This window comes from Moschus berezovskii, chromosome 5 (assembly GCF_049115385.1).
Source record: "Moschus berezovskii isolate FMDL1 chromosome 5, NW_MosBer_1.0, whole genome shotgun sequence".
Lineage (NCBI taxonomy): Eukaryota > Metazoa > Chordata > Mammalia > Artiodactyla > Moschidae > Moschus > Moschus berezovskii.
In genome coordinates, this window is record NC_142464.1 from 9,193,170 (window position 1) to 9,265,258 (window position 72,089).

General features: G+C 42.3%; 1 protein-coding gene and 1 non-coding gene across 2 annotated transcripts; one reads left to right on the forward strand and one right to left on the reverse strand.

Moving 5' to 3' along the window:
- The first annotated feature begins 17,896 nt into the window (after positions 1–17,896).
- On the forward strand, positions 17,897–50,998 carry ANXA5 (annexin A5). Its single transcript, XM_055434245.2, has 13 exons — positions 17,897–18,031; positions 18,204–18,251; positions 32,398–32,482; positions 33,769–33,863; positions 35,076–35,189; positions 37,343–37,433; positions 40,388–40,467; positions 40,904–40,960; positions 46,187–46,280; positions 47,103–47,198; positions 48,892–48,950; positions 49,155–49,277; positions 50,470–50,998. Exons 2-13 carry the CDS (start codon positions 18,243–18,245, stop codon positions 50,530–50,532), a joined length of 966 nt encoding a protein of 321 aa, XP_055290220.1. The 5' UTR covers positions 17,897–18,031; positions 18,204–18,242; the 3' UTR covers positions 50,533–50,998.
- A 14,279-nt stretch (positions 50,999–65,277) lies between these two features.
- Positions 65,278–65,384, reverse strand: LOC129562245 (U6 spliceosomal RNA). Its single transcript, XR_008687161.1, has one exon. It is a non-coding gene; the product is annotated as a U6 spliceosomal RNA (small nuclear RNA).
- Between the last annotated feature and the right edge of the window lie 6,705 nt (positions 65,385–72,089).

Below are 72,089 nucleotides of genomic sequence, written 5' to 3' on the forward strand. Positions count from 1 at the left end.
CACTTCAGATTATGATTGCAGCTATGAAATTAAAAGACGTTTACTCCTTGGAAGGAAAGTTATGACCAACCTAGACAGCATATTAAAAAGCAGAGACATTACTTTGTCAAGAAAGGTCCATCTAGTCAAGGCTATGATTTTTCCAGTAGTCATGTATGGATGTGAGAGTTGGACTTTAAAGAAAGCTGAGCACCTAAGAATTGATGCTTTTGAACTGTGGTGTTGGAGAAGACTCTTGAGAGTCCTTTGGACTGTAAGGAGATCCAACTAGTCCATCCTAAAGGAGATCAGTCCTGGATGTTCATAGGAAGGACTGATGCTGAAGCTGAAACTCCAATACTTTGGTCACCTGATGTGAAGAACTGACTCATTTGAAAAGATCCTGATGCTGGGAAAGATTAAAGGTGGGAGGAGAAGGGGACAAGAAAGGATGAGACGGCTGGATGGCATCACTGACTCGATGGACATGAGTTTGAGTTAGCTCCAGGAGTTGGTGATGGACAGGGAGGCCTGGTGTGCTTCATTCCATGGGGTCGCAGAGTTGGACACGACTGAGCAACTGAACTGAACTGAAGCAAGTTAGGGACAATTGTAGTATATGTGAATGCTTCCCAGGTGGCACTAATGGCAAAGAATCTGCCTACCTATACAGGAGACATAAGAGACACCAGTTTAATCCGTGGGCAGGGAAGATCTCCTGGAGGAAGGCAGGGCAACCCACTCTAGTATTCTTGCCTGGAAAATCCCATGGACAGAGAAGCCTGGTAGATTACAAATCTTGGGGTCGCAACAGTCCAGACAGACTTAGGGAGGAAACCACCATCATGAACACCAGCAGATTCTTTACACAGTGTTTTTCCCCTAACGTGGTCCTTTCCTGCCTTGGCAAGCTTCCTGTTTTTGCCTTTTCCTGCCTTCCACCACAGAGGGCCCTTGTTCCTAATTGCTCCCCTGGCCCCGCACCCCTCACTCTGTGTCCCCCAAGGCCCAGCTTTCCCCTGTCTGGGTTCAGCGTCCAGTGCTCAGTTCCTATTCCACTAGCCATCCTACCTGTCTCTCAGGCAGCCCCAGTCCGCAACTGTGAAGCCTTTGTCAATATTTTTCCTTCTTTGTGTCTTTTCTGTGCCCAAAGCCCTCCTCCTCCATCCTTGTGGGATTCCTGGGGCCCTGCCCTAACTACTTTGCTCTGCCTCCAGCTTGTTTTCTGGGGTTTTCTGCTGCGTGGAGGGTCCCCTTCTTTCAGAGTGCTATTACTATCTGGACAGAGCCTGTGCAACATGAGGAGAGTTGAATGTTGATTTCTCTACCCAAGTCAGCTGAGAACCAGTGGGTATTTATCGTGGCTCAGGGGCTGGGGTTTCCTTTTCTCAAAGGTAGTATTTGGGGAAATATTTGGAAATATTTATTTTGTTCCACTTGTGTGATGTGAAAGCTCTTTCTATTTGGTGTTCTGAATTTCCAGTTTTCTCCTTCTGAAAGAGAGGTTATCCTTTCAAAAGGGAAACATGATTTGGTTTTGGTGTGATGCACTGATTTTTTTAACGTTGTCTTTTTAAGATTGAGCTAAAAATGACATAGAGTAAAATAAACATAAGTAAACTGTAATTTTTGATAAATATTTACACCCATGTAATTATAATCCAAATCAAGAGAGAGAACCTTTCAGTCTTTTCCAGAATTTTTTTTTCCTCTTTTAGTTGTTAATAGCTTCAATCCTACAAAACACTACTCTTGATTTCTATCACCTTAGCTTAGTTTTCATGTTCCTAAACTTCTTATAAGTGGGATTAGATAGAATCTTTCTTTTGTTCTGCCTCTTTTTCTTTTGTTCAAAACATATTTGAGACTCTTCCCTGTTGTTTTATTCTCTTTTTTTTACTGCTGAATACCATCCTATTATATGAATATACCACAATTTATCTATTCTCATTCTGGTCATTTCAGTTCCTACACACTAATTTTTAAAATGCAAACTAATTGTATAGAAAGAGTGTTACAGCAGAGTGTGTTCTTCATGAAATCAAAATTACATTCCGAACTGAGAACAAACTGGTGATGACCAGTGACGAGAGGAAGCGGGGAGGATTAAGCAGGTAGGGGATTAAGAGGTACAAGCTATGCTGTATAAAGTAAGATATAAGGGTATATTATATAACTTGGGGAATATAACCAATATATTATAGTAATTATACACAGAATATAACCTTTAAAAATTGTGAATCACTATACTGTACACCAATATTGTATGCCAGTACTATACTGTACAGCACCTATACATCAAGTTTTAAAACTTACATCCCTGCTGATTATCTAAAGTACAGGAATTAGATTATCTGTATCCTATAGAATCTGATTATTGAAAAAAATAGATGCTTGAATTTCAAACAAGAATGTCCTGGTAATTCCCTGCTGGTCTACTGGTTAGGACACTGCACTCTCACAGCCAACAGCTGGGGTTCAATCCCTGGTTGACGAACTAAGATCCTGCAAGCCAAGTGATATGGCCAAAAAAGAAAAATAAAATGTATTAATGTTCTCTCAATTTCCATCCTGAGTCTTTAAGGCCGTATTAAATAATAATAATATAAGTTTGAACTCTTACTTTGCATATTACTGTATGAGCATTGAGTAGTTAATCCACTACTAACCCATAATTAGTATTACTATGTTTCAAAAAGAAATTGGAGAAATAAGACGCAGTTGATCGGTATTGTTTAAAGACCCCTGAGGAGGATTTAGCAAGACCGAGCCCCTGCATTTGAAACTGGGGTCTAGACTTTCATTCATGTTGGCCTCTGCAAGTAAACTGTCTCAGTTGGTTTTCTATTGCTCTGTCACAAATTATCCTGAAACAATCTTGCTGGCTTACAGCACTAAATACTTTTTATTTCCTCATTTCTGTCGGTCAGGAATTCAGAAGCAGCTTAGCCAGCTGAGGCTCAGTGTCTGTAAGAAGGTTGCCGTCGAGGTGTGGGACACAGGGACAAAGAAGTCTCTTATTTATTCGTGGCTATACTGGGTCTTCGTCGCTGCGCTCGGGCTTTCTCTAGCTGTGGCGAGTTGAGGTGCGCTCTGGTCATGGTGCACGGGCTTCTCACCGCGGTGGCTGCCCTTGTTGCTGAGCACACACTCCAGATGCACAGGTTTCAGTAGCTGCAGCACGTGGCCTCAGTAGTTGCAGTTCCCGACTCTGGAGCACAGGTTCAGCAATTGTGGTCCACAGGCTTAGTTGCGCTTCCCTGATAGCTCAGTTGGTAAAGAATCTACCTGCAATCGAACCTGGTTCGATTCCTGGGTCGGGAAGATCCGCTGGAGAAGGGATAGGCTACCCAGTATTCTTGGGCTTCCCTTGTTGCTCAGCTGGTAAAGAATCCGCTTACAATGCAGGAGACCTTGGTTCGATCCCTGGGTTGGGAAGATCTGCTTGAGAAGGGATAGGCTACCCACTCCAGTATTCTTGGGCTTTCCTTGTGACTCAGCCAGTAAAGAATCCGTCCACAATGCGGGAGATCTGGGTTCGATCCCTGGGTTGGGAAGATCCCCTTGAGAAGAGAAAGACTACCCACTCCAGTATTCTGGCCTGGAGAATTCCATGGACTGTATAGTCCATGGGGTCGCAAAGAGTCAGACTCGACTTTCACTTTCACGAGCTTAGTTGCTCCATGAGGTGTGGGGTCTTCCCCGATCAGGGATGGAACCCATGTCTCCTGCATTGACAGGTGGATTCTTTACCCCTGAGCCACCAGGGAAGGCCCTAAGAAGAGTCTTAGGAGAAAAAATTGAGAAGATGCTAAATCGTGGGCCCTGAGGTGTAATAGGAACTCACCAGGAAAGCTAAGAGAATGTCAGGGAGTGTGTTTGAAGCAGGCAGAGGAGGTAAATGCAAAAGATGGAGTTTTAAGTAGTTCATTAGCAAAAAAGTAGAGTGTCAGTAAAGTTGGAGAAAAATTTCTGGAAGGCCTTTGTACTTCTTGCTAGAGAATTCGGAATATTTCCTACAAGGAATTTGGATTTGCAAAGAATCTATTGATTTTAGGCATGCAACGAGTTGACTCACTGGAAAAGACTCTGATGCTAGGAAAGGTTGGGGGCGGGAGGAGAAGGGGACAACAGAGAATGAGATGGCTGGGTGGCATCACCAACTCTGTGGACATGAGTTTGAGTGAACTCCGGGAGTTGGTGATGGACAGGGAGGCCTGGCGTGCTGTGATTCATGGGGTCACGGAGAGTCGGACACGACTGAGCGACTGAACTGAACTGAACTGAACACAATCGGATTTGTATTTAGAAGACAAATTAGAGAGAAGTTAAATTAGAAGAGAAACTAAGAGGCCAGTAGAAAATGATTGCTGTAGCAAATGAGTTGGAGAAGGCAATGGCACCCCACTCCAGTACTCTTGCCTAGAAAATCCCATGGATGGAGGAGCCTGGTGGGCTGCAGTCCTTGGGGCCGCTAAGAGTAAGACACGACTGAGAGACTTCACTTTCACTTTTCACTTGCATGCATTGGAGAAGGAAATGGCAACCCACTCCAGTGTTCTTGCCTGGAGAATCCCAGGGACGGTGGAGCCTGGTGGGCTGCCGTCTATGGGGTCACACAGAATCGGACACAACTGAAGTGACTTAGCAGCAGCAGCAAATGAGGAGAAGTGAGCCAGGACAAGACAGGAAGGGCATTATTGGAATCTACCACCTTAAATGTGGTGGTAGCAGGAATGGTAAGGGAAAGTGAAGAATCCAGAAGCATTGCCTGGATTCATCATGAGTGACTGGTTAACAGGGATTCTTTAACCAGAACAGGGAATATGAAAAAATCTGGTCTTGAAGGAAAAATGATGAATTTGGTTTGGATGTGTTGGTTTATCTGTGGCCCATCCTGGCTGAAACATGAGAAGCCAGCTGGAAGCTATGTGAGCCTAGAGCACAGGAGAAAGTTCTGAGCTGCAGACGAAGATGTGGAAGTGTAGTATGCTATGGCTACTATTCCTGACAGAGGAGCTGGTGGGCTACAGTCCATGGGATCGCAGAGTTGCACATAACTGTGCAACTGAGCAGGCTAACACACACACACACACACACACACACACACACACACACACACAGAGCAGGTAAAGAGAACACCGGGGATCTCTCCCAAAGCAGCGAAGTATTGTTTCCTTGAACAGCAAGATTGGGGAAATTTTAAGCTAAAGTTACATACATAGTCATGAAGGGGCTTGAGCAGAAGAGAATTCAGCATAAAATTGGGGCATAGGTCAACAGAGGCCAAGCTTTAGTAGATTGAAGTCAGCAAAGGTCAGGAGCCCATCCTTCTCTTGGATGGGGCTTTATTTCTTGCAGATCTCAAAGATATGTAGAAGATTGCTGTGTGTTCCTGGAGGAGGAGCTAGGGCTCTGTTTCATGCTGAGCTATTATTTGTTGTAGCCATATTTTGCACAAGAAGAAAGGTGGTCTCTGAGACAGGAAAATGAAACAGAGAGAAAGCTAAGAATATGCGATCAGTCATACTTTCCTTTTATTGACGTTTCTTCTTCATCTTTCTTTTTTTTCTGTTTTAACTTCTATGAAATTGATGTGGGAAGGGAGGAAGGATCCTGCTTCCATAAAGTTGAAACTAGCACTCACTTCCCAAAACTTTGAAGTATGATGACAAATTCTTAGCTCTCTGCCTTTTTACCTAAACTAGCTTGAGTTGGATTTCTGTCAATTGCAACTAAGAGAGTCCTGATTTAAATAGCTTTGTTAATTTAGCCTGAGAAGAAGATAGTGAAAAGAAAAGAGTTAAATATAGGTGAGAATAAGATCATGATCCTGGAGAATGAACCTTAAATCTTAGGACAAATAGGAAGAGGGACCTCTCACCCTCTGAATGAGGAGGGAAGAATGGATATGGGCCAGGAATGAGTTTGTAGGTGTAGGGTGAGAATTCAGGACAAGTAGACTTGCTGATAGGAATTAAGATCATCTTCTGGGAGAAAGGGTGAGGGTGAGGGTTTAAAGGAGAGCAGTGAAGATCAAATGTGATGCAGGATGATAAGAGGCCCAAGCAGGGACATGTTAAAGGGTCACTAAAGAATGCTAAGGGCCCAGTTGAGACTGATGACTCCAAGCTGGGTTTTTGGCTGATCTATTGTATGATTTTGTTGTGTGTATCTATTGTATGATTTTCTGCTGTGCTCAGCAGCATGCATATAGTGATACCCTGTGGGGCACCTGGGCTCAAGGCCTTCGTGTCTCCCATTTCTTTGATTATAGGAAACATCATTCATGCAGTCTTTGTGACCTTCCCTGAGTTCCAATGGGCAGATTCAAGCAGTTGTTCATTAGGGGAGGGAGAGAATGGGAGGGAGAAACAGTCAAGAGCAAACTTGGGGCAAGGTCTTGTTTCCCCATCAGTGGATACACACAGTATCTCTGAGCTATTCTGCAGATATTGAAACCCCCTCCAGGTAGGAGAAGTTAATGATTAATGATGCTATCCTACTACAAGCATGTGAAACCCCAGACTAGCTGGACCTGAAGGCTGACGATGTGGACTCCTACTTACCACCTCATTCTTCTGAAGAATGTTCATGAGTTTCCCTGGTGGTCCAGTGGTTAAGAATCCACCTGCCAACTCAAGGGGCAGGGGTTCCATCCCTGATCCTGGAAGATCCCGCATGCCACAGAGTGTCTAAGCCCATACTCCACAACTACTGAGCCCACGTACCTAGAGCCTGTGCCCTGCAACAGGAGGGGCAGCCATAATGGGAAGACTGCCCTCTGCAATTCAATGGTATTCCCTGCTCACCGCAACTAGAGAAGGCCCACAGGGAGCAGTGAAGACTGAGCACAGCCAGATATCAATACAATAAAAAGTGCCACAAGCTGATTACGCCCTCTCTGGACAATTACTATAAAACTTGTCACTATTTTCCCCAAACATATGGGTTTGAGGGCATGAGCCTCCTGTGTCCCCCTTTGCCTCATGAGGCAATAGATCTATCCTTTTCTACTTCACCCAAAGGTCCGTCTAGTCAAGGCTATGGTTGTTCCAGTAGTTACGTATGGATATGAGAGTTGGACTATAAAGAAAGCTGAGAACCGAAGAATTGATGCTTTTGAACCGTGGTGTTGGAGAAGACTCTTGAGAGTCCCCTGGACTGCAAGGAGATCCAACCAGTCCCTCCTAAGGGAAATCAGTCCTGGGTGTTCATTTGAAGGACTGATGTTAAAGCTGAAACTCCAATACTTTGGCCACCTGATGTGAAGAATTGACTCATTGGAAAAGATCCTGATGCTGGGAAAGATTAAAAGTGGGAGGAGAAGGGGACAATAAAGGATGAGATGGCTGGATGGCATCACCAACTCTGTGGACGTGAGTTTGAGTGAACTCCGGGAGTTGGTGATGGACAGGGAGGCCTGGCATGCTGCGGTTCATGGGGTCGCAAAGAGTAGGACACGACTGAGCGACTGAACTGAGCTGAACTTGACCCAAAACTCTGTCTCTGAGATTTGATTTGGCTCTGGTGTGCAGAGAAGCTGAGCTTTCAGCACCAATAGGGGCGTATGATGGAGAAGGCAATGGCAAGCCACTCCAGTACTCTTGCCTAGAAAATCCCATGGATGGAGGAGCCTGGTAGGCTGCAGTCCGTGGGGTCGCTAAGGGTCGGACACGACTGAGCGACTTCACTTTCACTTTTCACTTTCCACTTTCACACATTGGAGAAGGAAATGGCAACCCACTCCAGTGTTCTTGCCTGGAGAATCCCAGGGACGGGGGAGCCTGGTGGGCTTTCGTCTATGGGGTCACACAGAGTCAGACACGACTGAAGTGACTTAGCAGCAGCAGCAGCAGGGGCGTATGATGGTGGGGTAGCAGTCAGCGTGACATTTGAAGAGAGTAGGCAGACCGAAGGAAAGTGACAAGATGGTGGGGGAACGACAGGCCATAGGTAGGATGAGAAGAGACAAAGCAGGAGAGAGGATGGACGGTGGACTGGGTGGAGAGAGAGGCTAGAGGTGGGTGAAGTCTGAGAATACTAGCAGATTTATGATTGGAATCGTAAGAAGACAGGGAGGCCAGGAGGAGCCGCTGGGGGTGAGAAATAGTAAGTAAGGCATTAGAGGAGGAACTGCGGAGAGGATAGCAGTGTTCGGGGTGTGACACAGTGAGCCCTCATGCCCATCTCATCCAAATCGTCAGACTGCATGAAGGGGAACGAAGGAACTCTGCTTCCATCTGTCACGTGCCTTGATATCTCTGTTAGGCTGACTTCTGGGAAGGATGACTACCCCCAGCTCCCCCCGACCCATCACACAAACATACCCACCTTGCAAAGCTTTCCTTGTTTAAGCCTACTTCCTGCTTTTGCCTCCTACCCTAAAGTTAACAAGATTCTGCTGTGTCATCTCATTTAATCTGTTAGACCGAGCAGTATAATTAGATTCTTTTTTTTTGTTATTACTTTATATTGGATGTAACACACAATAACGTCATTGAATGAATGAAGATAAAGTTCAGATAAAGAAACCAGTGCTGAGAGGACTTAACACTGGCCCTAGCAGTGGGGGTGGGCTGTGTGTAGGGGCCAGTGCTGGGAAGCTGTCTGTTGATGGGCAAAGCCTGCCTCAGTGGAACAGTGGATTCAGAGGGATTTAATTTGGGATTCTGAGGGAGACTGGTAGGAACTGAATCATCAGCATGGAATAGATGAGGGTGGGGTTTAGGGATAAGAGGTTTTGGAAGGAGGAAGAGGAATGAGAAATTGAAACCAGCCCTCCTGTTATTTTTAAACATTAAACAAGTGAGCTCATCTAATCCTGACCACCACTCCGAATTAGGAAAAATCAAATCATTGTCTGAAGTCACACATGAATAAGATCATGAAACAAAACTTCACCCACCCAGAGATGAGTCCTCTCCAGAATTCAGAATCCCAGTCTGACAATACATCTATTCCACTGGCAAAATTCTCACTTACAAGGTTACCTTTTAACTTTTAACCATATCTTCCTCATCTTTCTGAATATCACCAGTTTGCAGTTAATAACCAACACAAGTGGATTCATTCAGCCAATTCACTCCTCTGTTCGAACCATTCACCAAACTGTTACTCGGTCGGTACTAAGTGCTGCTAAGGGCACTGTGCCAGGTGCTGGGGATTTAGCAATGAGCAAGAGGGACAGGACACTTGTCCATTTATAAATATGCTGAGTACTTCTGTGATTCTTTTTACTAATTTCTCTGAAGATTTAACCAGGCTTAAACATTCTGCCTGAAAGATTCCTTTAAGAACCCTTTTTACATAATTATTTACCTAAGACCTACATTCCAGTCTCCTGCTAGAGTAACTGACTTAGCTTTTACTGGATAAACACAAATGTTGTTTTGAATAAAAGCAGTGGAAGGACTTCTAAAGCTAAAAATCTCCCGAGGAGTCTCTGCTTTTGTTTCTGGTGAGCATGTGGATCTCAGTAAGGGGGAAATGAAGGCGTCTCCTAATAATCTCATGCTGTTGGCTCAGGATAAGTTTCTCTGGACCTGTTTCCCCAGGGGACATTACAACCCCTTCAGATATTAAAGGGCAAGGTTGGGGAGCCACTAGAATGCTGGCTATGTTCAGAATCACTTCTGGGAGAGAGACGTGATGGTGAAAATGGAGGCGGCAGAATCTGCAGAACAATGTGGCCTCCCCTCCCCTCTCACCCGGAAGGTTCAGGGATGGACAAGACGAGGCCAGAAAGGGGGTTGAATTCAGCTTGACATGCTGCTTCTGATGCCTTTGGCCCCAGCAGACGGGGACCGCAGGGGCCTGCATATTGAGAGGAGTGTGGAGGGTGAGAGTCTTGTTTAGCTGTACTTGATGGAGGCCACTGATGGGAGACTCCAGTGTGGAAGGATAGGAGGGAACCAGGAGGCATCAGCTTAGCCCTGGAGAGTCGGGGCCTGTCAGGTCTGAGGGATCGTCTGCTGATAGGATGGGTCATGCTGCAGTGGAGCAGTGGGACATCAGAGATTCATTTGTTATAAATGCGAAGGGGGAATCTGAATCATCAGGTTAGGGGCTGAGAATTACCCAGTGTTTCAAAGGAGGAACACCAGTTCTCTTATCATCCTTAGGCATTTTTACAGATTCAGTTCAGTTCAGTTCACTTCAGTCGCTCAGTCGTGTCTGACTCTTTGTGATCACATGGACTGCAGCAGTCCAGGCCTCCCTGTTGATCACTAACTCCCAGAGTTTACAAAACTCATGTCCATTGAGTCGGTGATGGCATCCATCCATCTCATCCACTGTCATCCCCTTCTCCTCCGGCCCTCAATATTTCCCAGCACAGGGTCTTTTCAAATGAGTCAGCTCTTTGCATCAGGTGGCCAAAGTATTGGAGTTTTAGGTTCAACATCAGTCCTTCCAATGAATATTCAGGATTGATCTCCTTTAGGATAGACTGGTTGGATCTCCTTGCAGTCCAAGGGACTCTCAAGCATCTTCTACAACACCACAGTTCAAAAACATCATTCTTCGGCGCTCAGCTTTTTTCACAGTCCAACTATCACATCCATACATGACAGCTGGAAAAACCATAGCCTTGACTAGACAGATCTTTGCTGGCAAAGTAATGTCTCTGCTTTTTAATATGCTAACTAGGTTGGTCATAACTTTTCTTCCAAGGAGTAAGCGTCTTTTAATTTCATGGCTGCAGTCACCATCTGCAGTGATTTTGGAGCCCCAAAAAATAAAGTCTGACACTGTTTCCATGGTTTACTCATCTATTTGCCATGAAATGATGGGACCAGATGCCATGATCTTAGTTTTCTGAATGTTGAGCTTTAAGCCAACTTTTTTACTCTCCTCTTTCACTTTCATCAAGAGGCTATTTAGTTCTTCTTCACTTTCTGCCATAAGGGTGGTGTCATATGCACATCTGAAGTTATTGATATTTCTCCTGGCAATCTTGATTCCAGCTTGTGCTTCATCCAGCGCAGTGTTTCTCATGATGTACTCTGTATATAAGTTAAATAAGCAGGGTGACAATATACAACCTGACGTACTCCTTTCCCTATTTGGGACCAGTCTGTTGTTCCATGTCCAGTTCTAACTTTTGCTTCCTGACCTGCATACAGATTTCTGAAGATGCAGTTCAGGTGGTCTGGTATGCCCATCTCTTTCAGAATTTTCCCAGTTTATTGTGGTCCACACAGTCAAAGGCTTTGGCATAGTCAATAAAACAGAAATAGATGTTTTTCTGGAACTCTCTTGCTTTTTTGATGATCCAGCGGATGTTGGCAATTTGATTTCTGGTTCCTCTGCCTTTTCTAAAACCAGCTTGAACAGCTGGAACTTCATGGTTCACATATGGCTATAGCCTGTCTTGGAGAATTTTGAGCATTACTTTGCTAGCATGTGAGATGAGTACAATTGTGCGGTAGTTTGAGCATTCTTTGGCATTGCCTTTCTTTGGGATGAAGACTGACCTTTTCCAGTCCTGTGGCCACTGCTGAGTTTACCAAATTTGCTGGCACATTGAGTGCAACACTTTCACAACATCATGTTTTAGGATTTGAAATAGCTCAACTGGAATTCTGTCATCTCCACTAGCTTTGTTCATAGTGATGCTTCCTAAGGCCCATTTAACTTCACTTTCCAGGATATCTGGCTCTAGGTGAGTGATCACACCATCATGATTATCTGGGTCATGAAAATCTTTTTTGTACTGTTCTTTTGTGTATTCTTGCCACCTCTTCTTAATATCTTCTGCTTCTGTTAGGTTCATACCATTTCTGTCCTTTATTAAGGCCATTTTTGCATGAAGTGTTCCCTTGGTATCTGTAATTTTCTTAGAGAGATCTCTAGTCTTTCCCATTCTATTATTTTCCTCTATTTCTTTGCACTGATCGCTGAGGAAGTCTTTCTTATCTCTTCCTGCTATTCTTTGGAACTCTGCATTCAAAAGGGTGTATCTTTCTATTTCTCCTTTGCTTTTCACTTCTCTTCTTTTCACAGAAGAGAAGTTTGTAAGGCCTCCTCAGACAGCCATTTTGCTTTTTTGCATTTCTTTTTCTTGGGGATGGTCTTTGCTCCCTGTCTCCTATACAATGTCATGAACCTCAGTCCATAGTTCATCAGGCACTCTGTTTATCAGATCTAGTCCCTTAAATCTCTTTCTCACTTCCACTGTATAATCAGATGTAATTTGATTTAGGTCATACCTGAATGGTCTAGTGGTTTTCCCCATGTTTTTCAAGTTAAGTCTGAATTTGACAATAAGGAGTTCATGATCTGAGCCACAGTCAGCTCCTGGTCTTGTTTTTGCTGACTGTATAGAGCTTCTCCATCTTTGGCTGAAAAGAATATAGTCAGTCTGATTTCAGTATTGACCATCTGGTGATGTCCATATGTAGAGGCTTCTCTTGTGTTGTTGGAAGAGGGTGTTTGCTATGACCAGTGTATTCTCTTTGCAAAACTCTGTTAAATTAGCTTATTTAATTCTTAGCTTAATTCGCTTCTTTAATTCTTCTTGCAATTCACTTTAATATTGCAAGTCTTCTTCTTCTTTACTCATAATTAGTATATAACAAATAAAATTATTAAATGAAATTAATTTAAAAAGACTAGTTGAAAATTTTATACTCCGAAAAACAGTACTAACTCTTCTAGAATCAGGTTAAGTTGTCTTGAACTTACTTATACAAAGCCTATTACTCATTTTCTTTTTCTCTTTATGGATCCATTAATTAAGGGAAACTGTAAGTTAATATGATGAAAATGTTAGTTTTGAAACACGTAGAAATTGTAACACAAAGAAGTTAGTGACCTATTTAGAATAAATTGGCTAGTTCCTGACTGATTGGGGTAAAGAGGGAAATCAGGAAAATCTCAAGTTCACAGATAAACTCGAGGTTCAAAACTGTGTTTGTAAATCAGTTATCTGTCATTTGGTGCATTTACCCAATGAAAAGAAAATTTTATGTATGGCTGCCACCTGGTTATCTTATCAGAAAATAGCTGAAGTCCATTATTTGTACCCCCGAAATACAGCAAACAAACCAAAATTATTACAAAATACTTAAAACTAACACTGTTTCCACTGTTTTTCCATCTATTTCCCATGAAGTGATGGGACCAGATGCCATGATCTTTGTTTTCTGAATGTTGAGCTTCAAGCCAACCTTTTCACTCTCCTCTTTCACTTTCATCAAGAGGCTTCTTAGTTCCTCTTCACTTTCTGCCATAAGGGTGGTGTCATCTGCATATCTGAGATTATTGATATTTCTCCCAGCAATATTGATTCCAGCTTGTGCTTCTTCCAGCCCAGCGTGCCTCATGATGTACTTTGGGCTCCAAAATCACTGCAGATGCTGATTGCAGCCATGAAATTAAAAGACGCTTACTCCTTGGAAAGAAAGTTATGACCAACCTTGATAATATATTAAAAAGCAGAGACATTACTTTGCCAACAAAGGTCCGTCTAGTCAAGGCTATGGTTTTTCCCATGGTCATGTATGGAAGTGAGAGTTGGACTGTGAAGAAAGCTGATCGCCGAAGAATTGATGCTTTTGAACTGTGGTGTTGGAAAAGTCTCTTGAGAGTCCCTTGTACCACAAGGAGATCCAACCAGTCCATTCTAAGGGAGATCGATCCTGGGTGTTCATTGAAAGGACTGATGCTGAAGCTGAAACTGCAATACTTTGGCCACCTCATGCGACGAGTTGACTCACTGGAAAAGACTCTGATGCTGGGAAAGGTTGGGGGTGGGAGGAGAAGGGGACGACCGAGAATGAGATGGCTGGATGTCATCACTGACTCTGTGGACATGAGTTTGAGTGAACTCCGGGAGTTGGTGATGGACAGGGAGGCCTGGTGTGCTGTGATTCATGGGGTCGCAAAGAGTCAGACACGACTGAGTGACTGAACTGAACTGAACTGAACCCAAATAAAGACAACACATGAGTAATCTTAATTTTAAATTAAAGAAAGAGAAGGTATAATTAGGAGAATAAAATAATTAACTGAAAAAATCTAGTGGAGAGTCTGAAGATGACTTTTGGACACTGATTAGGGACTTTTGTGATACATGACAGACACTGTTTTTAAGAGTTAATATGGATTTCCTGAGTGCACATCAATTATAACACCTAATAGAATGGCAATGCCAAAGAATGCTCAAACTACCGCACAATTGCACTCATCTCACTCGCTAGTAAAGTCATGCTCAAATTCTCCAAGCCAGGCTTCAGCAATACGTGATCTGTGATCTTCCAGATGTTCAAGCAGATTTTAGAAAAGGCAGAGGAACCAGAGATCAAACTGCCAACATCCGCTCGATCATGGAGAAAGCAAGAGAGTTCCAGAAAAACATCTATTTCTGCTTTATTGACTATGCCAAAGCCTTTGACTGTGTGGATCACAATAAACTGTGGAAAATTCTGAAAGAGATGGGAATACCAGACCACCTGACCTGCCTCTTCAGAAACCTATATGCAGGTCAGGAAGCAACAGTTAGAACTGGACATGGATCAACAGACTGCTTCCAAATAGGAAATGGAGTACATCAGGCTGTATATTGTCACCTTGCTTATTTAACTTATATTCAGAGTACATCATGAGAAATGCTGGGCTGAAGGAAGCACAAGCTGGAATCAAGATTGCTGGGAGAAATATCAATAACCTCAGATATGCAGATGACACCACCCTATGGCAGGAAGTGAAGAACTAAACAGCCTCTTGATGAAAGTGAAAGAGGAGGGTGAAAAAATTGGCTTAAGGCTCAACATTCAGAAAACTAAGATCATGGCATCCGGTCTCATCACTTCATGGCAAATAGAAGGGGAAACAGTGGAAACAGTATCAGAGTTCATTTTTGGGGGCTCCAAAATCACTGCAGATGGTGACTGCAGTCATGAAATTAAAAGACACTTTCTCCTTGGAAGGAAAGTTACAACCAACCTAGACAGCATATTAAAAAGCAGAGACATTACTTGGCCAACAAAGGTCGATCTAGTCAAGCCTATTGGAGAAGGCAACTGCAACCCACTCCAGTACTCTTGCCTGGAAAATCCCATGGACAGAGGAGCCTGGTAGGCTCCAGCCCTGGGGTCACTTGGTGTCGGACACGACTGAGCGACTTCACTTTCACTTTTCACTTTCATGCATTGGAGAAGGAAATGGCAAGCCACTCCAGTATTTTTGCCTAGAGAATCCCAGGAACGGGGGAGCCTGGTGGGCTGCCATCTTTGGGGTCGCACAGAGTCGGACACTACTGAAGCGACTTAGCAGCAGCAGTCAAGCCTGTTATTTGTATGGATGTGTATGTATTGATGTGAGAGTTGGATTATAAGGATGAGTGCGGAAGAATTGATGCTTTTGTACTGTGGTGCTGGAGAAGACTCTTGAGAGTCCCTTGGACTGCAAGGAGATCCAACCAGTCCATCCTAAAGGAAATCAGTCTTGAATATTCATTGGAAGGAATGATTTTGAAACTGAAACTCCAATACTTTGGCCACCTGATGTGGAGAAGTGACTCAGTGGAAAAGATCCTGGTGCTGGGAAAGATTAAAGGCAGGAGAAGAAGGGGTCGACAGAGGATGACATGGTTGGATGTCATCATCGACTCAGTGGGCAAGAGTTTGAGCAAACTCCTGGAGTTGGTGATGTACAGGGAGGCCTGGTGTGCTGCAGTCCAATGGGTCACAAAGATTTGGACACGACTGAGCTACTGAACTGAACTTCTGACACCGTTTGCCTTTTGGTTGTGTTTTATGAATCTCTTAATATTTAGTTTGTTCCTCCATTGTAGTATCTGTATTCATGCTCTGTCTGTAATACTAAGGGCTAGACTCTTGTTTAGAACTTTTCCACAGGTGCTCAGTAAATTGTTGTGAAATATAATTAAATTATATCAATTCATGTTTCTTGTCAAGTCTCTCAGAAACTCCTCAGACCACCTTTGGCAAAACAATGCTCCCTTCAGCCTGATTCCCCAGCCCCACTTTATTTTCTTATAGAAAACTTCATTCTGGACATAAGTATTATTTAATTGTCAGTCTCCTCCACAGAATGTATGACTTGTGAGGGCAGGCACTTTGTTTCATTTATTGAATCATCCTACCCCCAGTGCCGAGGACTATGTCTGATCTAGGAGTTGAATAGATCCATGTGACCGAAAGTGAAAGAAATACCGAGTATGTATACAAAAATACTGTTTAATAATTCATTGACTCTATCAGTATTTAACTGCAGGGCACAGAGCAAGTTGGTAACCAACAACAGGCATCATTCTCCTATAAAATCAACAACATTGTTAAAAACAGAATTGCTGAGGTCTGGTGTCATTCCATTATTCTGAGTAGAAAATGAGAAAGACCATAAGAAAAGGACTTTAAGTAAGGGGATGTGTGAGGAGAAAAGAATGCTCCAGGCCACGCTGAAGGAGCTCCTCTTGGTGAAGTTCAGGAAAATGAGAAGCATTACTGAGGAGAATAGATGCAGAGGGCAGGGCTTCCTTCACACTCTTGTGCCTGTCTGTCTTCAGTGCTCAGGGAGAGGCTCAAATTAGGTAGCGTGAGGCAATGGCAGGCCACTCCAGTACTCTTGCCTAGAAAATCCCATGGATGGAGGAGCCTGGTAGGCTGCAGTCCGTGGGGTCGCTACGAGTCAGACATGACAGAGTGACTTCACTTTCACACATTGGAGAAGGAAATGGCAACCCACTCCAGTGTTCTTGCCTGGAGAATCCCAGGGACGGGGGAGCCTGGTGGGCTTCCGTCTATGGGGTCACACAGAGTCGGACACGACTGAAGTGACTTAGCAGCAGCAGCAGTAGCAGCAGCAGAGGCCACTGTAGAGATGCTGGGCTGCCTGACAAGAGGCTTCCAGGGAAGAGGAAAGGCAAGCTGAAAGAGGAGAGAGAGAGAGTGTGTGTCTTCGTGTGTGGCAAGCTTCACATACTTCGAAATTTTTCCTCCATTTCCAGCAAACAATCACTCTGTTGTGACTTTGTCAGGGCCTGATTAAGCATGTGGCTTTTACGTGAATGAAAGGAGAAGTTTTAGCCATACAAAGAACCACAGTAGTTCTCCATTTATTAATAATTTATGAGAAAAACCTCTGTATTCCCCAAAGCAGACTAGCTTCTTATCTATCTTCTATCGCCACAGGACTTTGCTCTTCTGATCCTAGAATACATTACTGTTCTAGAGTTGCAAGCTCTGTCCTCTTGCCTCCTGGAGCCCACTCCAGTGTCTCCCCTCCCCGAGGCCTGTGAGTCTGAGAAGGGCACGGTCTTTCTGTCTGCCTTCTCTGCATCAGCCTACTACAGTATCCTTCCGTGTCTGTGTCTTTGTCTCTGCCCCACCCCACCCCCCCCAGGTATTTTCATATATTTTACGTTTAATTAATAATAGGAAATGGTCCAAATTTATTTGACGGTTTTAGGCTGGTTCTGAATATAGAAACTGACCCCTAGCGGAGGTTTTGAAATTCCCCAAGTAAGACAGCAAAGAAAAGACATGGCTATCTAACAAGCAAGCAGTGACACTTTTTCTTTAAAGCAAAAATAAACTTGGGAATTTTAGAGCGTGGTCAAAGACGCGCTGTCCTAGACGGCAGTGCCTGTCTGGTCTTCCAAAAAGATGCGCATGCACCGTGACGTCCGCGCACTGGGTGAGGCCCACGTTCCTGCGGCCACGGCGCGGAGGAAGGTCCCCCGCACCAAACTCAGAGTCCTGCACTGTTCCCCACGGCCTCCTCGCTACACGAAGGGCAGACTTTCCCCGGTGCCCTGCAGAGCCGAGACCCCTCCGTGTTCCCGGGCAGCGGCGGCCGGGCTCCGCCCAGGCGGCTTAGACCGCGAGCAGCCGCGCCGCACGCAGGCGCACTGAGGCCCGAGGCGGGCGGGGCGCGGCCCGCAGGCCTGGGCGGGGCCGGGCCGGGCCGCTGTGTTTCCGTTGCCTGGAGCCGCCGGCGAGCAGCTGCCGCGGCGCCCTCCGCTCGCCCTCGCCGGCTCTGCGCACCCCTCGCGCCCCCCGCGCTCCCCGCGCCTCGGGTCTGGGTGAGTGGGCGCTCGGCGCGCCCGCAGAGGGAGCGGGGGGCCGGGCGGGCGCGGCCGCGGGGCGGACGGCGGTCTCCGGCCGCGGGGAGCGCGGGTCTGCGGCGGGGCGCCGGGGGCCGGCTGGCGTGGGGGACCTGGCCGCTGAAGCCGCGGGCCTTTTCTTCTCTTGCAGTCCTGCGTCGCTCACCTTCTCCTGACCTGGGCAGGCGCCATGGCACAGGTAAGGCCGTGCGCCCCCGCGCAGCGCTCGGATTTACCAACTTTGTAAACTGCTCAGGAGTTCCAGAATTTGTTGGAAAGTCAGAAAAGTTTACGAGTAAACGGAATCTGCCTGCGGGAAATCTCATATTCCTGTCTTGTTCCCCCTTTGCGCCCCTGCCTGGGGAGAGTCCACCGGAACCGGCGCCGCAGCTCGCGAGCGCAGCCGCCGGTGACGTGGCCGGATTTTTGTGCGCTTTTTTTTCGTGAGTAAATGTGTGAAAGGGAGCCTTCCAGAAAGCCCAGAGTTGCTGAAGTTAGAACCAAAGCAAATGCAGCTCACTGGTCATGTGAGGCGAACGCATTTCTTTTTTCTTTTTCTTTTATTTTCTGTAACTTTCTTGTACTTTAATACTAGGAGTGGGCGTTGGCTTTTTCTAGTGGAGTTGTAGTGGGGCTTTTTCCAGTTGCTCAACCGAGCCTCACCCAAAGGAACCGATTCCACCCGGCCCCATGCCAGAAGATTAAACCAAAGAGCTCTTTTCCTAAGTAACGAACTCGCGCAACGAGTTCTGAATTGAATCTGCCTTGGGACTGTTTCAGAACTTGATTACCTAATAATATTGCTTTCTTTGCTATGCATACATTTATCAAAAGTGTAGGGAAGAGAAAGTCGTCTAAATTATGTCGTACTCTGTAACAGTTGACTGTGTAATAGTCTTCAACAGTGAATAAAAAATCGGTACTTAAGACAGCTCCACCCCGAAACTAATTTTACAGATCTCATCGATCTAACTGGCTTGTTAGAGTCCAGAAACGTTTATTTAAACAAGTGTTTAAACTGCTCAAACAATGCCCTCTTTCATGTATAGTTCACTTAAAAAAAATCGGATCGACTTACTAAAGTTGAAAAAGGTTTCATAGTCTTCTCCAAGAGAAAACGGGAGGATTAAGAGAAGTTGGTAATTTTATTAAATTTACACAGTACTTCCATTCTTATTTCCTCTTTTGCACTTAAGAATTACAGCAAACGAATTCTCATATTTCAAGTGGAAACTTTGGTATAGATTCTTAACCGTCTAAAGGATACTTTTATATGGGATTAACTTCCCTGAGAATTATTTTTCTTATCTTGATATGCTGGTGTGGATGTGAATGATGATTTCGCAAGCATCAGAGAATAATTCTCTATTCTAGCTCATTCGGCTGTTACTCTTATCTCTTTTGTAAGTTTATCCAGTGATTCCTGAAGTTTTCCAATCAATTCCTTTAATTATGTAGACTCCTTACCCAAAATAGCATAGATGAACGCATTTTTCCAAATGTGGATATTAATAATTTCAAAGAGTATTAATGTAATTGCATTAATAAAAAATAATGTAAAAGCCTTTGTATATGCAAAACCTGGAAGATTTGTGACTTGTATTATAGAATTTTGTACGTGATCACTATTACAATATAACCAGGACTGTTTTCTAGCCAAGTCAGTTTTTAGTTATCATAAAAATTACAAGTAATATTAAGAAAGATACAGTGTTGAATTTTACAGTAACTTCGTTATTATCCTTGGAAACCATGGAAGTGAAATAGTTTGTTAAAATATTTAAGATGGGAGTTTTGTTGGCTTTGTACTTAACATTTGATGGTGTGCAGAATGCGCACATTATGGAATTGCATGTTCTAAACTGTCTAAAGTTTCCTTTGGGCTCTGACATAATTGTAGGGAAGCTGAAGCACTTCAGTGTTAGGTTTCGAATAGTTTCCATGGTAGTTCAATTTGTTGCTGTGTGGTTTGGGAACCAAAGGCCTCCACTCTGGCCATCTGTAGAGTAATGGAATCATGCCTGACTTGAAGAGGTGCATATTCTGGCAGTTTAAAATGCATTGTTAAATGTGAGTGTCTCTTATTTACTGAAAAATGAAAATGCATCCTCCCACAGTAGTAATGCTTCACATTTATGAACTAAATCTTCCATACCAATGGTTTTCTCTTTTTACTTAATATTGAGACCGCCCTGCAGATAACAGCGGATACCCAGGAATCAGTTATCACATATGTAGATGAATGTCATGACTGTTTTATTAAGAAAAACAATATTGATGGATCTTTGACAGATAATATTGATGAATCTTTGACAGATACTCTGGAGTTTCTTTTTTTATGTAAACAAATACTAGGGATATTTTATACTCTTGTGCATATTTATATTAATAACATTAATATAATTAATATTAATGCCACATTTTTAGTTAAATTTTACCCTAATGATGTCAGTGTAGGTGGACAGAGCTGTAGCAAATGTTGGAAACTACTTAAAAAGTGACATGATGTATGTACAGTGGAATACTACTCAGCCATGAAAAGGAACACATTTGAATCAGTTCTAATGAGGTTATTAAACCTAGAGCCTAGAGCTTATTATACAGAGTGAAGTAAGTCAGAAAGAGCAAGATAAATATTGTATACTAATTCATATATATGGAATCTGGAAAGATGGCTGATGAATTTATTTGCAGGGCAGCAGTGGAGACGTGGACATAGAGAATAGACCTGTGGACACAGCAAGAGGGGAGGAGAGGGTGACATGTATGGCGAGAGGACCGTGGAAACTTACATTACCACATGTAAAATAGACAGCCAACGGGAATTGCTGTATGGCTCAGGAAACTCAAACAGGGGCTCTGTATCAACCTAGAGGGGTGGGCTGATACAGAGCATATATATACCTATGGCTGACTCATGTTGAGGTTTGACTGAGAACAACAAAAAGCAATTATCCTTCAATTAAAAAATAAATTTTTACAAAGTGACATGATGTTAGATAAATGCGTGTGGAGTTAGAGGCATTTGTGGGGCAGCTACTGCTTGAGCTCTGACCTCTTTCTGGTCCTAATCCTTGTCCGTTAGTATTGAAATATGTGAGATTCAGCCATTTAACCGTTATGGGAGAGAAGTGGTCTAACCTGAGGCTTCCCAGTTTTTCTCAAAGAGAGCATACTGGTTAACTGTAAACTTCTCATGACATACAAGAAGAAAATAAATTACAAATGTGCCTGTGTGTAAACAATTCCTGGGTAATATTTACTTTTTCCTTTTTATGTTTGAAACTATTCATTTGGATGGTTTTATATATATATGGTTTGAAACCACAGCATTCATGTTATTTTACATAAAGTGCCAAATGAGTAATAAATTATTATGATTATTGGATCAGTCACATAATCTATTATGTTAACTTTGGGTACAAGCTGGTTTAAGATATTTACTAAGGAATAACCAAAGAGCTGTTAAAATTGCCTGAATTACTATATATAGTAAATATTTTTGAATCTTTTCTCACCGTTTTTTCTCTCAATAATCAACTTCTCATTATAAAAGTGAATTTTTCATTATGTTTTAGGGTCATCTCTTTAATCTGATATACCATATTTTGAGTTGGATTTCTTAAATAGAGTCCTGACCTATTTCTCTCCTATGGCTTTACTTGCTTACACAGTTTTTTTAAAATCTCAGTATTTAGCTAGAACCAAATTACTTCATAGATATTCTAATTTATTTAAGTACTTAAAAGTACATCGTGTACTTCTGTGTTCTTTTGGTTGGAAAATCAAGAGTTGGCTCTATTTCGTAGACAAATGATCTGTATAATACATTTTAATTCAACTTAAGGTTTTTATGTCATTTAGCTATCTTTTAAGATAATGAAATTTTAAAAAGTTAGATTTTCGACTGTCTAAACTTAGTCAGCAGAGACATTGCTTTGCTAACAAAGGTCTGTCTAGTCAAGGCTATGGTTTTTCCAGTGGTCATGTATGGATATGAGAGTTGGACTGTGAAGAAAGCTGAACGCCAAAGAATTGATGCTTTTGAACTGTGGTGCTGGAGAAGACTCTTGAGAGTCCCTTGGACTGCAAGGAGATCCAACCAGTCCATTCTAAAGGAGATCAGTGCTGGGTGTACCTTGGAAGGACTGATGCTAAATCTGAAACTCCAATACTTTGGCTACCTCATGCGAAGAGTTGACTCATTGGAAAAGACTCTGATGCTGGGAGGGATTCTGGGCAGGAGGAGACGGGGACGACAGAGGATGAGATGGCTGGATGCCATCACTGACTCGATGGACATGAGTTTGAGTGAACTCTGGGAGTTGGTGATGGACAGGGAGGCCTGGCGTGCTGTGATTCATGGGGTTGCAAAGAATCAGACATGACTGAGTAACTGAATTGAACTGAAACTTAGTTTTATTTATAGTGTTGTTTACAAAGAGTTAATATTTTCAGGGCATTAGGAATGTCTTGAAGCAAAAGGAGGCTGCATAATTTTTGGCTAGAAGCTTCATGAACATCATACTTATCAGCCTAACTCGTGTTTAAACTGTCTAAGATTTGAATAAGAAATTGTTTTGGTTGGCTTGACATCTTTGATCAATGATAGTTGACAAGGGCCCTGTGCAGAGCAAGCAGTATCAGTGGAAATGGAGAAATTTGAAATGACCTTCATTCCAGAGGAGTTGGCTGGATTTTGAGTGCCTTTTTCCATGCCATTCACTTTAAGGTCAAATCTCTCTGTAGTTACTCCCTTGGTGGTTCTTAGGTTAGCTTACCTGTTTACCCATAGCTTCTGCTACTTTGGGTAGTCTCTCTCTGTTCCTGATTCCTTTGACTCTGGTCTTCATTTTGGATGCTGAGAAAGAGCTCGATCCCAAGCTGTTTGACAGCTTTGCAAGCCACTAAGCAATTCATTGTTATTGTTCAGTTGCTAAGTTATGTACAATTCTTTGTGACCCTATGGACTGCAGCATGCCAGGCCTCCCTGTCCTTCACTATTTACTGGAGTTTGGTCAAACTCATGTCCATTGAGTTGGTGATGCCATCCAACCATCTCATTCTCTGTCACCCCTTCTCCTCCTGCCCTCAGTCTTTCCCAGCGTCAAGGTCTTTTCCAGTGAGTCAGCTCTTCACAGCAGGTGGCCCAAGTATTGGAGCTTCAGCTTCTATATCAGTCCCTCCAATGAATATTCAGAGTTGATCTCCTTTAGGATTGACTGGTTTGATATCCTGCTATCCAAGGGACTCTCAAGAGTCTTCTCAAGCACCACAGTTCAAAAGCAGCACTTCTTCAGTGCTCAGGCTTCTTTATGGTCCAACTCTCACAGCCATACATGATTACTGGAAGAACCATAGCTTGACTATACCGACCTTTTTGCCAAAGCAATTTGTTGTTGTTCAGTAAATCTAATTCGCTTATCTTGAGCTAGTGTCCCTTTGACACAGGTGGCAAATTAGAGGTCTAGTTCTGAAATACAATTTATTCATACAACCTGTATACTATTCTAAAACTTCACAAATATATCAGTTGATTTTTTTAAAATAAAAATTAGTGCTCCTAACACCTTTGCTTTGTGTTTTCTGGACTCGTCTATTGGTTTGTAGAATATGTAAATCTATAAGCAGTTGATTATTTGAAAGGAGTGCATATTCCAGTAGCTGTCGTTTTCTTTGGACTCCAGTTCCTGACTGTTCTCTTTAATTTGCCATTCATGCATATATTTGTAAACCTTTGAAGCTTTTGAGTTCCTCCTCTGTGCCAGTATTCTTAGACATGGGATATAAAAAGGAGAGTGGAACTGAGATTTATTGATACAGAGTTGCCATTGTCCTTCCTTGCCAGGTCCTTTGTGCTTGGTGCTCACTGTACAGTTTTGGAAATAAGTATTACTGTTTCAGTTTCACAGAAGAGGAAACTGAGGTTCCTTAGCTGGTGTTAGTCATACAGGACAAAAGAGGAAAGGCGTGCCTTGAGGCAGTAAGAGCAGAAGCTCAGGGGTGTAGAGGAGTTTGGGAGGCAGAGCCCAGTGCTGCAGGCAGTCTGGTTCTGCTGGATTGAAGGGGCAGGCAGGTGGGGGGGATGGAGCCTACCTTGGGAAAGGCTGCTGGAGAGGCTGTCCAGGAGCCAGAGTTAACACGGGCCATTCTGTAGGGAATGGGGCGCTACCGAAGAGTCAGAGGCTGGGCTGCGCCAAGGTCAGGTTTGCATTAGCAAGGATGGCCCCAGGGTCATGCCTGCATGGTGCTGCGGGAGTTGAGGAGTGGAGGGGAAGCTGGAAGGCTCTTGGGAACCTGTTCCTGGAACCACTGTGAAAGTTTAAGAGCTTAACCTAGGCAGTAGCTGCGACTTTGGGTAGGAGGGGACTGTAGGAGAGAGCGGGCAAATCAGATGCGTGCGTGAATGGGGGTTAGTGAAGGGCCACCACCCTTCCAGATGAGTGGCTTGCTTGATGAAGTGGTAGATTGTGTTTTCGTTTTGAGAATGGAATGCAGGTTTGAGGTGAGAGAAAAACAGATCAGATCGTAGATTTGTTGACCTTGAGTTCTTTCTAAAACATTTAGGTTGTGTAGCGGGGTATATATGATTTTATCCCCTTTCATCTCTGAAGGTCATCCCTTTGTTTCTGTATAAGGGCTTCCCTGATAGCTCAGCTGGTAAAGAATCTGCTTGTAGTGCAGGAGACCCTGGTTCAATTCCTGAGTCAGGAAGATCCACTGGAGAAGGGATAGGCTACCCACTCCAGTATTCGTGGGCTTCCCTTGTGGCTCAGCTGGTAGAGAATCCCGTCTGCAATGTGGAAGACCTGGGTTCCATCCCTGGGTTGGGAAGATCCCCTGGAGAAGAGAAAAACTACCCACTCAGTATTCTGGCCTGGAGAATTCCATGGACTGTAATCTTTCATCTCTATAGGTCATTCCTTTGTTTATGTATCATTTATCTCTTCTTCCAACTAAAGATTTGAAGCTTATTTTCTACCTCTGTTTAGGACCAGCCATGTTCATTAGATTTCTGTCTCTTGTTTTGATGCAAGAGGAAGTTCTGAATCCATGTACACTCTTCTCCAGTATGAGAAATCTATAAACTCGATTATTTTCTGAAGCTTTGGAGAGAATGAATTGGTTAGTAAAATAGCTTTTCATGTGCTGTGTGCAAAATGCCAGTTGAACAACTAGATAAAATAGCCCCTTCATCAGAGGTTAATGCATATGCCCACTTAACTGATTCAAAAATATCGCCGTTATTCATAGACAGTTAAACTTCCTATTTTATTAGTATTTGCCAAGGGCAGGCATTCTTATAATTAGCAAGGTGGTAGCCATAGGTGCATTAAAGAAATACAACAAAAGTCTAACTTATATTGACAAAATCGTTCCTAAGTTTTTAAGCCTTTTCTTCTGTGTGTGCACGCGTGCCCAGTCGCTTTAGGCATGTCTGACTCTTGGCAGCCCCGTGGACTGTAGCCCGCCAGGTTCGTCTGTCCGTGGGATTCTGCAGGCAAGAACACTGGAGTGGGTTGTCACGACCGCCTCAGGGACCTTCCCAACCCAGGTATTGAACCCACATCTCCCCCATTGCAGGCGGATTCTTTACCGCTGAGTGTAAACTACTTTATAGAGATGCTTTTTTTACTTACACCTAACATTTAAAGGTCAAAGGTAGTTGAATAACTAGACAAAATGGAAGGAACTACAAAGGAGCATGAAAGGGAAAGGAAGCTACGTGAAACTTAACAGTAGCGATAGTTTGAATTTGAGACTTTGAGCTGTAGTTTCTGCCTGTTTTGCTGGCAGTGTGCAGTGGCGGAGATAAGGGCTTGAGATCTTATTTCTGAGCCCTCATGACAGGCGTCTGCCCCGCACCTCTCGGTACTCTTGGAGATTCTGCTTTTTTCTGATATTGATTTACTTTGGATCTTAAATCATAATCATGCTGCCGTGGCTTTTCCCTCTTTTCTTGCTTATCTCGTTTCTTTCCCAGTACAGTAATTTTCAGGTTTTTTTTCCTCTGCTGATCTCTTGAGTCCCATTATCACAGGAAACATTAATGGGCCTGCTCTGTACTTTGTTCGTTCAGTTCAGTTCAGTCGCTCAGTCATGTCCGACTCTTTGCGACCCCATGAATCACAGCACGCCAGGCCTCCCTGTCCATCACCAACTCCCGGAGTTCACTCAAAGTCACCTCCATCGAGTCGGTGATGCCATCCAGCCATCTCATTCTCTGTCGTCCCCTTCTCCTCCTGCCCCGAGTCCCTCCCAGCATCAGAGTCTTTTCTAAGCTGCTCTGACTTGAGAGGAAAGGCAGGACTCTGCCCTTGTCCTTCCCCCTTGCCCCTTTCTTGGTGGCCTCCAGAAGGCTTTTTGCAAAACCTGAGCCTCAGAAGAACCATACTTAAAACCCACTATACAGCTGCTCAGCTACAGGGCTTTGCTTAATGATTTCTGGCTCAATGAATACTGTGTGGAATGGTTGGTAGGTGTTTAGGTAATGATTTCATAGAACTAGATGACAGACTTAGAGAGTTTAGTTCTCTTCGGTGCCTTCAGTTTAAAATGTTCCAGACCCAGGTGAATGTTCTCTCATCTTTAAATTTGAAGGGCTATTTTTGTATTATTTTCTTCTGTCTTAAATTCTAGAAAAGCAACCCTCCACTTGTGTTTTGGTTTAATTTTATTCATTTTATTTTACATACCTAGTCTTTGAACATAATGGACTTTTTCATTTAGAGCAAACAAACAGAAAAAGCCCACAAAATTATAGACCTAGAAGAGTGGGTAAGTTTGAAGTTGAGAGTTAGCAGAGTGAATTACATGTTTTGGCCACCTATTGTCTAAGCCTCTATGATAATTCCGTTGGTTATGGCGTTGGTGGCAGAGGATCGGGGTAAATGAGGTGACCTGAGGACAGGTACAGGGAACAGTGGCTGCTTACCCTTGGAGTTCATCTGGGGAAGGTGTGTGTGTGGAACTTGAGGCTAGCAGGGACGCTAGGAAGCAGGGTAAGCCCTCCATGAGTCACTCAGAGTCCCGTTGGCCCAACATAGACGGTTTGGTGTGGGCGTGGGTGGGGATGGAGCTGGACACGGCTTTCCAAACAAGGGTTCTGTCTGTGTGACTCACGTCCTGTGATTCACATCTGGTCCTTACTACCGCCGCGTGGCTTTACTTGCTTCCATGATGACTGATCGAGTGGAATGTAGCAAGAATGTTCCCCAGTTTCTAGAAAACTCTCAGAAATACAACCAGCAGTTATTTCTTCTTCACAGTAGCTAAGACGTGAGGAGACACCCCTGTCTTTTTTTTCCATTCTTCACCTCATTTACCTCTGGATCAGGGGTCAAATGTCTCTCTTTTTTAAGGCAGACCCCTCCTGTCTCCTGTTCTTAATCTCTTCCCTATTTTTAACTTTTCTTTCTACTGGAAGCTTCTTCAGAGCCTGTAAACTGGATAAAGTATTTTTTAAAGTGTGTTTTTAAAAAAAAGAAAAAAAAATATAAAACCCACCTGTTTGTAGGAGGCGAGTTCACAGAGATGTTCAGCCGTCACTGTCCTTCAGCCAGACTTTCACCGCCACCAGAGACCTCCTGGTTGCCTGAGCCAGTGGACCCTTTCCCACCTTCTCTCTCACGTGGCTCACGCCCTGTTTGCGCACTGCCTTTTCTTCCTTTCCTTGGACTGTTTTTCTGCTTTGGCTTCTGTTCCATCGCCGCCTTTGGGAGGCTGAGTAGCAGCCTGGTCAGGAGCCCACGGTCCTGTGGCCTGTGCTCCATCCCAGCTCTGCTGCGTTTGCTTGCCGGTCACTTGAGTGACCTGCCAAACCCTTCTAGGCCGGCGTGTTTCTTCATGTGAAATGGGGTTTCACTGAGAGGATCCACTGAAGCGCTGAGCTCAGTGCCTCCCTCGCTGATCTTACCTGCTCTTCTGATCGTGGCTGACTTTCCCCTCTCCTCTGGCTCTTCTTTCCATTCCATTAGTATTGTCTTTGGTGACAGGCGCCGCGCACTGCTCCAGTTACCGCTGATGTGCCCCAGCAACTGAGAAGCCTGCTGTTGGTTCAGTTTGTGGGGGAAAGCAGAACCAGCCATCCTCTTCCCTTTCCAAAAAACAAATCATCCTAAATGCTTTCCTTCTGCCTTGGCCCTGTTCCAGTCTGCCTTTTCCTTTCCATTTCCCCTGCTCCTGACTTCGATCAGGTCTTTTTTAAGCTTCTTCTGTTTAGTAGTTTTTAAACCAGTCCTTCTGTCTCCACTATGCACAGTTCTGTCTTGTCCCCGCTGCTGCCCTGCGGAGTCAACTTTGTTTTCCGTGATTGCTGAAATGCCCTCCAGGGGCTTCCCTCACCGACTAGGGAAGTCTGGCTCAGTGGCTTCCAGCGTGCCTTTCCCCCGTGGTGACCTTTCCCTTCTTTGTTTTTCTCTCCAGTCTTCCTGCTGGTTCCAGTCTGTTGAATCGCTTAACCCATTGTCCAGAGTGCCACATTGTTTCCTTCTCTCATGTCTGTATGCCCCTTAAAGTACCTGCCTGCCCTTCTCTGCTTTCCTGAGCCTGCCTGGCAAAATCACAGGCATCTCTTCAGACACTGGGAGGAAGTTTTTCTTTCTTTCTTTTCTTTTTGACACATTTTAAACTTTTTATTTTATATTGGGATATAGCCAATTAACAATGTTTTGATAATTTCAGGTGAACAGTGAAGGGGCTCAGCCATACATACACATGTATCCATTCTCTCCCCAATTCCCCTCCCATCCAGGCTGCCACAGAAAATTGAGCAGAGTTCGCTGTGCTGTATAGTAGGTTGATCCATTTAAAATATAGCAGCGTGCACACATCTATCCCAGACTCCTTAACTATCCCTTGCTATGGGGAGGGTTTTCTGATTTCTGTTCTTCCCACTTTTTCCATCTTCAGTTCAGTTCAGTTCAGTCGCTCAGTCGTGTCCGACTCTCCGCGACCCCATGAATCACAGCACGCCAGGCCTCCCTGTCCATCACCAACTCCCGAAGTTCACTCAAACTCATGTCCACAGAGTCGGTGATGCCATCTAGCCATCTCATTCTCCGTCGTCCCCTTCTCCTCCCGCCCCCAACCTTTCCCAGCATCAGAGTCTTTTCCAGTGAGTCAACTCGTCGCATGAGGTGGCCAAAGTATTGCAGTTTCAGCTTTAGCATCAGTCCCTCCAATGAACTGTGCTCACATCACCCTGATGAGACTTCTGTGTGAATATACTCTTATTGCACTTGATTATTTACATGTCTGTCATTTTCTCTTAAGGGATCATGACTTTTTCCTAGCTGTTCAAAAAATGGTTTTGAATGAATAAGTAGACAGGTGAACTAAGTCATTCAACTTCTCACGTTGAGAAAACCCATGGTATTTATTTGTTTTTGTGATGATTTTGATGGTATCTTTCTCACCTATTTGAAGTGGTCTTATTAAACAGAAATTGCAGTTGGACTTGAGAGAAATAACTTTCCTTGGAAGGAAAATTATGACCAACCTAGATAGTATATTAAAAAGCAGAGACGTTACTTTGCCAACAAAGGTCCATCTAGTCAAGGCTATGGTTTTTCCCGTGGTCATGTATGGATGTGAGAGTTGGACTGTGAAGAAAGCTGATTGCCGGAGCAATCGCTTTTGAACTGTGGTGCTGGAGAAGACTTTTGAGAGTCCCTCGGTCTGCAAGGAGATCCAGCCAGTCCATTCTAGAGGAGATCAATCCTGGGTGTTCATTGGAAGGAGTGATGCTAAAGCTGAAACTGCATTGCTTTGGCCACCTCATGCGACGAGTTGACTCACTGGAAAAGACTGATGCTGGGAAGGACTGGGGGCGGGAGAAGAAGGGGATGACAAAGAATGAGATGGCTGGATGGCATCACCGACTCGATGGGCATGAGTTTGAGTGAACTCCGGGAGTTGGTGATGGACAGGGAGGCCTGGCGTGCTGTGATTCATGGGGTCGCAAAGAGTCGGACACGATTGAGCGACTGAACTGAATTGAACTGAACCCATACCAATTTTGAAGGGCCGTTTCCTCAAATCTTACCAGTTTTTCTCCCAACCTAATGTTCTTTTTGTAATTACATTGAACCATTTGAAGCTTCCGGTATCCAGCCATTTCAGATGCTAGTTTCAAGTCCAGACTGTCACCTGTGCTTCCGACTGACTGCCTGTAGGTTGGAGTTTCCAGTGACCACATCATTGACTTATAGAACTCAGAGAAACATTTTACTTACAGATCGCTGGTTTATTATAAAAGGATACAACTCAGGAACAGCCAGATTAAGAGATACATAGGGCAAGGTATCTGGGAAAGAAAGCATCGTGTGTCATTCATGGGGTCTGAAGAGCTCGGGTACTGTAGTCCTTTGGCTCAGCGCAGAAGAGAATTCAGTGAGAGGTGAAGGGGTAGATAAGTGATTTATTAGAATCAGACGCTTATGAGGCTTACAAGTGGATGGGGGAGAAATGCCATGCCGAGAATTTACTAGGCTGCAGTTTTATAATCAAAGGAAAAGTGGGGAGAGGGAGACGACTTCTTTGTCTCTCTTGAGTAGACATCATGTCTCCATCATCAGCTCCTCCTCCAGGGTGGGCAGGGGAGTTTTCTCGTCCCTACGTGGTCAAGCTAGGTCCACAAATTATTGTTTTCCACGTGTGAGGAGAGGGTAGGGGTGGGGATGAAAGTTGCTACCAGTCAATACTCTGGGTTGGGAGATCAAACTGGGAAACATCTCTTCCCTGGGATTATATACTTTTGGCCACATCATTATAGCACTAAGGTCTTCCTGTAGGTTCTCTGAAGGCTAACTCTGTTTAGAGGAAAGAAGAATCTTTTCTTTCCTTGAATGAGAGAAAACTACTATTAAAAAATTATTCTCACAGTTGTTAAAATGTAAGGAAGACTTTCAAGACTATAGCAGTAAGGGCCATGACTATTTCAGTGGAAGAGAGAGATTGGGTTCAAGTGCAAATATAGCAAAGGCGGCTGGGGATGTATAGCCAATGAGCAAACTGAGGGTGCCAGTAGGTGGGAAGTTACTAAGAGGAGATGTCAATGGCAGAGGGATTCTTTTTGGACTGGCCTAATAGGATTCTTGCTAAAGGCAGCCCACAGATTCATACATCAAAGATGGAAGAGGAGGAACTTGAACAGTTACTAAGTATCGGGGGGATTCTCTGTAAACTGATTCAGCAAGATTCTTGTGCAGCAGCACTTGTCAAAAAGAAGGCTCTGAGGTTTCTGTCTAAAGTTTAGTCAAGGAGAGAATCTGTCTCCTGAATCGCAAGTGCTACTTCAGGAGGTATAATTCAGTCCACTGAAGAGAGGTCACTGAGCTGGCCTCTGGTGCTGTGTCCCGTGGAAGTTCTTCCCCAAGGATAGCACTCTTTTTTTTTTGTTTGTTTGTTTGTTTGGTTGGTTGGTGTTATATTATTGGCAAATGCAGCAATTGGATGTTAAGGTGGAAGAGAAATTTTTTTCCTTGTAGGAGATTGCGCTTCCATGCCTTCATAATAAAATACAAGTGAATGTAAACCAGACAAATATTCTCAACCTCCACTCCTTGTAGCTGTTTATTTTTCAGTTTTAGATGGAACCTTGCCAGGAGTTGTGAGGTACTTGAGGAACATTTATTGTTAAAAATAAATCTTGGGAGCCACCTTTTATCACAATATAAAAATTTATGACTCAGGATTAGTAAAGCCTTTGGATTCTAAGGATCTAATGATATTATAAACATTTTTTAAAATATTAAAATACTTGGATGATTAGAAGTACTATATATGATAAAATAGGAAATCTTATGAATAGAATATTCTGATAATTCTAATATATCTTTATATAAAACTCTAAATACAGAAATTTGTATTCTTTGGGCACATGAGCAACTGAGTATCTTTTCAGGTTTTGCCGAATCTTCAAATCCCTAAGAGATAGGACTAGATATATTAAGAGCATCGCTTAGAGATGAGTGCTTAGGGTAAGGCATCAAATTCTAATCAAGCTGAGCGTGCATGCAGATCAAAGTGATGGGAGACTGAATGGGAAAGAAGCCTGTAATGAAGCACCTCTGTGAACCAGGAGGTGCTGGTGGGGCTTGCTCACTGGGGCAGTGCCTGCAGGCGGGACACCAGCCTTTCTACTCCTGGGAGTGCAGGTGGCCAGGAGAACCTGTGCGCTGAATTGGGGCACTGCTGATCCACGTTGTCATGGTGTATTTCCGACTTCAGATGAAGCTGTGCATCTTACCAAATTAATGTAAAGTCTGAACATGAGACAGAGAAAGTTTATGCTGTTTGTGGTCTTAGTCACGCCATTAATAATAAAAATGTTCCTGTGCCAGGTTCTCAGAGGCACCGTGGCTGACTTCCCTGGATTTGATGAGCGGGCTGATGCAGAAACTCTCCGGAAGGCCATGAAAGGCTTGGGTAAATTCAGCCTTCTCTTTGTTCTAAAAAAAATGTGACGCTTGTTTTTCTGAACAAAATGTCTTATTTTACAGTAAGACTAATTTTAGAATATTTTGAGCTGAACGTACGTAGAAGGTAATTAAGATAACAAAAATAATGACTAACCATCCCTAGTATTTAGTCTGTAGAACTGGACAGGAGTTAGATTCAGCCTCCGTATTTTTTTAGCTTTTCAGCTTTACTTGCACAGTAGCTGATTGGGTAGACACGCAGACATTTCTCAGGGGGATGAGACGTGTAGCCTTTTGCTCTCAAATCTGGTTCTGTAAGTGTCTTGCATCCCACTGTCTTCTCTTTTGCTGTGTTTTTGTTTTTTTTTGTTTTCTTTTTTCGCTCCTTTGGAAACCTCTCACCATGGGAATTCCCACAGATAACTGCTGCCCTGATCCTCAGGCTCCTCCTGCACTAATGTCCATGTGAAGGGCTCCATCTTTCTCAGACTTGATGCTCTGAGCCCAGCACTCTGCGTTCTGAACGTCTCGTGCGGTCTCCTGCTGTAGTGGGGTCAGGTGCACGGCCTTCCCTGGGGCTCCAGCCCACTTTCTCTGCCAGCTCACAACACCGCCTGGTGTGTCCCCTGATCCAGCTGCTCTCCGGTGATCACCTCTTCAGAAAAGACCTGGGTCTTCCTACTGCTGAGCTTTCCCTGAATTCTGAAAGCCAGTTTCCCTTCTTTATATCACTGCCTGGCAAAATCTTTTCATTCTTTAAGGCCCTTTTGGGTGGGATTTACCTTTTCCAAGAAGCTTTTCCCAAAACTGTCTTCCACTACTTGTCAGCTTAGAGAACCACCTCTGAACCCCCGTTTAACACCTGGACCTCTCCTAAGGTCCTTGTCACATTCTACCTTAGCTTGGGATTATTTGTATTTTTTTTTTTTTTCCTACATTGTTTGTAACTTGAAACCAGGGTCTGTATCTTTTCTCCTTTCTCAATATCCTGTAACTCCCAACACATTGTGCCTTGTGAAGAAGTCTTACTTGAATAACTTTTGTTACAAGAAAAACTAGGTGCATTAGTTTTTAAAAAGTGAAAATTTTTGCATCTACTTTATCATGTTTATGGGTAGTATGCATTGTTGGAAATAATATCATTTTCATATTGTAAACTTTGCATTTTAATAAATGGTTTAATAAAATATTTTTTATGAGGCAAGGAATTGAAGTGACTGGGGATCTGGTTACAGAGGTTTTTGAGAGAGGGGGCACGGGAGCCAAGGTGTAATGGTTCGAACGTAATTGCAGGCACGGATGAGGAGAGCATCCTGACTCTGTTGACATCCCGCAGTAATGCTCAGCGCCAGGAGATCGCTGTGGCTTTTAAAACTCTGTTTGGCAGGGTAAGACCGTACTTCATTCCAAGGTAGAACTGTGAGAGCAGCTTTATCTTTTAAGACTAGTTTGAAAATCTACTGGTATTCTTTTGTAAATATCATTTATTTTATGATCCTGACATCCTATTCCTCCTTTTTTCTTTTCTAGCTTCTTAGTTATGAGCTGTCGGTTAAGATGCTCACCCAGCTTACCTTCATGTGATTGGTTTTCCTTGCTTGACACCTTGTAGTTGCTGAAAGATCTCGTGGTGCTAACAGATCTTCCCTTCTGTGTTTCACACTCAGGATTGTATTATCTCCCAGGTGTAAACCTGTATTGCACCGTGTTTTGTTATGACGCAGTCACAGTCTGGTTCCATTGGAGTCATGTTTTAATAAATGAATTTTAATTCACTGGTTTAAATGTTCTTACTTGATTAACAACTCAAAGTAAAAACTAAATTTGTTACTGAGTGAATTAGTACAGACATGAAAACATGAATGTACTTTTGTTATTCTGAAAATTTTTGTTCGTTATCTAGAAACAAATAAACAGGGAAAGAAAGAAAGAAAGAATTTTAAACACAAGTTCTGGTTGCCTGTGTTCTGAAACTGAAGTGGATACGAAGTACTGCTTTTGTCTTTGAAATTACACAGACAAGTTCCCCATAATAGCAGCTGTCCTGCAGTAGTCAGGGGCATGGTCATGAATTCCAGGCATCTGTTATGTCCTGGAATACATAATCTGTTATGTCTTAGAACATATTCTGTATTAGAACATAGTATGTTTTATATTATAGTATTATTAGATATGGAGAGAAGAGAAAACATTGTTTTGTTTAGATTCAGTAGATCAAATTTTGTTCCTTGTAAAAATGCATTGATTTTTTTTGAGGGGGAGTAGTTTTTTGCAATAGACATGGTTCTCAGAACAGTATTTTAAAAATATTTTTAGCTTACTTTAAAAATAGTCATTTTTTAAAATCTCTGAAAGTAAGAAAAACATCTTAAAAACAAATACCTTGACATAAGAGTGTCTTTACTTTGCTCAAGTCGTAGGTCAGGTGTCAAAAGTACATCATGCAAAGCTATAGGGTATTGTTTAGCTCATGCATCTTACTTCTACTTGGAGATAGCAGCGTAATGAATTCATTAGTGCAAAGGGCTGCCGTTCATATTCAAGAAGAATCTCCTTAAAGTTTCTACCTGGTTCACAACTTTATATTTTCTGTGTACTAGGACCTTCTGGATGACCTGAAATCAGAACTGACTGGAAAATTTGAAAAATTAATCGTGGCTCTGATGAAACCTTCTCGGCTTTATGATGCCTATGAACTGAAGCATGCTCTTAAGGTGAAATGATGAGTGCAGGGAACATTCCTGTCATGTATAATATTTTGTGTTGGTAATTACTTGATGGTGTTTTTTATATTAAATTGATTTCACTGAGGGTTTCTTGAAGGACAGAATTGTTGGAGGCAATAAGAAAAGGAGGGAAAAAAATGACAAGTGTGTTATTTAACCCTTTTGTATAGTTAACTCAATAATAGTGTTTTTTTAATTTTTAATATATTTTACAGGCTTTTATGTTTTATTTCATGCTTGTTTCCTAATTTTGAGATATGTTTTCAAAATGTTACAGATTAATTATTCAGTCCTTTAGTTTGGAAAGTTACCTGATTAGGCAACAATATTGTCAATAGTTTTAGCTTAAAAGATGAAGTTTTGAAGAGAACTTTGAGGTCAGAAAGATTTTCTAATACCTTTTTGTACTTTCCTGTACTTCTGAATACTAAAATGAAGCAGCTGGTAAGCTTGATATAATTTCATTGTAGCAAGTAACTTAAATGTATATTCCCTTGCCTGGTGTTTGGAATGTTGTATAAAATATGACTACATTGAATCATTTGTTTAGGTTTATGGGACTGGAAGGAAGCTGAAATTGACAACCAGATCGTCATGTAGCTCAGATGGAGGGAAGAGAGGTCTTGTCAAGTTAGAACCTTTCCATACCACTTCATTTTCTTACAGTGATTCTCTGGGATAAAGAAACTCTTTTTTCAGCCTTCTGAAATGTTCGGTTCAGTTCAGTTCAGTCGCTTAGTCGTGTCCGACTCTTTGCGACCCCATGAATCACAGCACACCAGGCCTCCCTGTCCATCACCAACTCCTGGAGTTCACTCAAACTCATGTCCATCGAGTCGGTGATGCCATCCAGCCATCTCATCCTCTGTCATCCCTTTCTCCTCCCGCCCCCAATCCCTCCCAGCATCAGAGTCTTTGGCAGTGAGTCAACTTGTCGCATGAGGTGGCCAAAGTATTGGAGTTTCAGCTTTAGCATCAGTCCTTCCACTGAACACCCAGGATTGATCTCCTTTAGAATGGACTGGTTGGATCTCCTTGCAGTCCAAGGGACTCTCAAGAGTCTTCTCCAGCACCACAGTTCAAAAGCATCAATTCTTTGGCGATCAGCTTTCTTCACAGTCCAACTCTCACTTCCATACATGACCACTGCAAAAACCATAGCCTTGACTAGACGGACCTTTGTTGGCAAAGTAATGTCTCTGCTTTTTAACATGCTATCTAGGTTGGTCATGACTTTCCTTCCAAGGAATATGTGTCTTTTAATTTCCTGGCTGCAATCAGCATCTGCAGTGATTTTGATTTTGGAACCAAAAAAATAAAGTCTGACACTTCTCCACTGTTCTTCCATCTATTTCCCATGAAGTGATGTTAGTAGTAGCTAAAATTTTGCCAGAGCATAAACCTAGTTTTTTTCAGTGTTTCATTTTTGGTAAAGAAACAGAAATATAAAGAAATCAAGTCTTCATTATGTTATCTTTTAAAATTAAGTTCAGCTGAGTCATTTCTTGTGTCTTCTGGTTTAGCAGTGTAGATAAGACTTTTATCAGGAAGGAAAGCAAACTACAGTTACTCTTCAAAACTGCAGAAAGCAAGTGCCAGTCCCTTTATACTGATACAGCAACTGGTTCCTCATAACTAAGCCGTGCCACATTAATTGTTGCCTTCATTATAGAGTTTCCCTGTGAGCCATAGACACTTAATTTGAGGACAGAGTTGCTTACGCTTTGAGGTACATGTGATTTAAGTGTCGGTGTTCGTCTGTGTAAATTTATGTAAACTTTTCATTTTAATATTTTACCATTATTATTTTCTGTTCCATTAAAATGTTTCATTTTTAAACTATTTAGAATTAAACTGATAAAATTACAAATTTATGTGATCTGTTATATATTATGTATATACATAACATACAGTAAACATTTTTTATTAGACAAAAAATGATAAAATTGCCTTTAGAAAGAAAATTAATATCAAGTTTTATATTTCTTTAACTAACAGAACCCATATACAAGATGTGAATGTTATGTTGGATAGTATTTCCGTATTTTTGCAATTTGAATAACAGCTATTCTGGGAAAATCACTTTCTTTTTAATCTTATTAGCATTTTTTTTTTCCTATAAAAAATAAATCTCCAAACAGGGAGCTGGGACAGATGAAAAAGTCCTGACAGAAATTATTGCGTCAAGGACACCTGAAGAACTGAGAGCCATAAAACAAGTTTATGAAGAAGGTAAATGTTTCCAGTTACACTTCCCTTCATTTTTGCTGTCACTGTTTCGTTTCTCCAAAGTGAATGCAGTTCTTTACAGTTCCAGGAGGCAGGCCATACACAAATGGATGAGTGAGTGAATGAGTCAACAGATAGGCAACAATTCAAAGTAGTTTCTTTTTCGTAGGAAAAGACTGTCTTTTTTCTGTACCTGTAACTATTTTAGTATTTGTAAGAACCTTATGATGAGGCTGGAGCTTATTTTCACACAGGATTTACAGTCAGTGTAGGAATATACAGGTTGTCTCTTTAACACTAAAGTTAAGATGTAAGTGGTCTTTCTTCCTTAAAAACATTGTTTTATGTTCAGTTCAGTTCAGTCGCTCAGTCGTGTCCGACTCTCCGCGACCCCATGAATCACAGCATGCCAGGCCTCCCTGTCCATCACCAACTCCCGGAGTTCACTCAAACTCATGTCCACAGAGTCGGTGATGCCGTCCAGCCATCTCATTCTCGGTCGTCCCCTTCTCCTCCCGCCCCCAACCTTTCCTAGCATCAGAGTCTTTTCCAGTGAGTCAACTCGTCGCATGAGGTGGCCAAAGTATTGCAATTTCAGCTTTACCTTGCCCAAATCAGAGGTGATAATGTCTGAGTACATGTATGTTGTTTTAGCTAAGCACAGTACTTGAATACTCTGCATTTTGACTTTTCTTTTTTGTTTTTTTTTTTTTAACAAATATGTGTGTGTGTGTGGAAAAAAAAAATCTTTGATCTGAAGCATCTCCTGTTAATGGAACCAAAAGAATGCAGTGAAAAGTAGAAGTAGAGAGTTCTTTGCTCATCAGATTTTCTGTAGAAGATTCTGCCTTCTGCCTGACAGGAGGGTCAGACCATCCAGGCTGTCAGCTCAGTCAGCAGGTCTCCAAGCCTCGCGCCTGCAGCTTGGAAAACCGGTCCCTGTCTTGCCATTAGTCTGTTCATCTTAGAAATGACACTGGAACCCAGCTAATTAGAACTGTGAAATCTGTGGCAACTAAAGAATGACCTTTTGAAGTGCTGGATCTCTCTTTCCTGCTCCTGTTTTTATCGTTGGATAGCTCCAAGCCACTAAAGCAAAGGGGATATATGTATCTCAGCTGCAGCTGATCACTGTTGATTCTTACCTGATACAGCATTCAGATATCTCTCTCCGGGGATATTGACACGAATGAGTGAACCTCTGTACTGCTGGATGGCAGACGCGGTGCCCTTAAGAGCATAGTAACTGTGTGTGGTCTGTCCATTCCCTGTGTTCGTGTGCCCTAGCTCTGTGTCCAGCAGTGTACTGGCTGTCATGAAGGATGCAGAAGATGCTCCTGTCCTCAAGGAGTTTGCAGTCTGTTTAGGGGTGACGTGATGTAGAAAAACTTCAAGAGTCACAGGCTAGTAAAGTTCAAAACATGTTTAATGCAAGAATTCACTCAGAGAAGAGAAGTCACTGTGGCTTTGGGTGTTAAGGGAGGCTTCACAGTGCAGTTGGACGCTGAGCCAGGGTTTCCAGACAGGTGGACTTTGCGTGGGTGAAGTGGGCATTTTCCGTCCTGTGCACCCCCTGACTGCCGTGGTGTGGAGATGGGGTTGAAGGACAGAGAGAGCCTGACTGGGGACAGGGGGGATATGCATGTCCACTGTGGAGACAGGGTGAACAGGACCGCTGCAGTCAGCCCCTGTTACAGGTGGTCTTGTACGACTAGAGTAGAAGCTTGGGCATGCTTCAGAGGCACTGTAAGCTCCTGAATGGATAGTGGGGGACAAAAGGGACAATTGAGGGAGGGGGGAGACTTGAGTCAAGAGACTGATTAGGTAGCTGTATTAGGGGAGGTAAGCTGGCCAGTTGTGGCTCAGCCTAGGTTGGTGGGAGGTATGAGAAATACATCAGAGAGAGGAGAAATATTTAAAAGCATTTGATGGTTGATTATATATGTATAGGCGTGGAGTAAAGGAAGGAATAAAAAATTCCATCAAAGGTTTTGTGTTTGAGCAACTGATTGAAATAGATATATATATCTTTTGTACTTGTAGAAGTTTCAAGCTTTTAAAGTTTGTGTCCTTTCAAATAACAAAAAGTATTTAAATGCCTTGGAGTAACACCTTCAGTGGGCTTCCTTGGCTCAGTGGTAAAGCATCTGCCTGCCAATGCAGGAGATGGAGGTCTGATCCTTGGGTCAGGAAAATCCCCCGGAGAAGGAAATGGCAACCTACTCCAGTATTCTTGCCTGGAGAATTCCATGGACAGAAGAGCCTGGTGCGGTATCGCCCATGGGATCGCAGAAGACTCCATTAGCGACAGACTTTCAGTACCCTCAGGAGCTGTTCCTTTAATAGCAACTGGTTGAGAGACAGTGAAAGGTGCCTCTGCTGCTGCTGCTAAGTCACTTCACTTGTGCAAATCCTGGTCCCCTTTGCTGTGGTTTTATGTTGAACAGCTGGAAATAGAGGAGGGGAAGACATATTTAAAAATATCCCTGCTGTCTCTCAGAAATAACTGTTGCAGAGGAGAAATACCTTGTTAGGGAAAGGCCATTCCCCAAAGAAAAAAAAAACTCAGAATATTAGAGAATGGGAGACCTTAGGAGATGAATCATGTAAAACATTTGAAAGGAAAGCAAAGCAAGAATTTGAAATTAAGATTGATTATATTTTAGAGGCTTTCCAGCACCATCCAGTATCTACAGATGAATAACTGCATGGGTTGAGAGCATTTCTAAAAAACGAAGTCATGATTTAGGTTTGGACCAAATGCTTTTGGGAGACTGTTTTCATCTAGCCTCTCACTCAAAGCATTTACCCTTCAGTCTGTAGAGTACTCAGAGAAGGAGAAACTATTATGCTAATCAAATATTTCTTCCTTCATGTCTCTTCCGTTTGATTCATGTGGCAAGATACCCTTTTCTAGTTGACAGAAGCTGTAACTAAGTGACATCATTCTGTTGCAGAGTATGGCTCGAGCCTGGAAGATGATGTGGTGGGTGATACTTCAGGGTACTACCAGAGGATGTTGGTGGTCCTCCTTCAGGTATTGGCTAGAGACTGTTTGTGGTTTGACTAAAAATCTGAAGCTGGACTAGCCTGACATTGGTTAAGTAAGGTCACTTAAAATTCTTGTAATTATTTCTGGTACTTGCTTGATTCTGGCTGTGTGGTGCCAGTGTTTGTTTGTGTTTCAGCATATCTGACCTGAATTCTTAATAGCTAACTCATAGTTGCTTTTTTTCTTTTTAATACCACTATCCTCTTTTACTCATAGATTTTAAAACCAAAAGGGTTAGGTTGGTTTTGAACAGTGCTTGTGTGATAATCTACAATATTGCAGAATTGGTAAGATCTTAATAAAAGTATATTATTCCTAAGAGAAAAAACTTTATGTGCATAACCATCTGGTAGAACTGTTGTTTTTTTTTTTTTGAATGAAAATGCTCATGTCATCCAATAATGTGACATATCTCTTCTAGGCTAATAGAGACCCTGACGCTGGAATTGATGAAGCACAGGTTGAACAAGATGCTCAGGTAAGAGAGACTTAGGTGATGACTTTATTATGATATAAATGAAAAGAAAACCATGCTAATGGGAGACCATAACATCTTACAATAGCATCTAAAAGTAACCTAATGGGTTATTTACAAATCACATGACACATGTAAGTCAATGTCACTTATTTTGATCTGGGCTACAAGATATTTTATCCCAAAGCTGAAAGGAAAAAAAAATAAACTGCATGTAAATATTGAATTCCACCTGGATGTGTTACGTTTCTTTAGATTATGGAACACTCCCAAAATAGAGAATTTTACAGGAAAACCAGGTGTTATGAATGCTACCAGCAATGTGGCAGTCAGTTTCTTGGCAGGAAAGGACAAAGAAGAAAAAATAAAGTATTTTAGTGATAAATGGTGTTTTATTACATAAGAGATGACACGTTATTATAGTATTTGAAGATTCCATCTCCTTTCCTTTGATAGAATTGTAAATAGAATTGTCCTTTCTTCAGTTGCTCTTCAGAGACTCCCTAATGAAATTTTTGTACTTAAGTTGCTTTTAAATCCCATTATAGTCTGAATGTGGTTTGTAAAATAGTCAAATGTAGGAAATAAGTGTTGGGAAATTTGAAACGTGAGACCTGAAAACTGGAAAATGTTAACAAAGGAGTTACTTGGGTTCCTGTACCATCGTCCTGTCTCTCTGGTCATGTTTCCCATATAGGCTTACCTCGGAGATAGTGTGGGTTTGGTTCTGGACCACCACCCCAAAGTGACTATCAGAATGAAGCAAGTTACAGAAACTGTCCTGGTTTCTCAGTGCATGTAAAAGTTAGGTTTACACGATGCTTCAGTGAGTGTGCAGTAGCATTATATCTAAAAACAGTGTATCTCCTTTAAACGAACAGTACTCGAGCTCAGTTGCAGAGTTGTGTCCAACTCGTTTCGAACCAATGGACTGTAGCCCACCAGGCTCCTCTGTCCTGGGATTCTCCAGACAAGAATTCTTGTGGGTTGCCATTTCCTTCTCCAGGGTATCTTCTCAACCCACAGATTGAACCTGTGTCTCCTGCATTGGTAGGCAGATTCCTTACAACTGTGCCACCTGGGAAGCCCTAAATAAAAATACTTCATTGCTAGAAAAATGCCAAAACAGCTACATAGTAACATCAAAGATCACTGATCACACATCACCATGACAAACGTAATAACAATGAAAAAGTTTTGAAATGTTGTGAGAATTACCAAAATGTGACCCAGAGAGACAAAAGTGGGCAGATATTATTGGAGAAATGGTTCTGGTAAACTTGCCTGATTCAGGGTTGTTTCCAAACCTTCAGTTTGTGAAAAATTAAATATCTGTAAACATGCAATAAAGAGATATGCCTGTAATAAAATATAAAATTTTGATTATTAAGTTATTCACCATTGAAAGAGAAAAAGCTATATTCACTCCTCCAGTTGATTGTTCCCTGTGAAGCAGCCTTTGGATGTGTGATCTGACTTTATTAATAGAAAAGAGGAGAACATTTTTCTAATCTTCATTGGGTTGATTTTGTTATGGTGTTAGGATGCTATCATCTCTGTGTGTGTCTGGAGAAGGAAAAGGAAAGGAAAGGAATGTGTGCGGGGGGCTGTCTGTGAAGTATTTGATGTTTTCCTCATTATCCCTTATAAAATGCAAATCTGTTGTGTCCCATCTCTGTTTAAAACCTTAAAAACCTTCAGTGGAGCTGAGTGTCTGCAGGATAAAGTTCAGGCCCCTAAATGTGGTTTGATCATCTGTCTCTCGTTTTCTTATGCCTCCAGCTTTCTCCTCCCACCCCGTCTCTGCTCCGTCACCTCATTCCTTTTCAGGGCTCAGTCCTCCTGTTGGCTCTTTGCAGGTCGCCCTGCCCGACGCCCAGGCGTGCCGGGCACTCCTTGCAGGGGAGACGGGAGCATCTCAAGCTTCCTGTCACGGCCGTGCCACCTGACCTGGAAGCTGCCTGTTTACCTGAGTGCCCACCCAGGGCATAGGATTAGCACTCAGTTAAGAACTAACGAGTGAACCAGTGCATAACTCTAACATAGAAGGCATCATTTCCATTCTATAAACGAGGAAGCTGAAACCCAGGGGTTTGAGAAACCAGCCTGTGGCCCCCACTGAGTCTCAGTGGAGCTGGAATTTCCACCTGGGCTTATCTGACTCTGAAGCCCTTCCTCTTTCAGTAGACCACAGTCTTGCTGTTCTTACCTGTTAGTTTCTCTTATTTCTCCCTCCCCAAAATGTGCTTATTAAAATAGATTGGAAGGAAAGATCTAGCTTCACCTTGGCCTTGAGGGAACAAAGCTGGAGCAGCTCACACACTCGTACTCCCTGACGTTAGGGCTTTGCGCGTTGTTGAGATGAGCCCTGTGCCTTCCAGGCGGGCATTGTGTGTGCTTCTGTAGGAGCCGTGCTTGGTCCTCACACTCTGAGTCTCAGGAGTGGACTCCTGGCTGCTTCTCAGGAGTCGTGGGCACCGTGAGAGGAGCAGCTTCAGCTGTCTGGTGCCCGCAGCGAGGCCCGTGTTAGCGGGCGGGGGGCTGCTGGTGTGACAGGAGCCCCGCTGCAGGGTGAGGCCACGGAATGCAAACGGGACATGCTCACCTCCGTTTCACTGATTCCTCTGCTCGTAGCACACACTTCTCAGACTTGCAGCGTGCCTGTAAATCCCTTGGAAGTGAAAGTGTTTGTCACTCAGTCAGCGTCTGACTCTATGCAGCCCCATGGACGGCAGCCCGCCGGCTCCTCTGTCCATGGGATTCTCCAGGCAGGAACACTGGAGTGGGTTGCCGTTTCCTTCTCCAGGGGATCTTGCCAACCCAGGGATTGAACCTCGGTCATCTGCATCGCAGGCAGATTCTTTACTGTCTGAGCCACAGGGAAGCCCCGATGAGAATTTCAGATTTCATAATTCGGAGTAATCCAAGACAAATAAAGGGCCCTTTCATAAGCTTTTGAATTTTTTTCTCTGCTGATACCTGGCACCAAGAAGATTCCTATTATTTCAGGGATTTGGTAAGCCTCAGTGAGTCATTCACCTGGCAATTGAACATTCTGTAGATAATTCACTTTTTTAAAAAACATTTTTAGTATGTTGAACTGATTTTACTTCTTCCCGCACCAAATCTTTGTTTTATACTTCCTGTGGAGAGAAAGTTGAGCTCTTAAAGGAAGGAGGGGCACGGGAATCAATATTATTGAATTCCTTCTATTGATTGCCTAACACTGTTCCATGAATGCATTATGTGAGCTATAGAATCCCCATCAGGACTATAGAAACAGTATTCCTACGAAGATGAAGACACTGAGGCTTAAGAAGTGATTGAGTAATTCATCTAAGATGAATAAATACGAACACAGAGAAATACAAGGCCCAGGTCTTGTTTTGATTCCTAAACCTCTGTATTCTTCATGGGAATCGGAGGTTATCACACTGCTTGGGGGAACTGAAAAGCCCCTTCTTAGAGAAGCAGGAGACTGAGCCGGTGTGAGGATCCCTCAGCTAAAACAGCTCCGTGGATATTGGGCATCCTCATCTTAACTCTTACCTTAAAATAAGATAAAAACTTTTGAACGTTGCTCTGACGGTGCCGTCACTATCACGTGTGTTTTATTTAGTATTAGGTTTTTTTTCATACTTTGGATGTGCTGGGTGGCTTGTGGGTTCCTCGTTTCCTGACTGGGCGTGGACCCCATGCGCCCTGCTATGTAAGTCAACCCCTGGGCCACCAGGTTCCCCTAGGAGTAGTTTTAGACTAGATAATGATCCCAAACATAATTCTTACAAGAAAATTAAGGGAGTATAGTTAAAAATAGCCTTCTCACCATTTAGTCCCATGCAAGCTATAGCTACTAAAAAATAACCCTAGAAATACAAAACAATTGATAAGAAAGGAGAGCTTCAGCAGTGCATGAATTATTGTACAGGATGAGTAGTTCCCCACTTTTAAGTGTTAATGTATGTGTATGTCTTACCTATATGTGAGAACATTCTGGAGGTAGTAGCCAGCATCTTCAGAAAGTTGATAATTCTTGGTAATTTAAATTTTCTTATTTATGTTTTTTCTCTGTTTTATAAAATTTATCAATGTGTTATTTTGTAATTAGATTTAAAAAGTTACCTTAAGAGGTCTGTAGAATCCTGATATGGTTCTAAAGGTTAGATACTTGCAAGACTCTGGTAATAACTTCTTAGTTTTGAAGAACATGCTCACATGACCAGGGTTGATACTGTTTATTTTAATCATTAAAATAAATTAATTTCAATATGGGGTGTGACTATGTTTCTCTGGAAGTGTGAAAGGAAACAGATCCAGCGGGAGTATCACCTGTGTTCCCAAACATACTGTGATCAAAAATTCTGCATCCAAACACGTGCTTTGATCACCTCCTGTCATCTGTTTCGCCACCTGTGAGCATAAGGACAGCTCAGTAGTAGTCTCAGCAATTGAACTTGGCTAGCTGTAATAGTATACTTACCTTGAAATGATTAAAACGGTAGTATAAACATTATAAAGATTGATTCTTTGACTTTTAATGAATTATCGACATCTCAATATGTGACTCAGATTTAATGATGATGTTTGTGAATAATTCTTTCAGCAGTGATATGAATATTGGAGAGTATATTCTTTTGCATGTAAAAAAGTAAATATAGGCACTCACACTGTTCAACAAATGTATGTTAAGTGCCTGCTGTATGCCAGGCATGGTGCTATATTCACAGCCTTTAAAAAATTCATGTGATCTCTTACGAATGGGAAAATTTTTTGTAGCTAGCATTGGCTAAATTTCAGTTGTAAAAGAGACTATGGAGTTTTGTCATATATTGCTGAACAACTACAGAGCAAGCATAGCACACATCACAGACCCCTTCCTGGTCTATAAATGGGTGGTGTATGAGCAGTAAGGTAATCAGAACTTTCCACCACACATGTCATTGCTCTTGAATGATTGCAAGTCTGGTAGACACTTTGGAGACATTTAACCTAGCACTGTTGTCCTGCTCTGTTGTTTTGACCCATTAATTTTCTGCTGCAGAGTTCAGTGGTGAGCTTTGAAGTGGCTCCAAACTTAGTGAACTGAGTTTCAGAGTAGGAAACATTAGAATTGAAATATAAATAGGAGTCAGGCAAATTAATCTTCAGGGAATACAACACGTGTCTGATTAAGACCCTGGAAATGAGATGGGAGAACAGTTTATTAATTGAAGTTGAATTTTTTTATAGGCTTTGTTCCAGGCTGGAGAACTTAAATGGGGAACAGATGAAGAAAAGTTTATTACCATCTTTGGAACACGAAGTGTATCTCACTTGAGAAGAGGTGAGTGATAAAAATGTGTATGATACAGGTACTTTGATTGAATTTGAAAGTAAAGAGCCAGTATGCCAAAATACAGTTTGTTGTTTTCTTCCTTTGGTGACCTCGGGAAATCTCATAATTCTCTTTGCTGCCATTGTAGGTTTTACAAAACTCGAGATCCTTATTCTGCTCTTTGCTGTCAGGATAACGAGGGAGATAGGCCACTGGATTGTTACTCATAGTCACGAATCACCGAGCTGTATAGGTGGTGCCTCAGAGCTCCGCTCTGGATTTTCACCGGTCCTTCTAGCAGGTGGTAGTGAGTTCAGTTGCGAGTAACAGGGAACCCTGCTGAGAGTGGCTCTAGGGTGGGGCTCTCTGTCGGGCTGTTGCTTGGCTGGTGTAGCAGGACCCAGGCTCTTTCTGTTCACTGCTCTGGTTCCCTTTCTCATGCTCCGTACCTCATTGTCACAAGACGGCTGATGTTGCTTCAGACGCATGAGCCGTTTTCACAGCAAGAAGACAAGGGTAAACTAATCCTGTCCGTCCATTACTTTTAGTTAATAAGGAAAGAGAAAGATTTTTCAGAATCCTCTCCAGCAAATTTACCTTTGGGTCTCACTGGTTATAATTAGTAAGGAGGGGCTGGGAAATGAGTGAACAAAGAACATTTATAATCTGTTGTTTTGAGCTTGGCACATTGAAACTCTGAGCAAAATCAAGGTTTGTCAGCAAGGATAAAGGGGAAATTTGTGTTTGGTTGGACAGTACCTGGTTAGAGTGAATTTCTTTCTGAAAAAAGTGGTTCCTATGTGATTAAAAAATTATCTTCATGTTTTCTAGTGTTTGACAAATACATGACTATATCTGGGTTTCAAATTGAAGAAACCATTGACCGGGAGACTTCCGGCAATTTGGAACAGCTTCTCCTTGCTGTTGGTAAGTAATTTTATAATGTATATAACATTCATGGTGTTAAGAGCTAAAGTATTTTATTCAGTTGAAGCTATATGTAAAAAATAACCATCAATTTCTTTATGTAAAAAGAGAGCTTAAACATGACATATGGGTGAAGCAAACTCCTAGATTTCCAATTCAGAATCTGCTTTGATGTTGCAAAAAAGTGAAATATCTGGTTATTTCATTTTATCTTACGGAAACACTAAGAGAATTTTTTTTTAGAAATCACTTTGAAGTGGCATTAAAAATATTACTATTTAATTGTGAACTTGAAGTATGGGCATTATTATCTCAAGAGGTAAACATTTTTCTTGTAAATGTTATTTCTGATACCCGTGGCGTTTTTTCTTTAGAATGCCATTCTCACAGTTTTGAAGCACACTGAGAAGTTCGGATCTGATTTGGAAAAATTGTCTTTGATATAATGGAAAATGTGATAGTGGTTATTAACCTGAGTAAATAGTTTAGAATTTTATTTTAGCCAAATATTCACAATAACGTGGAAAATTGGAGGACCGAGTTTGTGCAGTTTATTGTAGTATTATTACATACTCTCCAGATCCAGGGGAAATGTAGTTTGTGAGTTTGTTGTAGTCCCAGTTTTCATATGGGTTTGGAGTGAACCTCTGTCTGCTGTTTGTTCCAAGTACATGGTGTTGAGCTGCCTGTCTTCTGGAAAATAAGCTCAATGTGTGCACGAACCAGCAGTAATAGTAGCCTTTCATTTCAATCTGTAGTTAATGAATTTTAATAGAAATATTTTAGATGGCCCGTTCAAAATAGAATGCACAGAAAAGTTATGACAGTTTTAGTTACCAGTGACTGTTTTTCTTAAGCATTGGAAAAGAGAAAATACTGCCTCCAATCAGCGATTTGTTATTTTTGTGTATTAAGTGTTCCTGTTCTTTTTTTGACCATACCATGCAGCTTGTGGGATCTTAGTTTCCCAAGCAGGGACTGAACCCAAGCCTTTGGCAGTGAGAGCACGGGGTCTTAACCACCGGACCACCGGGGAATTGCCTGTTTTTGAATATTAAGGAGCTTTTATATGGTAGTTTCTGAAACTAGTGGACTTGCGTTCTGAGGAGTCCTAACATACAGTAGGTGTGTGCGTGTTCAGGGAAGGTGCTCTTCTGTTTGTTTGGCTGTTTTTACCAACACAGGCAAGTCTCATACTGCTCTGTGAGAATCATGGATGTTATAGAATACAGAGGGAATACCTAGGTTAGGATTACAGGCAGATAGTCTGAGGTTTGCCAGATTACATAGGGTAATAGTGTACATTATTTGCTTGAATATATGGAAATGAAAACTCCTAGGAGATTTGTATAATTCATGGGGATGAAGAAGGTTGTGGCTTAACAGCGCAGGCTGCCAAAGCTTGAGCAGAAAGGTGGTCATGGCAGAAAGGGGTGGTGAAAACCTGCAGCAGCCCCTGTGCTTCATGCCTTTCTGTGTAGACTTTAGGGCGCTGAGGAGAACTCAGGCCACTGTCTGTGGAGATACTCGGTAGCAAGGAAATCAGAGCAGCTTGTGAATGAGCAGCTCTTTAACCTGTATTACTTTCATACTTGTGTTTAAGCAGAGCCATAGGCACGAGGCACCTTTGATTTTAATTACTTAATCCTTTTCACATTAGAATAGCATGTGACTATTATATTTATTTTCTTAGTGAAATCCATTCGCAGTATACCTGCCTACCTTGCAGAAACCCTCTACTATGCTATGAAGGTAAGTGCATGCCTTGAATCTTCTATCTAAATTATCTCTCTAATATGTTTTAGAGAATAGACCTTGAGGTTTTTTCCCCTTCCTTAAAACAGGTGGTTGAATTCTACTAATTGTTTTACTTTATTGACTCGCCCAACTCAGGAGAGTTTGATGCTGTAATTGACATTTTTAAACAATGTGTGTCTCTCTTTTTCTTTTTCAAAGGGAGCTGGAACAGATGATCATACCCTCATCAGAGTTGTGGTTTCCAGAAGTGAGATTGATCTGTATAACATTAGGAAGGAGTTTAGGAAGAATTTTGCCACCTCTCTTTATTCCATGATTAAGGTAGTAAAAGCTTTCTTTAAAGTATGTTTAGAAATCCTCAGCAGGAAAATAAATAGCGTGGAAGACATGGATGGGAGAACCTGATTCTTCTGTCAACTTTAAAATTCTAGTGGTGTGATTAGAGCTCTGAGGTACAGAATTTGGCATAATGTCTCCTGAAGTGTAGATGCTGGCTCCCGGGTGAAGGGTTGGCTCTTGGTGAGGCTGAGGCTCCGGGTGAGCTTAGAAGCATTATTTAGTAGTGGTGACAGATGACTCACAAAATCCAGTCTTGTCCCCAATAATGTTTGTTCTTTCTGCCTTGTATCAGTTCCAGCTATCTTTATCAGTTTCTCCTTTCTTTTATTAATATATTGGTCTTTTCTTTCTTGTCTGTTATCACCTGGTTTCTAGTATTGGTTCATAGTTAAACAAAGTACCAAGCAAGTCATATTAGGAATAAGTAAAGAGCTTAAGTATTGCTCTCATTTTTGTTCTTTTAAAAGAAAGGGACACTGTGGTTTGTGATTAAATTTGGCTTAAAGCCTTCTGAATTTTTCTTTCTTTTCCCTTCCTCCCTCTCCCCCCTACCCCCGGCTTCATTCCTTCCCTGCTTCCTTCCTTTCTGTCTCTTTCTGTTTGATAAAGGGGAATGTGGGTTGTGTGCAAAGCCGTGTTTCAGTTGAGCCAGCTTTTTCCTTATATGTGTGCGTGTGTGAGATGTGGCTTGGCTGATGGGCTCTACAGAGTTCTCCCAGTGACTCAGAGCTTGAAACATAACTTATCACACATATCTGTGCATGAGACAAGCAGAGGCAAAATGTACCTTGCCCTCCTGTCTGAGGCAAAGCCATACAGCCAGGCAGTCCCCGTGTGGCCCACCCCTACATGGCCAGACATACACTGTGTGATAGAGACTTAAGTTTGTTCAGAAAGCTTGAGTTGAACATGGTTATGAAAGCTTCCCTGTTCTCTGTGTTAATGGAGGGGAGAATATACTTCTCTGTCTTAGATAGGACTGAGCTTTTAAGGGGAAAAATTATAAAGTTAAACATTAGTCGCATCAGTAGGATACTCTCTATAACATCCCTGATGTGAAAGTCACTCGGAGAAAAGTCGTATGAATAAAACATGTTACCAGATCTGTCTTAATGTTTTCTTTTCTGTGGCTTCTGTAAGTCCTGAAGGTTAATGGAGTGCATTTGGGTTTCAGGGGGACACGTCTGGGGACTATAAGAAAGCCCTCCTGCTGCTCTGTGGAGGCGAAGATGACTGACGGGAGCCTGGGGAACCACCCCGTGCCGTGTCCGCCCAGCACCACTGCCTTCCTGCAGCTCAGCTCACCGCACTCTGCACGCCCGTGATGCGCACACTGCCTTACCTCACGCTAGCACGCTGTGGCCAAAACACACACGTTGTAGAAGAACATAGCGGTGCCCCTTTCTGATCTATAGTTAAGATCTTTCTCTTTAACTGTTGTAGCACTAAAGTGTACTTATGTTACTAGGACTAAAGTCTGGATCATTTATATTTTCCTGTGAGAGGCAGACTGCTTTCACCCTTTTTAAAAAGCTTCATTTATATTAAATTGATAACCATATTACCTTAATCGGAACCTTAGCCTTGAAATTGTGAACTCCTGGAAGTGTCATTAATCAAGTTTGCTACCAAGTTAAACCTAAAAAATTATTGTGGTTGCAATCAAAAGATTAAAGAATAATAAACATTTCCGTCTTCCTGAATTTCTCGTGGGTGTATGTCTAGAAAACTTAATTGATTTAACGTATTGAATGAGAATATATATTTTTCAGGCTGGTCAGCTGACAGTGTTATCAGTTGACAACTGAATTGTCGAAAGTTCTTAAAAGTTGGCTTTTGGTTGAAAAGCATGAAATACAACACTGCAGAATGAATTTCCTGTGCAGTAGGGGATGAGGGAGGAGTTGAAGAGGGGACTTCTCTGGTAACTCAGATGGTAAAGCACCCACCTGCTGATTCAGGAGACGTAAGAGATGCTGGGGTGGGAAGATCCCCTGGGAAAGGGAGTGGCTACCCACTCCAGTGTTCTTGCCTGGAGAATCCCCTGGACTCTCAGAGGAGCCTGGTGGGCTATAGTCTGTGGGGTTGCGAAGAGTCGGACACAGGTAACCAACTGAGTACATACATCGTATGTGACGAGCCATGAAGCGGTCTCGTTTATTGGTAGCATGCTTATGTGGGCATCAGTTAAAGCAATGCTAACACTAGTTGCTTATTGGAAAAGCTGATTTAAAAACTTAAACTAAAAAATAAAGCCCAAACATTCCTTATGTGAAAGTCACTTGGAGAAAAGCCGTATGAATAAAACATGTTACCAGATCTGTCTTAATTTTTTCTTTTCTGTGGCTTCTGTGAGTCCTGAAGGTTAACGGAGTGCATTTGGGTTTCAGGGGAACACATCTGGGGACTATAAGAAAGCCCTCCTGCTGCTCTGTGGAGGCAAAGATGACTCATGTGACCCCGGGGAGACACCCCACACCACATGTATCTTGTCCATCTGTATATCTTCAGTAGAAAAATGTATTCCGATCCTCTGCCCGTTTTTAAGTCAAATTATTTTTTGTTGTTACTATTATTTGAGCTCTTCATATATTTTGGATACTATCCTCCAATATTTTGGATATTAGTCCCTTACCAGACATAGGATTTGCAAATATTTTCTCCCATTTGTAGGGTGCCTCTTAATTTTGTTGATGGTTTCCTTTGCTGTGCAGAAGCTTTTCAATTGATGTAACCCTACATGTTTATATTTGCTTTTGGTGTCTTGTGGTTTCAGGTCTTGCATTCATAACTTTAATCCGTTCTGAGTTACTTCTTATGTATGGTATAGGCCCAGTTCTACTCTTTTACATGTGGCGTCCAGTTTTCCCAGCACTGTTGACTATTCTTTTCCTATTATATATTCTTGGTTCCTTTGTCGAACATTAATTGACCATATTATCTCTGGGCTTTCTAGTCTGCTGTGTTGATCTGTATAAACTGTTTGTCTATTTTTATGCCAACAGTTAATGCTAGTCACTCAGCCGTGTCCAACTTTGTGAACCCGTGGACTATACATTCGGCTCCTCTCTCCATGGGATTCTCCAGGCAAGAATACTGGAGTGGGTTGCCATTACCTTCTCCAGGGGATCTTCCCAACCCAGGGATTGAACCCAGGTCTCCTGTGTTGCAGGCAGATTCATTACCATCTGAGCCACTAGGGAAGCCCTTTTAAGCCAATGCCTTACTGTTTGGTACCATAGCTGTATAATATAGTTGAAAATAAGGAAGCATGTTGTCTCCAACTTTGTTTTTCTTTCTCAAGATTGCTTGGCCATTTGGAGTCTTGTGGTTACATAAAAATTTTAGGACTGTTTGTTCTGTTTTTGTGAAAAATGCTATTGAGATTTTGATAAGGATTGCATTGAGTCTGTAGATTCCTTTGGGTAACATGGACATTTTAACAGTATTAATTAGTCAATCTATAAGTATGGAATATATATCTTTCCATTTATTTGTGTCTTCTTGAACTTCTTTTAGAGTTTCTTAGAATTTTCACCTCCTTGGTTAAGTTTATTACTAAATATTTATTTTTTTTATGCAATAGTACGGAGAAGGCAATGGCAACCCACTCCAGTACTCTTGCCTGGAAAATCCCATGGATGGAGGAGCCTGGTGGGCTGCAGTCCATGGGGTCGCGAAGAGTCGGACACGACTGAGCGACTTCACTTTCACTTTTCACTTTCATGCATTGGAGAAGGAAATGGCAACCCACTCCAGTACTCTTGCCTGGAGAATCCCAGGGATGGCAGAGCCTGGTGGGCTGCCGTCTATGGGGTCGCACAGAGTAGGACACGACTGAAGTGACTTAGTAGCAGCAGCGGCAGCAGCAGCATGCAATAGTAAATGGGATTGTTTTCTTAATTTCTGATTGTTACAATGTGTAGAAATGCATGGGGTTTTTGTATATATATTTTTTAATCCTGTAACTTTACGGAATTCATTTATTCTAGCAGTTTTTGGTAGTGTCTTTAGGGTTTTTGATTTTAGTATCATGTCATCTGTAAATAATGACAGTTTTACTTCTTTCTAGCTGCTGTTTCTGAGCAGGGGGAACCGGTCAAGGATTGATTGATTGTAACTTTCCTGTGTCACGTTTGTGTGCAAGCCCCAGTGGCCGCCAGAGCCAGGCAACCAGGAAGTGTCTCATGAGCAGCAGCTTCTGTGACTGCTGCACCAGACCAAATGTGCAAGCAGTCCTGGGAGGTCCTGGCAGCCTGGGGCAGGCGGAGTGAGTGTGCAAGCAGTCCCGGGAGGTCCTGGCAGCCTGGGGCAGGCGGAGTGAGTGTGCAAGCAGTCCCGGGAGGTCCTGGCAGCCTGGGGCAGGCGGAGTGAGTGTGCAGGCCGTCCCGGGAGGTCCTGGCAGCCTGGGGCAGGCGGAGTGAGTGTGCAGGCAGTCCCAGTCCCGGGAGGTCCTGGCAGCCTGGGGCAGGCGGAGTGAGTGTGCAGGCAGTCCTGGGAGGTCCTGGCAGCCTGGGGCAGGCGGAGTGAGTGTGCTGGGGGAGGTTTATGGTGAGCCTGTGTCTGTCTCTCCTCCCAGCTTCATTGTAGGTTTCTTCTCATTTGTCTGATGCATAGGAGTCACTCAGCTAGGCGTTTTTTTTTTTCTTTTTTATCTCCCACAGAAGAAAATTTTCCCTTCTTATCTGTAGATTTGGTATCCATTTAGTTCAGTTCAGTTTAGTCGCTCAGTCGTGTCCGACTCTCCGTGACCCCATGAATTGCAGCACGCCAGGCTTCCCTGCCCATCACCAACTCCCGGATTTCACTCAAACTCATGTCCACAGAATCGGTGATGCCATCCAGCCATCTCATTCTCTGTCATCCCCGTCTCCTCCCGCCCCCAACCTTTCCCAGCATCAGAGTCTTTTCCAGTGAGTCAACTCGTCGCATGAGGTGGCCAAAGTATTGGAGTTTCACCTTTAGCATCAGTAAAATTCAGGATCCTTCTATGTTGCCATTTTGAACCAGACTCTTGGTTTTTCTCCTTTTTCTGTTGATAAGGTGAATTACATCAACTGATTTTGTTGACTTAAAAAAGATACACAACATGAGAGATGTGAGTTCAGTTTTATTTGGAGCAGAATGAGGACTGCCACCCGGAGACAACACCGCAGATGGTTCTGAGAGACTGCTGCAACGAGGTGGGGTTTGGGGAAAGGTCAGCTTCTGTGATTCTGGTGAAGGGGGAGTTCATGCAATCAATCACTTACCATACAAAAGATTTTCTGCTAGGGATGAGGAGCTGATGTCACCATCAAGGGATTTAGTGCTTTCATTGGATATGAAGACATGCAAGCATTGGGCTCATAAAATCAGTTCCTGAAAATAACTTAGCAGTTTTCCTAGAGCACAAAGTGCCTCATCCCTGTTCACCCTGAACTCCTTTTAGGGCATGTCAAAGGTCAACAGCTGCAGGGCAGAGGACTCGGTCCCCACGGAGGTAGATGGCTAACGCCCTTGGTGAGCGCCAGCTTTTTGTTGACAATTTCCAAATCTTGAACGATCTTGCATCCCCAGGATGGAACTGCACTTTGTCAACAATGTTTTATCATTTTTATGTATTGCTGGATTTTTTTCTAATACTTGTTTGAGGATTTTTCTGTGTTCATGTGGGATACTGGCCTGTAGTTTTCTTGAAATACTTTTTTGTCTAGTTTTGATATCACAGTAAACCTGCCCTCATAAAATGAATTGAGAAGTATTTCTAATCTGTCTTCTCTGGGTTTGTGTAGAGCTAGTATGAAAAATTTCCTGTTTCCTTTTATGTTTGGTGTTTGGTGGGTTTGCCATTGAAGCCTGTCATGAGCTTTCTATTATTTGGGCAAGGGTAGTTTTAAACTACAAATTAAAATATCTATTGTCATTTTGAAAAAATACGCACAACCTGAAACTTGAGAGTTACGTTTTCTTTGGCAGAAATTTTTAGGATGTCAAGCCTGGGCGATAGCATCTCAGGGAACCCTGAGAGAACTGTTCCAGGGTGTTGAGGCAGCTGCCAGGGAGCCAGGCAACAAAGGACAGGTAGTCTGAAAGTCAAAGGATTATTGTTAAAACCAGACACCTCAAGGAATGTAGTGCTTTTCTCTGTACAGGAAGATGCAGGAGTCTGGGCTCACTGAAATCACTCCTTGGATATGCACCCCGGCTCTCTGGGGCCAGTACCCCGTGTTCTCACACCCTGAGCTTCCTCGGGGCTCACGGCAGGGAGCGGCTGTGGTCTACTGGCTGCCTGATGGCAGGGCTCCTTCTTCCTGGGTTTTCCTGGGGTCTCAAAGGCTCCCGTTGAAGGGCCGTGGTCACTGATGACTACGACATCTTTGTCTTATATGGCAGGAAATATTCCATTTCTCATTCATCTGATTTTTAATATATACACATCAGATATCATGAAGTTGTTCAGTCAGTTCAGTCGCTGAGTTATGTCCAACTTTGCGACCCCATGAACCGCAGCACGCCAGGCCTCCCTGTCCGTCACCAACTCCCGGAGTTCACCCAAACCCATGCCCTTTGAGTCGGTGATGCCATCCAACCATCCCGTCCTCTGTCGTCCCCTTCTCCTCCTGCCCTCAATCTTTCCCAGCATCAGGGTCTTTTCAAATGAGTCAGCTCTTCGCATCAGGTGGCCACAGTATTAGAGTTTCAGCTTCAACATCAGTCCTTCCAATGAACACCCAGGATTGATCTCCTTTAGAATGGACTGGTTGGATCTCCTTGCAGTCCAAGGGACTCTCAAGAGTCTTCTCCAGCACCACAGTTCAAAAGCATCAATTCTTTGGCTCTCAGCTTTCTTTATAATTGTGAAGTTAGTGGCTTAAAATAACACAAATTTTGAGAGGTTGCAAGTCCAAAATCATTCTCACTGAGCTAAAATCAAGGTGTGGGCAGGACTGTGTCCCCTTCTGGAGGCTCTGGGGAGAATTCATCCTGTCTGTTCCAGCATCTAGAGGATACCTGGGTTCCTCCACGTGGGGGCCTTCCATCTTCAAAACAGCAATCAGTTCACTCCGGTTTATGCTTCCTGGCCTCTCATCTCCTTCTCTGTTTCTGACTCCCTCACCCACCCCTTTTAAGGACCTCTGTTGTTTATACTAGGCTCGGCTGGTAGTCTAGGCCCTCTCCCCATTTCAAAGTCACATTTGCAAATACTTTTTTGCCATATGAAGTCATATATTCACAGATTCCAGGGATTAAGACATAGACTTTTTTTTTTTTTTCTGGGAGTGGGGACATATTTCTGCAAACCACAGATGGTTTCAAAAAAATACTTTGTGGTACACACAGTATTTTCTCTTTGTTAGGGTAGGAATGATGTTTTATATCCCAAGTATAAGAGAAACTTCCAAATAGTATACATAGCTAATTTAGATGACACAGATGGGAGAAAATATTTTATTACTGGATTTTGAATATATACTTAAGATCAAAAATCTCTGTGGATATTTTTCCCCCTCAAGTGTGTGTGTGTGTGTGTACACATGCACCCTGAAGAATCAGACCAGGAGGTCTGTGACAGTCTGTCTTGTGCCCAGTAGGTGGTGCTGTTGGCATAAACTTACAAACCACGTCTACATACACTGAGCTTGTTCACTTTTCAGCAACAGAAGGTATTCCTACACACCTTCCTCACGTCAACCCTCAGACAAAAAGTGAATTTAAAATTTAATTCCCTACTGGTTACTCATCTAGCTTGGTGGCTTAGAATCATCTTGTTTTCTCTGGTTTAGGCTAATCAGTGTTGTTTTCTGAAGCACTGATTTGTTTTTCTCCCAGGATGTTTGGTAGTTAATTTAGTCTCACCTCTCCTCCCAGCCCTGCAATGGAGCATGGAGGACTGTCACCTTTTCCTACGGTCTTTGGATATTTTCTATGGATGGTATATATTTCTCTTCACTTTTCAACCTGACAACATTTGAAAATATAGCCAGAGGTGCACATAGAGAAAAGCTGCACCTTCTACAGAATGAATTTGCCTTCTGGGTTTTGATATTTGAAATGGAGAAATATTTAAAATTTTAAATTCACTTTTTTAAAACGTTGGCTTTTATACAAAAATGTCTGAATCTATATTCATCACATATTCCCACAGACAAGTTTGACCTCCCAAATTCCCTATTTGTGATAGTGGCTCTAAAATTCTCCTAATTATTCAGTCTCAAAATTTTGGGAATATTTTTATATCCTCCCTTTGTCTTTCATGTTAAACTAATTAGTAAGTCCAAATAATTCTTTCAATATGTTTATCACATCTGCCCCCTCCTTTCCATTCCTGCTCCCCTCTATTTCTGGAACTAACTAGCTTATTACTGCACAAAGTAACTTCTTTTATTAAAAATTCTTTGTTTTTTAAAAAAGCAATAAATGGAACAATTAAAAAAGTTAAAAAGGGTGGAACTAACTATAAGGAAGAAGTCCTTATCCAGTTTCACTTCCCAGCCCATTCCATTTGCCATTGGGATGGGTGTCAAAAGCCTCAAACAATTTTATCATTTTCCATTTAAATTTTTCCAGGAAACTTTTACATATATATATATATTTATATATACACATATACATACACCCATATATGGATACATATCTATATATGTATCTGAGACATGGATCAGTTCAGTTGCTCAGTCGTGTCCAATTCTTTGCGACTGCACGGACTGCAGCCTGCCAGGCCTCCCTGTCCATCATCAACTCCAGGAGTCCAGCCAAACCTATGCCCATTGAGTCGGTGATGCCATCCAAGCATCTCATCCTCTGTCGTCCCCTTCTCCTCCTGCCCTCAAATCTTTCCCAACATCAGGGTCTTTTCTAATGAGTCAGCTGTTCACATCAGGTAGCCAAAGTAGTGGAGTTTCAGCTTTAACATCAGTCCTTCCAGTGAATATTCAGGACTGATCTCCTTTAGGATGGACTGGTTGGATCTCCTTGCAGTCCAAGGGACTCTCAAGAGTCTTCTCCAACACCACAGTTCAAAAGCATCAATTATTCGGAATTTAGCCTTCTTTATGGTCCAACTCTCACATCCATACATGACTACTGGAAAAACCATAGCCTTGACTAGATGGACCTTTGTTGACAAAGTAATGTCTCTGCTTTTTAATATGCTGTCTAGGTTGGTCATAACTTTCCTTCCAAGGAGTAAGCGTCTTTTAATTTCCTGGCTGCAATCACCATCTGCAGTGATTTTGGAGCCCAGAAAAATAAAGTCTAACACTGTTTCCACTGTTTCCCCATCTATCTGCCATGAAGTGATATGACTGGATGCCATGAGTTAGTCTTCTGAATGTTGAGCTTTAAGCCAACTTTTTCACTCTCCTCTTTCACTTTCATCAAAAGACTCTTTAGTTCTTCTTAACTTTCTGCCATAAGGGTGATGTCATGTGCATATCTGAGGTTATTGATATTTCTCCCGGCAATCTTGATTCCACCTTGTGCTTCATCCAGCCTGGCATTTCTCATGATGTACTGTGCATATAAGTTAAATAAGCAGGGTGACAATATACAGCCTTGATGTACTCCTTTCCCAATTTGGAACCAGTCTGTTGTTCCATGTCCATTTCTAACTGTTGCTTCCTGACCTGCATATAGATTTCTCAAGAGGCAAGTCAGGTGATTTAGAATCCCATCTCTTGAGGAATTTTCCACAGTTTGTTGTGATTCACACAGTCAAAGGCTTTGGCATAGTCAATAAAGCACAAATAGATGTTCTTCTGGAGCTCTTTTAATTTTTTGATAATCCAGCAGATGTTGGCAATTTGATCTCTGGCTGCTCTCCCTTTTCTGAAACCAGCTTGAACATCTGGAAGAGAAATGGATGTGTATATTTATATATATACATGCATTCTACTTCTGCTTCACTGACTACTCTAAACCTTTGACTGTGTGGATCACAACTAATGGAAATTCTTAGAGATGGGAATAGCAGACTACCTTAGCTGCCTCCTGAGAAACCTGTACATACACAGGTCAAGAAGCAACAGTTAGAACCAGATATGGAACAACAGAGTGGTTGCAAATTTGGAAAGGAGTATGTCAAAGCTGTATATTGTCACCCTGCTTATTTAATTTATGTGCAGAGTACATCATGCAAATTGCTGGGCTGGATGAAGCACAAACTGGAATCAAGTTTACTGGGAGACACATCAATAACCTCATATATGCAGATGACACCACCCTTATGGCAGAAAGTGAAGAAGAACTAAAGAGCGTCTTGATGAAAGTGAAAGAGGAGAGTGAAAAGCTGGCTTAAAACTCAACATTCACGAAAGTAAGATCATGGCATCTGGTCCCATCACTTCATGGCAAGTAGTTGGGGAAACAATGGAAACAGTGAGAAACTTTACTTTCTTGGGCTCCAAAATTGCTGCAGATGGCAACTGCAGCCATGAAATTAAAAGACACTTGCTCCTTGGAAAAAAGCTATGACAAACCTAGACAACATATTAAAAAGCAGAGACATCACTTTGTTGACAAAGGTCCATCTAGTCAAAGCTATGGTTTTTCCAGTAGTCATGTATGGATGTGAGAGTTGGACCATAAACAAGGCTGAACTCCAAAGAATTGATGCTTTTAGACTGTGGTGTTGGAGAAAACTCTTGAAAGTCCCTTGGACTTCAAGGAGATCCAACCATTCAATCCTAGAGGAAATCAGTCCTGAATATCCATTGGCAGGACTGATGCTGAAGCTGAAGCTCCAATACTTTTGCCACCTGACATGAATAAGTGACTCATTGGAAAAGACCCTGATGCTGGGAGAGGTTGAAGGCAGGAGGAAAAGTGGATGACAGAGGATGAGATGGTTGGATGACATCACTGACTAGATGGACATGGGTTTAAACAAGCTCCAGGAGATGGTGAAGGACAGGGAAGCCTGCTGTGCTGCATCCATGGGGTCACAAAAGTTGGACACGACTGAGCAACAACAACAGCAAAATCTATATATCTATCTGTATCAGAGATGTAAATATGTGTGCTTGTAATACTTATCCTGCTCCTATGTATGTATACACTATTTCCTCGTTTATGCATATCAAGCCTTTCTCTTGGTCTGTGCTGTAACGGATGGTAATACTGATCCCAGTTTCCTCGCATCTTCTCCCTCCTCTCGGTGTAGTTCTGTTGCCCTTAGTTCTTCTCAGGTTACCTGTGTATCGTTAAAGGATACCTTTCTTGTCCTACAACTATGGGAAGAATCTCTAGACCCCTTGCTTGGAAGGTAAGGGCACAGCGACTCTTCACTAGTTCTCTCCCCGTCCATCTGCCACCCTTGTCAACTGTCGTTTTACTTTTTAAATGTTCAGCGTTCATCCTATATACACTCTGGTCAATGATCCCAATTAAGTCTTTTGTCCATTTATTGATTCTACAATCTGAAATAGAAGAGTTAGCATTATTGACTAACCGCTCACCTGGGCGTGGTCTGTGATTTTACTTCCGTCCTGGTGTACTTTTATCACCCGTCCTCATGCTCTGCCTTTGTTGTTTCCTAAGTGTTGGTAATGTTGTTGCAAGTCTGTGGCACCTTGCCCACGTTTTTCCTCCTGGGATTTCTGTCCTGAAGCTGATTTATCTCTAGATGTGCTGCACTCTGGGCACCTCTAAATAGCAGCACGTGTGTGGCTTAACCCCGAGGGAGGCCGTACCCACTCACTGGCCTGGCTCTCCTTAGACACGCCTGCAATCTTTAGGACTCTCCACTCCGCTCTGTGTACTCTGCCCCCTTCCCTTCCCTTCCCGTTCCTCACTTCCCAATCCTCCTTCCCTCCTTCCCTCCATTCCTTCCTTTCTTTTTTTGTGGCTGGGAGTAGGGATAGGGGTAGGCAGTTGGTGAGAGGTTTCTTGAGCTCCAGTGTTTTGTGTGTGTGTGCGCTTTGTTTCAAAGACAGGTTTTCAATTAATTCTTCTGTTTTAGGTACTACACGCCATTCTCATGTTCATTCTCCTTGATACCTGTGAGTCAAAAACTTTTTCTGGGGTACCACAGGGAAGACTCTCTCTCATCATCCACAGCCTCTTTTCTGTGTTTTTCTGATTCGTGAGACACCACTTCTCCTTCCCTTCTTCCAGTTCCCAGACATTTGATGACCTTTCCCTCGTGCTGATGACTTCCCTCCCAGTCTCACTTTTGTGAGATTTTTAGAACCTCAATTTTTGTTTTTAGAGTCCGGTTTTCATAACTGCTCAGACTTTCACCTAATGAATCTAATGAAATGTAGTTAAAAAAAAAAAAAGCTGTACTTCTTGGGGAAATTGGATGAAGAAGATATAGTGAAGACTATATATTCACTTTTAAGTTATTGAAAATCCATGCAATGTTCTAAATAATAGCAAATGTTAGTTGAGGTAACTTTCATGGTTTGGTTATTCAGCTTAAATTTGAACTGTGGCTTATTTTACATATGTGTTGATGTAAATTATTTCTAGTTTTCCATGGTTTAAAAATGCTGCCTTTGAAAGAAATTCCGAAAATTCACCTGATATATGTACTTTGACTTTCTAAGGAATTTATATTTTTATCAGTATTGAATTTTAGCCAGTGCTCCAATATAAGGAAGTTACTGTTTTGAAATAAAGCAAACTTTTATTTCCCTTGAGGAAAAAAGCAGTCCTGAAATGCCGTTTAAGCGCCCCCGCTGTTGAGAGCCTCTTGGGCTGTGCTGCTGAGTCCCCGTGCCCTCGCTCTTTCTGCTTCACTTGGCACCAGCGTTTCTCCTTCCTTGACTCGGTTTCTGTTACCAGGCCGATCATCGTGACATCCTGAACTGTCTCCCTGCCTGCCTCACGGAGCGTGGGCACAGGGTGCGCTGCTGGGCTGTGGGCGGGCGTCCTGCTGCTGACCGCTGTCCTCCAGACGCGGCTTCTGCCCCGGCCCCCAGCTCGTCGCTGCCGCCTCCGCTCCTCCCGGCACCCTTGTCTCCGTCAGTTTCTTCCTGCTGGTCTCGGAGTCGGCGGCCGCGCGGCACACGCGCAGGGCCGGCACGGCTGGCGGGCCCCGGCGCCTTCCCGGATGCCCTGGTACCACGCTCCTCTGCCTCCCCCTGCTCCTGGTAATCTGGCTGCAAGCCGCTGCCGCGTCGCCGCTGAAGTGGCCACCTTCTGAACACCTTGTCCTGGCTCCACATCCTGCCATAGGCTCAGTCTGCCGCCAGACTGTGCTCGGACCCAGCGCGTGTTCTTTCGTTAGGCCCCAGCCTCTCCCCCTGCTCGCTTGTTCGGGTTGCTGCAAGGAATACAGAAATCCTTTGTATTCCCAGCTGTTGACAAATCACCCTCCAGGTCTACACATTTTACAATCTGTATATTCTCAATGGGGGCAATATCACCCCTAAGAGGGTGAAAATTGATTCTTGGGGGCTGAAAAGAATTTACTCTTTTTGTGTATAAAGCATAGATTCATATACATATATACATGAGCAAATAAGCAGAATACCTGTGGTATTAAAAATTCATGTGGAGTGGTGATTAGCAAAAAAAAAGTCTCTGAAAGCTGCTTCTGTGTGTGTGTGTGTGTGTGTGTTAGGGGACACTGATGAAAAAAAAAAGAAAACACTGGTTTAGTTTTGAGGTCTCATATTCATCCTGTTTCTACTTGCCCAGAAGCCTTCAGTAGCTTCCTGCAGGCAACTCTGAAAAACCCGAATCATGTTCTGCAGTTCAAATCTCTTCCTCTTTACCCTCCAACCATCTTTGCAGTCCTGCCCCCAACTCTCTCCCTGCATAGATAGATTGCTGCCCACAGTCCCATAACCGCAGCCTCTGCTCTCCTGCTTTGCTCTTAACTGCGTCTGGTTGGACTTGGACTGTCATCTGGGAACTTAGGTGTTGAGAGGATTCCCGCTGTGGCTCCAACTGTTATGAGAGGCTCACTGGGCCTGTGCTGTACAAACAGTATGGTTCACGCTGAGTCCCTGCTTTCCTTCTGGGAGCCTGGAATCCGGGTACATGCTAGGCAGAGAGTGCTGATGTGACCAGCCCCCAGGGAAAACTTCGGGTAGGGAATCGCTAATGAGCGGCCCCGGCACACAACTTTTCACATGTGTGGTTACAACTCACTGCTTGAACGATTAAGAGTATCCTGTGGGACGCCACGGGGAGGGGACTCTTGGGAGCTTGTGCCTAGTGTTTTTCAGACTTCTATGCATATGGCTTTTCCGTTGCTGAGTTTGCTTTGAATCCTTTCACCGTAATAACTCTTAGCTGTGAATATGGTAATAACTCTTAGTTGTGAATATGATTATATACTGAGACCCGTGAGTCCTCCTAGAGAATGATTGAGCCTGGGGTGGTCTTGGGAACCCCTGAGATAACATGAATAGTGGTTTCTATTGTCCCTTTGGTTCTCAGCCATTCCTTCAGGAAACAAGAATGATAGGAGTCTCTTTGCCTGGAGATGGTCAGCGAGGCTTAACAGCTTTGGAAGGAAGGTGATAGGAAGACCATATGTCCACGGCCTGTGGTGGATTATATTAGGTTAATTTAGCTAAGATGAAGTTGTGTTTTCCAGGATTTCCTTTGCTGTGCAATTCCAGGTTAGCATGCGTCACGAGAGAGATCTCGCACAGGACTTGGAAGGCAGAAGTGGAATGCCAGTGATCTTGCTTTTTATGCTCTAAAGCTTAGTGAGGCACTGCTGCAGCTTGTGTCATGCTGTCATTTATCCGCAGGCTCATCTGGTTGGCATGGGACAGCCGCTGGACTCGCGTCAACCGCAGCTCCTGCCTTGTCCTCCTTCAGCGCTCTACTCCCCACCTCCTGGCTTAGATGTGTGTTTAGCTTTATGGTGAAGGGCAACTGTGTCTCCTGCAAAGTTGGAGACCTGGAGATGGTGAGGGACTGAGTCAAGGTCCAGTCCATCCGTTTGGCTTCAAGCGTAGCCTCCCAGGGGCTGAGGGAGGCAATCCACCACGAGCTATGAGAGTCCGTGGATGTTCCCGCTCGGAGTGCCAGGAATACAGGTCTGCCCTGACCAGGACATTTCTCAGGGTTGTGTTTGGAGCAAACCACCCTGAGGAAGAGATAATACCTCCATCTGGGACAGAAGAACAGTTTGTTTACTGCTTATGATATTTATTTTGGTGAATTTTCTCAACTCAGTGTTTCTCAGCTGGGATGTAAATTCGCTGCTGTGCAGCATCCATCGGGGACTCTGCACTGCCCCGCATGGGACTGGGGAACAAGGGGAACCAAAACAAACTTCACGTTCATGCTGCTTTCTGTACTGGGAGTAACAAGAGGACTCTATCTCAGGTCAACTGCCAGAATCCTTGAACAGTAAAAAGCTAACTTAGGAGCTTGTAAGTAGGTTAAAATCTTAGATTCTGATAGCACTTTGTTTGCACCTTCCCTTCCTGTCGCCTCTGTGGTCTTTAGGCACCAGACACACATAGATTGTTTAATCAGATCCCACAGGTGTGTAGGGATAAATCCACCCCCCCAAATATGGATTACATACATTCTGTAGTCGATATGCTTCTCTGATCAAATGTGATGGTTATAGTTCCCCTCACAACCTGGCTAATGAGTCTCCTGATTTTCTATTTAAATATTATTTAATGGCAGCAGAATATTTCACATTGGGTATGTTAGACATAATTTATAGACCTGAATTTGGGGCACAAAAAATATTTGGCAGTCAGTCTAATTGTTCTAAAAGGAAGAGCGATTTGTGAAATTGAACTAGATTTTGAAAATGACCTTTATTTTTCTGAGTTATTAATTTTGTGTAAGCATTGGAACATTCTGTTCTGTACTATTCTGGTATTTCTTTTCCATTTGTTTAGATCTGTACCACCTCCAGTGCAAGTTTGGGAGAAAGATCACTGAATCAAAATATTCCAGGTCTTGGGACCAAGTTCTTGTTTGATAAGGGAAATGGAAGCTAAAGGAGAGGGTAATGAAGTCAAGATCAGTTAAGGCCCCCTGTGAACTCTGAACTTTTCATGTACTTACTTGCTGTAAGAGTTAATTTTTCATGAATTTGCGTGTCATCCTTGCGCAGGGGCCATGCTAATCTTCTCTGTATCGTTCCAATTTTAGTATATGTGCTGCCGAAGCGAGCACAGAGCTAATTTTAAGACATAGTCAACACAGAAACAGCCTTGACTCTTGGATATAAGGCTATATGAAACTGTGCTTGGTGACAAATAATATCTGCATCTTTTCCAGTTAAAACGTTCAAATGACTGTATTCATTAATGTGATGTTTAAAGAGGGAGAAAGTCATTATCTGATTTTCTTAGCAATGAAAATGACTTATTTTGTCCTGTGCATTTCTGCTTCTGTTAAGGGGAAACAAAAAGTCTTTCATAGAATAATTATGGCAGCACAGAAGAATTTAACTATCCTAAAGTTGCTGGAACGTAATAACATTGTTATTTTAAGTGGACAGTAGATATGAGAAGAGATTCTTGCTTAATGTAGTATGAAGAATGTGACCCAAGAATAATCTTTTCTACTGAGAAAGGAACAGAAGTGAAACAATAGACTGCAAGTTTTTTAAGGGAAGTAATTACAATTTTCTGATTTATCGCTATAGTCTAAGGGCCCAATGCAGTGCCTGACACAAAGGAGGTGCTTACAAATTATTTGTTAAAGAAATCAACAAAGAGGAACTCAGAGAGAGACTCATTAAATCTTACCCCTAGAGGGCAGAATCCTCTTGAGTACAGATAATTCAATTAAATTTCTGAATATGGGATTTACTTTCAGCAAGGATTTATTAATCTTATTATATACGATTTCCTGATATTAGTGTTAATTATTTTGACCTGTCTTATTCTTGGCCAGTATATAATCCATGAGCTTTTTGAGCAAGAAAATTTGTGAAGTATTTTTCAAGTCTGCGTTTGTGAATGTCATTTTGTTATCTTCATCATGAAAAACAACTTGATTTGTTATAAAATTTGTTATTGTTCAAAAGCTGTAGATATTTCTTTTTTTCCTTGAGCACAGTAGAAGAATTTTTAAAAATTAGACAAATCTGTATTGCTTTCCCTTCTCCCTTTATTTCCATCAGACTGAAAGTTTATAATCTTTTCTTTTCTTTATTGTTTTGATTTAAAAATTTTACCAGGCTGTGTCGAATGATTTCCTTGAAAGGAGGTGAAGTGTTATATTCTGAGATAGCAAGACTCCTTTTACAATTTAGAGGATTGTATAATTATAAGTTTTATTTTTTTCCAATTGTTTTAGTCTCTTCCTGAGGGAAAAATATAAAATATATAATCCCTGTAAGGTTAGATTTCTCTTCTGTATTTACTTTGGTTTTCATTTCTTTATCATTTTTCTCTGTGCTTTGAGACTATATCTCAAACTTGTCCTTTCCCTCATGGTCTCAAGTTTTTGTAATGTTAATTCTGATCTTTACTTATCCCAATATGAATTATAGGTGTTACTGAATATTTGCTTTCTCTGCAGTCCTCTTACCTGGCTTCTTTCCTGTCTAGCCATTTTATTTCAGGATGTTATTTCTTTATGCCTTTTTCATGGAGGTCATGAAGGCTAACCTGTTACAGAGGATGCCAAAAAGGTTCATCACCGTATTTAAAACATGGGTATTATTTTCAGAAGACTGCTATATCTCATTCCCATTGACACATGCAGTTCTCTAGAGAAGAAATTAAGAAAACAAATGACAGCGTCACAAAAATTATTCATTGCTGGCACTAGTCCTGCTGCTATTAAAACATGTTTAACATGTATTTGTGAAATATAGTTTTGTAGGTGTGCCATATTATTAGTCTGTCTAGAAGATGCATGTTTTATAATAGCCTGATCCTAAAAATGTTTGTGGTAGGAGGAAGAACAGGACATCATGGTACTTACATAATTATTTATATCAATAGGTTGTTGAGGTTGTGTCCTGGAACTTGAGAAGAGGCTTATCCTTTGTAATAGCTTGAGGAGACCCCCTGAGTGAGACAGGCCCAAACTATATATTGGAGATAGAAGTCTGAGCCTTCTCTGATAGCCTTGGGTGGAACAGAGCAACTCTGGATATATAGGAGACATTGGCAGAGTGGAGATAGGGGTAGGAACTGGGCCACTTACAGGCGACTGGATGCCTATTCTGGTTAATTGAGATGGGTTGAAGACTAGGGAGAAAGAATGAATACATAAGTGATTTTTGATAAGGGTGGACTCAGGTGACTGTCAGTCTCCTGAAACTTCTGAGTAGGATCTTGATAGCTTCATTATTTCTTTCAACAAAAATACTGTGCCCTACTTAGAGAACAGACTTATGGTTGCCTGTACACACAGCTATATTTAAAATGGATGATCAGAAAGGACCTATCATATAGCACAGAGAACTCTGCCCAATGTTATGTGGCAGCCTGGATGGTGGCGGGGGAGATTGGGGGAGAATGGATACATGTGTACGTATGGTGGAGTCCCTTTGCTGTTCACCTGAAATTATCACAGCATTGTTAATGGTCTATACCCCAGTACAAAATAAAAAGTTAAAAAAAATACTGTGCCCTTACTGTATGTGGAGTACTCAGTGGGCACAAATTGAGATGTGGTCTCTGCAATCAAGTGGTTTGTAATCGAGTTGCCTTAAGTCTTTTACTCTGAGTCAGTTAATGGTGTGTAGTCAAGTACCCCACAGGAAAAGGGCATGCTGGGAAGCTCCTTGTCCCAGGCTATTCTGTTTATTCGAGCATTTTCAGAATTTCATGAAATAAAGACATATTATACAATAGCAATAACTTTTCATTTGACTTCTGTCTTTAAAAACCTTTTAAGAGTAGCATATTTTGAAAAATAAAAAACGAAGGGAAGCAAAGAGAAGGTCACTCAATAACAACCAGAACAACCCGCTCTTTTTTTTTTTAAGTAATTAATTTATTTTTTATTGGGGGCAAATTATTTTACAATATTATATTGGTTGGTTTTGCCATACATTGACATGAATTCACCCCGGGTTTACATAAGTTCCCCCTCCTGAACCCCCCTCCCACCTCCCTCCTCCCTTTATCCTCCCTCTGGGTTACTCTTAATGTTTTAGTGTACAACACTCTCCTTCTGAAATAGCCATTTGCCATATTTTCCAATGTGAATAGTTTTACAAAATAAGTTATATATTTCCCCTGTCTCTTTTCCCCCTACATATGTGAGTCCTTAATTTTGAGATCACTCCAACTAAATTATAACTAAGGATGGAACTAGAATTAAAAATACAACCTCTTACAGCCCACAGATGACATGAGAACAGTATGATTTGATGGTTTCCAGCTCAGAGAAGAGTTAAAATTATTGTTATATGATTATACATGTTCATAGTATAAATACTAGAAAATATGGATATGGCAGAAGACATAAAAGTCACTAGTCATCTCAGTGATGACTGTGATTAATACTTTGTGTTGTGTTCAAAGAGTATATCTTTTTAAAACTTTTTATGAATTCACATGTAGTTTTTACCAAAATGGGAATCATAGTTTACAAAATGTTTCATAACTATTTTTTTTCACTTTTTGACTTGCTTCCAGTCAATCCATATATTTTGACTTGCTTCCAGTCAATCCATATATTTTGACTATATGTTTTCTTTGACAACAGCATGGTATTCCATCATAGACTATATCATAATTTATATAGGACAATTAAATTATTTCCAATATTCATTAAGAATGCTGAAAAATACATTCTCTATATACATTTACCTCTCATTTTTATTCCCTTAATAGGCTTTTAAAGTATGGAATATATTTGTCAGCATACAGAAAAGGTCTGACTGTGGTTTTATGTCGAGATGTCATACTTGCTATGTACAAGTTTGAAAGTAAAAGATGAAAGTGATTTATCAAGTGGTGTAAGAAAAAATGACAGAATAATCTTCTAGACTCAAGGCTAAGCTATGTAACTTGGGGTGAGACAGTGTGGAAGGACTTCTCTCAGACAACTATTTAGTCTGGTTTTATATAACATCAGTTAACTGACTCTCTGACCTTGGTTTTGAATCTGATTACTCTTTAGTTGTTAGAGTGTGGTTGGTCAAAACCAGCTACTGGATCTCAGCATATGAGTCGTATAAGAAAGAAAAGGAAGCACAGAAATTGAATAGAGTGCTGAACTAACTGACCTGAGTGTAGAATGTAAATCTTGTTCAAGACAGGAATAAACAGCTAGAGTTGGGGATAAGCATCTGATGAATATAATAGAACATTATGTGAAGACTACAGAAACAGTGGTGAAAAGTGTTCGATCTTAGAATTTTACCAGACAAGATCCAGTAGGTCACGCAGAAATGAGCCGACTCAAGGACCCAGAACCTGGACCCAGACGTCCAATGCTAGACGTGGGCTACAGTGTGTAGCTGTGTAGTACATGGACCCTAACACAGGAGCTGGGACTAAATTCACCCCAGGAGGATGAGCATGTCTACAAAGCATTTGGTAAGAGACAAAGATATAGTACAGAAAAGAGACTGTTTTATTTTTTTCCCCAAGTGTTCAGTTCAGTTCAGTTCAGTTCAGTCGCTCAGTCGTGTCCGACTCTCCGCGACCCCATGAATTACAGCACGCCAGGCCTCCCTGTCCATCACCAACTCCCGGAGTACACTCAAACTCATGTCCTCAGAGTCGGTGATGCCATCCAGCCATACTGAGGTATAACTGATGTCTGCTGCTGTTAAGTCGCTTCAGTCGTGTCTGACTCTGTGCGACCCCATAGACGGCAGCCCACCAGGCTCCCCCGTCCCTGGGATTCTCCAGGCAAGAACACTGGAGTGGGTTGCCATTTCCTTCTCCAATGCGTGAAAGTGAAAAGTGAAAGTGAAGTTGCTCAGTCATGTCCGACTCTTAGTGACCCCATGGACTGAAGCCTACCAGGCTCCTCTGCCCATGGGATTTTCCAGGCAAGAGTACTGGAGTGGGGTGCCATTGCCTTCTCTGTAACTGATGTCTAGAACTGTATAAGTTTAAGGTGTATAGAAGGCAATGGCAAGCCACTCCAGTACTCTTGCCTAGAAAATCTCACGGACAGAGGAGCCTGGTGGGGTACAGTCCATGGTGTCGCTACTAGTCGGACACGACTGAGCGATTTCACTTTCACTTTTCACTTTCACACATTGGAGAGGGAAATGGCAACCCACTCCAGTGTTCTTGCCTGGAGAATCCCAGGGATGGCGGAGCCTGGTGGGCTGCCGTCTATGGGGTCGCACAGAGTCGGACACGACTGAAGTGACTTAGCAGTATTATGACTAGACTTATATATGTTGTGAAATGACTACCACAGTAAATTTAGTTAACATCCAGTATCTTGTAAAGATACAAGAAAGGAGAAGAAGAAATTGTTCTTTTCCTTGTGATGAGAACTCTCTTAACAACTCTCATATATACATATAGCAGTGTGTGTTATGATTGTCATGTTCTAGTGAATATATTACATCCCTAGTAGTTATTTTCCTTTAAAAATTTGTACCTTTTGGCCACCTTCATCCAATTCTCCCTCCCCACCCCCACCTCTGCTTTGGTAACCACAAATCTGAGTTTTTCTGAGTTTTCCTATGTTTTTAAGATTCCACATATATCACAGATGTCTTTCTTTGTCTGACTGATTTCACTTAGCATTATGCCTTCAAAGTCCACCCATGTTGTTGCAAATAGCAGGAGATACATATATATATTTATCTCAATTTCTACACACCATAATTTCTATATTCATCCATTCATTGATGGACAGTTAGGTTGTTTCCATGTCTTGGTTGTTGTAAATAATGTTTCTATGTACATAATTGTGAAGATATCCTTTTGAGTTAGTGCTTTTGTTTCCTTTACAGATATTGCCAGAAGTAGAATTTCTGGATCATATAGTAGCTCTATTTTCAATTTTTTGAGGAACTTCCATACTGAAAGTTTTCCATAGTGGCTATACCAATTTACATTCCCACCAGCACTGTATCATGGTTCCTTTTTCTCCACATCTTTGCCAGCATTTATTATCTCTTGTCTTTTTGATGATGGCCATTCTAATAGGTATTAAGTACTATCTGTGGTTTTCATTTGCATTACCCTAATGATTCGTGATATTGAGCACCTTTCCATGTACCTGTTGGCCTTTTACATATCATCTTTGGAAAAATGTTTATTCATGTCCTTTGCCGGATTTTAATTGGATGAGGATAATGATTACGTTTTGCTATGGAGTTGTATGAGTTCCTTTTATATTTTGGATATTAACCCCTTATCAGTTATATGATTTGCAAATATTTTTTCTCATTCTGCAGGTTGTCTTTTCATTTTGTTGATTGTTTCCTAATGCAGGAGACTTTTAGTTTGTTTTAGTCCCTTGTTTATTTTTTATTTTGTGGCTTTTGCTTTAGGTGTTGTATCAAAAAATCCTTGCCAAGATCCATGTCAAGGAGCTTTTTTCTGTTTTGTTCTAGGAATTTTATGTGATGAAAATGGCATTTTACTTCTATGGTCTTGCTCCTTAAAATCTAAAACTTCAGTTATGAGAAAAAAATATCAGATAGGTTCCAGTGGGGACTGGTTCTTCATTCTTTTAGAAACTTTAAATACCTAAAGTCATTACTTTAGGAGTAGATAAATGTATGAGAAAAATACAAAAAAATTCATCTGTATTCACACACACACACACACACACACACCCAAACTTGGTCTACAACAGTGTTTATTTTTCTTTCTACCAAAAACCCTATAAAATATCCCAGATTGAATAATGGGTTAAAGAACTGTGTATAGAGGAAGGAAAGATAGTAGATGATAGATCATCATATAGATGATCCTTATCAAATTCAGC

Bases quoted from the DNA above. Each gene is read 5' to 3' on its own strand.
- ANXA5 (XM_055434245.2), top strand. The intron at 37,434-40,387 runs GTAAATGTTTCC...ATTCTGTTGCAG, and splicing joins AAAACAAGTTTATGAAGAAG to AGTATGGCTCGAGCCTGGAA. The intron at 40,468-40,903 runs GTATTGGCTAGA...TATCTCTTCTAG, and splicing joins TGTTGGTGGTCCTCCTTCAG to GCTAATAGAGACCCTGACGC.